General features: G+C 47.1%; 6 non-coding genes across 6 annotated transcripts; 3 read left to right on the top strand and 3 right to left on the bottom strand.

Moving 5' to 3' along the window:
- Positions 1–54,426: 54,426 nt before the first annotated feature.
- Positions 54,427–54,501, top strand: trnan-guu (transfer RNA asparagine (anticodon GUU)). The gene has a single exon. It is a non-coding gene; the product is annotated as a tRNA-Asn (tRNA).
- A 407-nt stretch (positions 54,502–54,908) lies between these two features.
- On the top strand, positions 54,909–54,981 carry trnae-cuc (transfer RNA glutamic acid (anticodon CUC)). The gene has a single exon. It is a non-coding gene; the product is annotated as a tRNA-Glu (tRNA).
- A 2,392-nt stretch (positions 54,982–57,373) lies between these two features.
- Positions 57,374–57,456, bottom strand: trnal-cag (transfer RNA leucine (anticodon CAG)). Its single transcript has one exon. It is a non-coding gene; the product is annotated as a tRNA-Leu (tRNA).
- Positions 57,457–57,534: 78 nt separating this feature from the next.
- trnak-cuu (transfer RNA lysine (anticodon CUU)) lies at positions 57,535–57,607 on the bottom strand. The gene has a single exon. It is a non-coding gene; the product is annotated as a tRNA-Lys (tRNA).
- Positions 57,608–60,131: 2,524 nt separating this feature from the next.
- On the top strand, positions 60,132–60,203 carry trnae-uuc (transfer RNA glutamic acid (anticodon UUC)). The gene has a single exon. It is a non-coding gene; the product is annotated as a tRNA-Glu (tRNA).
- Positions 60,204–62,366: 2,163 nt separating this feature from the next.
- Positions 62,367–62,439, bottom strand: trnaq-cug (transfer RNA glutamine (anticodon CUG)). The gene has a single exon. It is a non-coding gene; the product is annotated as a tRNA-Gln (tRNA).
- Between the last annotated feature and the right edge of the window lie 9,650 nt (positions 62,440–72,089).

The following is a 72,089-nucleotide window of genomic DNA, read 5'->3' as shown; positions in this document are numbered from 1 at the left end:
ACCCACAGTGAACCCAGAATGTTCCAGTGATACCACAGTGATCCCAGAATGTTCCAGCAAACCCACAGTGATCCCAGAATGTTCCAGTAAACCCACAGTGATCCCAGAATGTTCCAGTGATACCACAGTGATCCCAGAATGTTCCAGTGAACCCACAGTGATCCCAGAATGTTCCAGTGAACCCACAGTGATCCCAGAATGTTCCAGTGATACCACAGTGATCCCAGAATGTTCCAGTGATACCACAGTGATCCCAGAATGTTCCAGTGATACCACAGTGATCCCAGAATGTTCCAGTGATACCACAGTGATCCCAGAATGTTCCAGTGAACCCACAGTGATCCCAGAATGTTCCAGTGAACCCACAGTGATCCCAGAATGTTCCAGTGAACCCACAGTGATCCCAGAATGTTCCAGTGATACCACAGTGATCCCAGAATGTTCCAGCAAACCCACAGTGATCCCAGAATGTTCCAGTGAACCCACAGTGATCCCAGAATGTTCCAGTGAACCCACAGTGATCCCAGAATGTTACAGTGATACCACAGTGATCCCAGAATGTTCCAGTGATACCACAGTGATCCCAGAATGTTCCAGTGATCCCAGAATGTTCCAGTGATACCACAGTGATCCCAGAATGTTCAAGCAAACCCACAGTGATCCCAGAATGTTCTAGTGAACCCACAGTGATCCCAGAATGTTCCAGTGATACCACAGTGATCCCAGAATGTTCCAGTGAACCCACAGTGATCCCAGAATGTTCCAGTGAACCCACAGTGATCCCAGAATGTTCCAGTGATACCACAGTGATCCCAGAATGTTCCAGCAAACCCACAGTGATCCCAGAATGTTCCAGTGAACCCACAATGATCCCAGAATGTTCCATTGATACTACAGTGATCCCAGAATGTTCCAGTGAACCCACAGTGATCCCAGAATGTTCCTGCAAACCCACAGTGATCCCAGAATGTTCCAGTGAACCCACAGTGATCCCAGAATGTTCCGGTGATACCACAGTGATCCCAGAATGTTCCAGCAAACCCACAGTGATCCCAGAATGTTCCAGTGAACCCACAGTGATCCCAGAATGTTCCAGTGATACCACAGTGATCCCAGAATGTTCCAGTGAACCCACAGTGATCCCAGAATGTTCCAGCAAACCCACAGTGATCCCAGAATGTTCCAGTGAACCCACAGTGATCCCAGAATGTTCCAGTGAACCCACAGTGAACCCAGAATGTTCCAGTGATACCACAGTGATCCCAGAATGTTCCAGCGAACCCACAGTGATCCCAGAATGGTCCAGTGAACCCACAGTGATCCCAGAATGTTCCAGTGATACCACAGTGATCCCAGAATGTTCCAGTGAACCCACAGTGATCCCAGAATGTTCCAGTGAACCCACAGTGATCCCAGAATGTTCCAGTGAACCCACAGTGATCCCAGAATGTTCCAGTGAACCCACAGTGATCCCAGAATGTTCCAGTGATACCACAGTGATCCCAGAATGTTCCAGCAAACCCACAGTGATCCCAGAATGTTCCAGTGAACCCACAGTGATCCCAGAATGTTCCAGTGAACCCACAGTGATCCCAGAATGTTACAGTGATACCACAGTGATCCCAGAATGTTCCAGTGATACCACAGTGATCCCAGAATGTTCCAGTGATCCCAGAATGTTCCAGTGATACCACAGTGATCCCAGAATGTTCAAGCAAACCAACAGTGATCCCAGAATGTTCTAGTGAACCCACAGTGATCCCAGAATGTTCCAGTGATACCACAGTGATCCCAGAATGTTCCAGTGAACCCACAGTGATCCCAGAATGTTCCAGTGAACCCACAGTGATCCCAGAATGTTCCAGTGATACCACAGTGATCCCAGAATGTTCCAGCAAACCCACAGTGATCCCAGAATGTTCCAGTGAACCCACAATGATCCCAGAATGTTCCAGTGATACCACAGTGATCCCAGAATGTTCCAGTGAACTCACAGTGATCCCAGAATGTTCCAGTGAACCCACAGTGATCCCAGAATGTTCCAGTGATACCACAGTGATCCCAGAATGTTCCAGTGAACCCACAGTGATCCCAGAATGTTCCAGTGAACCCACAGTGATCCCAGAATGTTCCAGTGAAACCACAGTGATCCCAGAATGTTCCAGTGATACCACAGTGATCCCAGAATGTTCCAGTGATACCACAGTGATCCCAGAATGTTCCAGTGATACCACAGTGATCCCAGAATGTTCCAGCAAACCCACAGTGATCCCAGAATGTGCCAGTGAACCCACAGTGATCCCAGAATGTTCCAGTGAACCCACAGTTATCCCAGAATGTTCCAGTGAACCCACAGTGATCCCAGAATGTTCCAGTGATACCACAGTGATCCCAGAATTTTCCAGTGATACCACAGTGATCCCAGAATGTTCCAGCAAACCCACAGTGATCCCAGAATGTTCCAGTGAACCCACAGTGATCCCAGAATGTTCCAGTGAACCCACAGTGATCCCAGAATGTTACAGTGATACCACAGTGATCCCAGAATGTTCCAGTGATACCACAGTGATCCCAGAATGTTCCAGTGATCCCAGAATGTTCCAGTGATACCACAGTGATCCCAGAATGTTCCAGCAAACCCACAGTGATCCCAGAATGTTCCAGTGAACCCACAGTGATCCCAGAATGTTCCAGTGAACGCACAGTGATCCCAGAATGTTCCAGCAAACCCACAGTGATCCCAGAATGTTCCAGTGAACCCACAGTGATCCCAGAATGTTCCAGTGAACCCACAGTGATCCCAGAATGTTCCAGTGATACCACAGTGATCCCAGAATGTTCCAGCAAACCCACAGTGATCCCAGAATGTTCCAGTGAACCCACAGTGATCCCAGAATGTTCCAGTGATACCACAGTGATCCCAGAATGTTCCAGTGAACCCACAGTGATCCCAGAATGTTCCTGCAAACCCACAGTGATCCCAGAATGTTCCAGTGAACCCACAGTGATCACAGAATGTTCCGGTGATACCACAGTGATCCCAGAATGTTCCAGCAAACCCACAGTGATCCCAGAATGTTCCAGTGAACCCACAGTGATCCCAGAATGTTCCAGTGATACCACAGTGATCCCAGAATGTTCCAGTGAACCCACAGTGATCCCAGAATGTTCCAGCAAACCCACAGTGATCCCAGAATGTTCCAGTGAACCCACAGTGATCCCAGAATGTTCCAGTGAACCCACAGTGAACCCAGAATGTTCCAGTGATACCACAGTGATCCCAGAATGTTCCAGCAAACCCACAGTGATCCCAGAATGTTCCAGTAAACCCACAGTGATCCCAGAATGTTCCAGTGATACCACAGTGATCCCAGAATGTTCCAGTGAACCCACAGTGATCCCAGAATGTTCCAGTGAACCCACAGTGATCCCAGAATGTTCCAGTGATACCACAGTGATCCCAGAATGTTCCAGCGAACCCACAGTGATCCCAGAATGTTCCAGTGAACCCACAGTGATCCCAGAATGTTCCAGTGATACCACAGTGATCCCAGAATGTTCCAGTGAACCCACAGTGATCCCAGAATGTTCCAGTGAACCCACAGTGATCCCAGAATGTTCCAGTGAACCCACAGTGATCCCAGAATGTTCCAGTGAACCCACAGTGATCCCAGAATGTTCCAGTGATACCACAGTGATCCCAGAATGTTCCAGCAAACCCACAGTGATCCCAGAATGTTCCAGTGAACCCACAGTGATCCCAGAATGTTCCAGTGATACCACAGTGATCCCAGAATGTTCCAGTGAACCCACAGTGATCCCAGAATGTTCCTGCAAACCCACAGTGATCCCAGAATGTTCCAGTGAACCCACAGTGATCCCAGAATGTTCCGGTGATACCACAGTGATCCCAGAATGTTCCACAAACCCACAGTGATCCCAGAATGTTCCAGTGAACCCACAGTGATCCCAGAATGTTCCAGTGATACCACAGTGATCCCAGAATGTTCCAGTGAACCCACAGTGATCCCAGAATGTTCCAGCAAACCCACAGTGATCCCAGAATGTTCCAGTGAACCCACAGTGATCCCAGAATGTTCCAGTGAACCCACAGTGAACCCAGAATGTTCCAGTGATACCACAGTGATCCCAGAATGTTCCAGCAAACCCACAGTGATCCCAGAATGTTCCAGTAAACCTACAGTGATCCCAGAATGTTCCAGTGATACCACAGTGATCCCAGAATGTTCCAGTGAACCCACAGTGATCCCAGAATGTTCCAGTGAACCCACAGTGATCCCAGAATGTTCCAGTGAACCCACAGTGATCCCAGAATGTTCCAGTGATACCACAGTGATCCCAGAATGTTCCAGTGATACCACAGTGATCCCAGAATGTTCCAGTGAACCCACAGTGATCCCAGAATGTTCCAGTGATACCACAGTGATCCCAGAATGTTCCAGTGATACCACAGTGATCCCAGAATGTTCCAGTGATACCACAGTGATCCCAGAATGTTCCAGTGAACCCACAGTGATCCCAGAATGTTCCAGTGAACCCACAGTGATCCCAGAATGTTCCAGTGAACCCACAGTGATCCCAGAATGTTCCAGTGAACCCACAGTGATCCCAGAATGTTCCAGTGATACCACAGTGATCCCAGAATGTTCCAGCAAACCCACAGTGATCCCAGAATGTTCCAGTGAACCCACAGTGATCCCAGAATGTTCCAGTGATACCACAGTGATCCCAGAATGTTCCAGTGAACCCACAGTGATCCCAGAATGTTCCTGCAAACCCACAGTGATCCCAGAATGTTCCAGTGAACCCACAGTGATCCCAGAATGTTCCGGTGATACCACAGTGATCCCAGAATGTTCCACAAACCCACAGTGATCCCAGAATGTTCCAGTGAACCCACAGTGATCCCAGAATGTTCCAGTGATACCACAGTGATCCCAGAATGTTCCAGTGAACCCACAGTGATCCCAGAATGTTCCAGCAAACCCACAGTGATCCCAGAATGTTCCAGTGAACCCACAGTGATCCCAGAATGTTCCAGTGAACCCACAGTGAACCCAGAATGTTCCAGTGATACCACCGTGATCCCAGAATGTTCCAGCATACCCACAGTGATCCCAGAATGTTCCAGTAAACCCACAGTGATCCCAGAATGTTCCAGTGATACCACAGTGATCCCAGAATGTTCCAGTGAACCCACAGTGATCCCAGAATGTTTCAGTGAACCCACAGTGATCCCAGAATGTTCCAGTGAACCCACAGTGATCCCAGAATGTTCCAGTGATACCACAGTGATCCCAGAATGTTCCAGTGATACCACAGTGATCCCAGAATGTTCCAGTGAACCCACAGTGATCCCAGAATGTTCCAGTGATACCACAGTGATCCCAGAATGTTCCAGTGATACCACAGTGATCCCAGAATGTTCCAGTGATACCACAGTGATCCCAGAATGTTCCAGTGAACCCACAGTGATCCCAGAATGTTCCAGTGAACCCACAGTGATCCCAGAATGTTCCAGTGATACCACAGTGATCCCAGAATGTTCCAGCAAACCCACAGTGATCCCAGAATGTTCTAGTGAACCCACAGTGATCCCAGAATGTTCCAGTGATACCACAGTGATCCCAGAATGTTCCAGTGAACCCACAGTGATCCCAGAATGTTCCAGTGAACCCACAGTGATCCCCGAATGTTCCAGTGATACCACAGTGATCCCAGAATGTTCCAGCAAACCCACAGTGATCCCAGAATGTTCCAGTGAACCCACAGTGATCCCAGAATGTTCCAGTGATACCACAGTGATCCCAGAATGTACCAGTGAACCCACAGTGATCCCAGAATGTTCCAGTGAACCCACAGTGATCCCAGAATGTTCCATTGATACCACAGTGATCCCAGAATGTTCCAGTGAACCCACAGTGATCCCAGAATGTTCCAGTGAACCCACAGTGATCCCAGAATGTTCCAGTGATACCACAGTGATCCCAGAATGTTCCAGTGAACCCACAGTGATCCCAGAATGTTCCTGCAAACCCACAGTGATCCCAGAATGTTCCAGTGAACCCACAGTGATCCCAGAATGTTCCGGTGATACCACAGTGATCCCAGAATGTTCCACAAACCCACAGTGATCCCAGAATGTTCCAGTGAACCCACAGTGATCCCAGAATGTTCCAGTGATACCACAGTGATCCCAGAATGTTCCAGTGAACCCACAGTGATCCCAGAATGTTCCAGCAAACCCACAGTGATCCCAGAATGTTCCAGTGAACCCACAGTGATCCCAGAATGTTCCAGTGAACCCACAGTGAACCCAGAATGTTCCAGTGATACCACAGTGATCCCAGAATGTTCCAGCAAACCCACAGTGATCCCAGAATGTTCCAGTAATCCCACAGTGATCCCAGAATGTTCCAGTGATACCACAGTGATCCCAGAATGTTCCAGTGAACCCACAGTGATCCCAGAATGTTCCAGTGAACCCACAGTGATCCCAGAATGTTCCAGTGAACCCACAGTGATCCCAGAATGTTCCAGTGATACCACAGTGATCCCAGAATGTTCCAGTGATACCACAGTGATCCCAGAATGTTCCAGTGAACCCACAGTGATCCCAGAATGTTCCAGTGATACCACAGTGATCCCAGAATGTTCCAGTGATACCACAGTGATCCCAGAATGTTCCAGTGATACCACAGTGATCCCAGAATGTTCCAGTGAACCCACAGTGATCCCAGAATGTTCCAGTGAACCCACAGTGATCCCAGAATGTTCCAGTGATACCACAGTGATCCCAGAATGTTCCAGCAAACCCACAGTGATCCCAGAATGTTCTAGTGAACCCACAGTGATCCCAGAATGTTCCAGTGATACCACAGTGATCCCAGAATGTTCCAGTGAACCCACAGTGATCCCAGAATGTTACAGTGAACCCACAGTGATCCCCGAATGTTCCAGTGATACCACAGTGATCCCAGAATGTTCCAGCAAACCCACAGTGATCCCAGAATGTTCCAGTGAACCCACAGTGATCCCAGAATGTTCCAGTGATACCACAGTGATCCCAGAATGTACCAGTGAACCCACAGTGATCCCAGAATGTTCCAGTAAACCCACAGTGATCCCAGAATGTTCCATTGATACCACAGTGATCCCAGAATGTTCCAGTGAACCCACAGTGATCCCAGAATGTTCCAGTGAACCCACAGTGATCCCAGAATGTTCCAGTGATACCACAGTGATCCCAGAATGTTCCAGTGATACCACAGTGATCCCAGAATGTTCCAGTGATACCACAGTGATCCCAGAATGTTCCAGTGATACAACAGTGATCCCAGAATGTTCCAGCAAACCCACAGTGATCCCAGAATGTTCCAGTGAACCCACAGTGATCCCAGAATGTTCCAGTGAACCCACAGTGATCCCAGTATGTTCCAGTGATACCACAGTGATCCCAGAATGTTCCAGTGATACCACAGTGATCCCAGAATGTTCCAGTGAACCCACAGTGATCCCAGAATGTTCCAGTGAACCCACAGTGATCCCAGAATGTTCCAGTGAACCCACAGTGATCCCTGAATGTTCCAGTGATACCACAGTGATCCCAGAATGTTCCAGCAAACCCACAGTGATCCCAGAATGTTCCAGTGAACCCACAGTGATCCCAGAATGTTCCAGTGAACCCACAGTGATCCCAGAATGTTCCAGTGAACCCACAGTGATCCCAGAATGTTACAGTGATACCACAGTGATCCCAGAATGTTCCAGTGATACCACAGTGATCCCAGAATGTTCCAGTGATCCCAGAATGTTCCAGTGATACCACAGTGATCCCAGAATGTTCAAGCAAACCCACAGTGATCCCAGAATGTTCTAGTGAACCCACAGTGATCCCAGAATGTTCCAGTGATACCACAGTGGTCCCAGAATGTTCCAGTGAACCCACAGTGATCCCAGAATGTTCCAGTGAACCCACAGTGATCCCAGAATGTTCCAGTGATACCACAGTGATCCCAGAATGTTCCAGCAAACCCACAGTGATCCCAGAATGTTCCAGTGAACCCACAGTGATCCCAGAATGTTCCAGTGATACCACAGTGATCCCAGAATGTTCCAGTGAACCCACAGTGATCCCAGAATGTTCCAGTGAACCCACAGTGATCCCAGAATGTTCCAGTGATACCACAGTGATCCCAGAATGTTCCAGTGAACCCACAGTGATCCCAGAATGTTCCAGTGAACCCACAGTGATCCCAGAATGTTCCAGTGAACCCACAGTGATCCCAGAATGTTCCAGTGATACCACAGTGATCCCAGAATGTTCCAGTGATACCACAATGATCCCAGAATGTTCCAGTGATACCACAGTGATCCCAGAATGTTCCAGCAAACCCACAGTGATCCCAGAATGTTCCAGTGAACCCACAGTGATCCCAGAATGTTCCAGTGAACCCACAGTGATCCCAGAATGTTCCAGTGAACCCACAGTGATCCCAGAATGTTCCAGTGATACCACAGTGATCCCAGAATTTTCCAGTGATACCACAGTGATCCCAGAATGTTCCAGCAAACCCACAGTGATCCCAGAATGTTCCAGTGAACCCACAGTGATCCCAGAATGTTCCAGTGAACCCACAGTGATCCCAGAGTGCACCCAGTCACCACAGATTGAATCCAGAGTGCACCAGGGATCCCAGAGTGCATCCAATCACCCAAGTGATCCGAGAGTGGCAGTCTTTATATTCAGACCACCACCACAACAACTACTATTAAAACAACAACTTGCATTTATAAGATATGTATCATATATATATCAGCACATGGACGGCGTGGTGGCACGTACGGCAGACATATTTGACAAAATGGCAGTATGTACGGCGTCCATCTTGAAAGAATTGGCGGCACTTCAAGGCTGTTAGACAGGAAGAGCAGGAGGACAATGAGCCCTTCGAGCCTGTTGCACAGCAACAGGAGGCCATTCAACCCCTCAAGCCTGTTAGATAGGAACAGGATGAGGATTTTCAGACCATATAGCCTGTTATACAGGAACTGGAGGCCATTCAACCCCTCAAGCCGACGACACTAGAACAAGACGATGCCATTCAGCCCGCCGAGCCTGTTACACACGAAGAGCAGGCCAATCGACACATCAGGTCTGTGAGATAGCAACAAGAGGTGGACATTCAAACCGTCCAGCCTGATACTCAAGAAGAGGAGGCCAATCAGCCCCACAAGCCTGTTAGATAGTATCAGGAGGAGGCCATTCAGCCCATCGAGCCTGTTATACAGGAACTGGAGGACATTCCGCTCCTCGAGCCTGTTAAGTAAGAACAGGAGGAGGCTATTGAGCCCCTCAAACGAGTTGCACATGAATTGGAGGAGGTCATTCAGCCCCTCGAGCCTGTTACATAGCAACTCGAGCCTGCTCCACCATTCAATCAGATAACGGCTGATCTGCATCTTAACTCCATCTACCCTCCTTAATTCCGTAACCCTTAATACCCTGCCCTAACAAAAAATCTATCAATCGCATTTTTGAAACTTTCAATTGACCCCCAGCTTCAACAGACTTTTGTTGGAGAGAGTTCCAGATCTCCATTACACTTTTTGTGAAGAAGTGTTTCCTGACATCACCCCTGAACGGCTTAGCTCTGATGATAAGGTTCTGCCCCCTTGTTCTGGATTCCCCACCAGAGGAAGTAGTTTCTCTCTATCCACCCTATCAACTCCTTTAATCATCTTAAACACCTCAATTAGATCACCCTGTAATCTTCTATATTCAGGGGAATACAAGCCCAGTCTGTGCAACCTGTCCTCATAATTTAACCCTTTAAGCCCCGATATCATTCTGGTGCATCCGAGCTGCACGCCCTCCAAGGGCAATATATCCTTCCTGAGGTGCAGTGCCCAGAACTGAATGCAGTCGTCCAGATGGGCTCTAACCAGAGTTCTGTACAGCTGGAACATAACTTCCACCCCGATATATTCCAGCCCTCGAGAAATAAAGACCGACATTCTATTAGCCTTTTTAATTATTTTTATAGCTGTCCACTAGCTTTTAATGATTTCTATACTTGGACCCCTAAATCTCTCTGCTCCTCCACAGTTCCGAGCTCCTCACCATTTAGAAATCTCTCTGATCTATCTTTCTTAGATCCGAAGTGGATGACCTCACATTTCCCCACATTGAACGCCATTTGCCACAGTTTTGCCGAATCATATAATCTCTGAATGTCCTGGGAATGCTTCGTGCTTTTGTTTGTTTGGAGAATGCTTTATATCAGATCGTTATTTTAAAAAGATTACGTTGATTTTTATTTTGTCCAGTTTGAACAAGATCATTATTCCCCGATCAGTAAAATGTCCGTGTTTTTCAGAGAGTGGAGACAGTTCAGAGATAGTTGCCTTTTTGTCTACTTTAATGAAGTGAAATTTTGCTGATTTAAAATCAGCTGTATTTCTAAGCTTGAAAAAGCAGCTCCTCTGTGAGGTGAGGCTTCACTCCCAATGTCTCAGTGTTTCCGATTGTCCTGATATCAATGTAACATTTGAAGGGCTCCAGGTAATGAACAGTGAAATCCCTTCAGATTATCTCAGCCCACTCGTTCTATCCAGTGCCTAATAGTGCCTGCTCTTCAGAGCGTGACAGAGTCACACTACACTGGACCTTGTTTTAGACTTTAACTGACAAACAAATTGATGAAACAGTAAGAGAACAAACAAATAGGAGAAGTAAGACAACAGTTTTACAGTAAAGATCAACCAGATCCTTATTGGAAAAGAAAATAATAAATAATTCACAAATACTATACGAAACTGTGACCGAACTTTCGAACATCCTGGTTCTTTGTTGTCTTTTTCTCACAGACTATGGAAACTGTCGATTTGATGAACATTCTCAGAGATTCCAAACAGACTCACCAGTTTGAAAAAGACAGGCTGATAAATGGCTTCAAAACAGTGACTGGGAGCCAGTCATTTTAAGCAATGGTCTGTTGAATTCAAAAGCAGCTGCCAATAAAAACTGTACGAGAAGAAATGACCCCGGAGGTTTGTATCTGAATCAAATGTTTGACTTTGTGAGGTGCAGGCTGCCTTTAAGAGGTGCGAAGCACTCACACAATATCGCCCCCCCCCCCCCCCCTCCTGCTGGTGAGTGGCCGTTCAACAGCGCAGACAGGCCTGACTGCTCGCAGGAATCAGGTTAATCACCAGGCAGCACCAATCTCACGGACTGTCTGCATCTCAACGACCGGGTTCAGGTTAATCACTCGGGGGTTAATCGACCCCCGCGCCCGGATTCGGGGGTTATCGAATTTAACCCCGTACATATCTTTATATATATTTTACATAGAATACAGCACGGCACAGAAACAGGCCATTCAGCCCATCTGGATAATGAAGTTCCCCTGAATTTCTTATTTGACAACAACTTCTGGAGTAGAAAATATAATACAATACATAATCTAATATTCTACGTATATGTATTTAACATCGAATGTACAGTACAGCACAGTACAGTGTCCATTCGGCCCGACTACTATTTCTGCTTTACAACAGCTACTTTTTAAACATAAAATACAAGACAATATATCTTTATATAAATATTACATAGAATTCCGCACGTCACAGAAACAGGCCATTCGGCCCATTTGGATAATTAAATATCCCACAGTGACCAAGTGATTCCACAGTGCACCCAGTGATAGTGCCCCATTGATCCACAGTGTCCCAGTGATCTCAAGTGCACCCAGTGATCCCACAGTGATTGCAGAGTGACCCATTGATACCACAGTGCATTTGTGATATTGCCTCAGTCATGCACAGTGTCCCAATGATCCACAGTGCACCCAGTGATCCCACAGTGATCGCAGCGTGACCCAGTTATCCTACAGTGCACCCAGTGATATTGCCGCAGTGATCCAAAGTGTCTCAGTGATCCCAAAGTGCCCCAGTTCTCTCAAAGTGATCCCACTGATCCCACAGTGTCCCAGTGATCCAAAAATACCCCAATGAACCTGCAGTGTCCCAGTGATCCCACAGCAACCTGTGACCCCACAGTGCTCCCATTGATCCCACAGTGACCCAAACAAAACTCACGTGAGTCTCATTGGGTGCAGCCTGTGTTAAAGGCCTCGGTCAGTGCCCTGTGGAGAGAAAGCCTGTCGTTTGTGGTCAACTTACAGATTGTGGCTTTTTCCAATCAGCCAAAGAGTTCAAACAAATTCATTGCATTTAAAAGAGCCAAAGCAAAACGTTTTTTTAAAAAACCTAACACACAGCATGATCCCTCACTGAGTTACAGGGACAATCTCTCAGCAACATTCATTTACACAGAAACAAAGCCCAGTTTATAAAGGAGAAAAATCTAAGTCGTAAAAGATTGAGAGACAATCTTTATCGACAACAACTTGTATTTATATCTTACAGCAACGACTACAACATCAATTTGCATTATTACATATATATATATATGTACTTGCATAATACAACTACTATTACAAAGCCTCCATAAAGGATGTGGGGAAAAAGCAAAGGGGGAAATAGGACGAATTCGACAGCGCTTTCAAAGAGCTGACACAGGCACAGTGGGGCGAAAGGCCTCCTCTTGTGCCATAGTTACCATGAAACCTTAAATCTATGAACAACAACTTCAATGTCATGAACCTGAAACACAATGGACACCAGTAAGGCAGTCATCTGACTGAGGGGCAAGCTGGACATCATACTGAGGGGCAAGGATGCCATTTAACTGAGGGGCAAGGCGGCCAAATTACTGAGGGGACAAGATGGTTATATTGCACAAATTGGCCGCCATGAAGCAAAATGACCACCTTGCTCCTGAAATCTAATGGCTGCCAATAAGGCAGCCATCTTACTGAGGGGCAAGGTGAAGCTTGCTGTGGTGAGAGACACGGGGAGGGTTCATTTGCTGTTCCTGTTAAATCACTGTTGAACTACAGTTAAAAATACAAACTGAGTGAGACTGGCACCAGCTGGTGTTTAACACAAAGACAGAGGAGCAGCGAGGAAATCAAGGACCAAAATGTGAACTTCTGCAAAAAAATGGAATAACATTTGGTTATTTGGACGTAATGCTTCTGGAGAAGGAGAGACTAAACATTCGGAGGAAACGTCAAATGAGCCATTTTGTGGAGTGTTTGCAATTCTAGCTTCTATTAAATAAATCAGACTCAATCTGAATGCAGTTCTGATCTCGGATTTGGTTCATTTCTCTATTATTCATATTTTTCTTTAATCTGAAACAATAACAGTACTTGTAACAGTAACAGAACATGAGAGTGCTGCAGGACCCTGTCCAGTTTAGTAACACAGCAGAAGGGGTAAGAGTACATTGTGATTTATTACAGAATCCCAGCAGTTCACTGGGAAAGTTACACATGGTCCAGATGGAGGAGTAAAAAGGTGCAAAGTGATTTTACACTTTAATTTGGGGCAATGACTTTTTATCTCCAAAAGGTTAAAATTTATGTTTAAATAATGGGCTCTTTATCCTAAAGAAACTTCAGGCACAAACCATGGCTTTATGAACAAAACAATCATTTATTATTCTTAATAAACTAGAAAAATTTACATTAGAATTTAATCAACATCTGGGGATTATACCCGATTTAGAATTGCTTTAACACCAATAAAACAACACATTCTGAATTCCCAAAATGCATAACCGTTTGGAAATCCAATGTCCATCTTCGACTAAGCTGATAACGAAAGTTATATCCTCATGGTTGACTCAAGCTTGCCTGGAAGATTCCAGGCGTTTTGATGGATACCGTTGTAGTGTAGCCTGTCTCACCCTGGCATCCAGGTCATCTGCTTCACAGGCAATCTGTAAACCAGCATCGAGGCATCAAGCTGGGAGGTAGCGAGCAGTCATGAAGATTCCAGGTGAGGTGCTGCTGACAGGAAGTGAAAGGTGAGGTTGGAGCAGCATTGGTGGATCTGCGTCTCTCCCCACTCAACTTCTGCCCAGCTTCTTTGTAACATAGAACCACACCTCTGGGACGTTAGCTTATCAAAAATAGGTTCCTACAAATACAACCCATGATTGATTGACACTTCACTTGTTTTCTCTCAGTGTCCACAACGTAGCCAAATCAAGCCAGCAGGAGTTCAAACCACCTCTCGCCCTCCTGGAATCGTTATTATTGCTATGGTGATCTATCCTCTGCTGTGTGGTCTTTCACAACGTGTCATTAACAGTCCTTCCAACAGCCCTTCCTCCTTTTAATCGTTCTTTTCCTTCAGACATGCTGAAGCGGATTTAGTCTCAGGCTTTCGTTTATCAGATGAATGTTTACGACTAGGAGCAGCTGGGAAACTCCTGCAGTAAGTCATGGTCAGGGTCAGGTACACAAGGCTGAGTGACTTTATTGTGCAGCCTCCAGGCATCACCTCTCTCATTGTTTCTCTCTGTGGATCTACTTTTCCCTTTTCCTTCTTTCTATCTGTCTCTTCCTCCTTCCCTTTCCATCTGTCTTTATTTCATTCTGTTTGTTTCTCACTCTCTCCAGCTCTACTTCTGCCTACTTCTTTCTCTCTGTTTCTATTTGACTTCTCGAACTCTTCTTTGAATCTGTTTCTGTATTTCATTCCATCTTTCTCAGTCTCTGTTTAAATATTTGTATTTCTCCTCCTCTCTCCACTTTTCTATTTTCTCCCTGCTTTCTGTATCTCTTTTTCTCTTTCTCTTTGTCGTTTTATGTCTGACACTCTCCTGCTCTGACTCTCTCTCAGTCTCTAGTTATTTTGAATTGATTTCATCTGTCTGTTTACCTCTCCTCTCCTCTCACTTCGTAATCATTTGGCAGTGCCTCTCTCTCTCATTATGTGTGTGTGTATATATATATAGAAATATATATATCGATATGATTTCTTTCTCTCTTTATTGTTCACTCTTGTCTTAATAACTTACTCCTTATTTCTCTCCGTCTCTGAGTAAATCTGTCTCTGCCCCTCTTTATTTCTGCAGTTTTCTCAGTGGTACATTTATTTTGTCCTTGGGTTCTCTCTCTGTCTGTCCCTCTCTCTGTCTCTCGTCTCTCTCCCTCTGCCTCTCTTTCTGTCTCTTTCTCTCCCTCTCTCTGCCCTCTCTGTCTCTCCCTGCCCTCTCTGTCTCTCCCTCTCTCTGTGTCTTTCTCCTGGTCTCTCTCTCTCTCTCTCTCTCGGCCTCTCTCTGTGCCACTCTCTCTGTCTCTCTCTCTCTGTCTCTCTCTTTCCCTCGCTTCCCTCTCTCTATATCTCCCTCTCTGTCTCTCTGCCTCTCCTTCTTTCATTCCCTCTCTCTCTCCCTCTCTCTTCACCTTGTCTCTCTTTCTCTGTCTCTCTCTCCCTGTCTCTCTCCAACTCTCTCTTTGTCTCTGCCTCTCCCTCTCTCATTCTCTCTGTCTCCCTCTCTATGTCTCTGTCTCACTCTAATTGCCTCTCCCTTTCTCTCGCTCTTTCTCGCTCCCCCACTCCCTCTTTCTCACTCTCTCTCTCTCTCCCGTTCTCCCCCTCCCCTCTCTCTCTCTGTCCCTCTCTCTGTCTCCCCTCTCTCTCTCCCATCCTCTCTCCCTCTCTCTCACCAGTTATGTGAAGTACACACATCCTGATCAGGTCCACAGAAGTGACTTTGATTTCCAGCTTTGCCCATTTTGTCTTGCGGTCAGTTAATTAAAGTCCAGCTGAGCTCTTTAGCGCCGCTATTTTGAGCAACAATTCACGGATCATCTGCAAAGCAAATCCCGCCACAATAGGTCAGATTATCAATAAAATATAATCTCAGAATCAGATTTAAGATCATTTCAGGGCTCTGTGCTGCTAATATAAAATGTACTTTCCATCCCCCGGGAAGTGTAGGGGATGGAGTATGAAATGGGATTTAGTTCTAGTGCTTGAAACCCTTCTGTTCTTTTTATGATTTCACTAATTTAACAATTAAATTGAGTGGGTATTTCACCGCGTTCTTCAGCTCCTCTCTGAATTTAGTCTGGGTCAGGACATAAATACACGTGTTTGTGCAGGAACTGAGAAGCTGCAGCATCTTTGCTGTCTGTTGTGTGATATAAACAGGGTCAGCGGTGGAGTAATAAAACCGAATGTCTGCAATTCGCAGATAAATGGAAAAGACAACCCGTGTCAGCCACAACAGTATAAAACTGCCCGAGATACTGAAGAGTAAAATGATGGATTTCTTTCGGTTCTCCATCTCTGGATCACTCTGATTCTCTCCATTGCTGCGGCCCCGGAGTCCCCTGCGGACTCGACTGGACATTAAAATACGCCTGACCGTCAGAACATTGAACAGTAAAATCAGACAGAACGGGAGGCAAGGGGTTAAAATGAGGTGAAACATCTCAAATGCGGCCCATGCTGGGGAAGTACGGAAGATAGATTTAATTTCACAAAACCAGGGAACATCATTAATTATAATGTAAGGATCATATAAAATGTTCCAGTGGACATTCACCAAACAACCCAGCACACTCACTGTTCCCAGAACCACAGCCGCCGTTCTCTCGGTGCAATATTTAGTTTTCAGCTTCTCACAACAAATGGCCACAAATCGATCAAAGGTGAAAGCGACTGTGAACCAGACAGAAACATTCGCAGCTGCTTCACTCAAGGAGGTAATAAAACTACACACGGGAGTAATGAACAGGAATGACCCTGGGAAATAAATCGCATTAATCTGTCTCAATATCGGATCAGTGATAACGACCATGAGATCGGTCACTGCCATTCCCACCAGGTAGACACTGATACATTTGGAGAGACCGCACTTTCCTCGGGACAGGATCACAATCGCCACCAAGTTAACTGTAAGAGAGAGAAAAGGAAGCAGAGAAATTACTGATCAGACCTGGAGCCAAAGCAGCAGATTGAGAGGATCTGAGGTGAAATTTCCAGCTTTGTTGCTGCATCGAAGGGTGGAAAGTGATTGATTGACCTGGGAAGCGCTTTCGGGCAGAGAGATGTTTTTAAACACAATGATCAATAATGAATTGGGAGATGGATACAGAGAGTGAATAAAGTGAGCACCGGATCCACTGGAAGGGCTGAGTGAGGGCGCAGTGCCGGTGGGGAAGGGAGCTGGGGTTTTACACACCGGGAATCCAGCGGATTAAAGACGGATTTGGGCTCCAGATGGACGGGAGAGGGAAGGGTCAGGAAGGTGAGGAGACGGGGAGGTGCAGCTTGTGTGTTGCTCTGGGTTAAGAGAGTCGACAGTGAGTGAGATTGGGAGGGAGTCAATGAAAAGAGTAGTGTACATGAACGTGTCGGAGATGGAGAGGAGTCAGGAGTAGATGGTTTGGGAGAATTGACAAACTGAAGGAACCGACGAGACAGAGGATTCATTGCAGTGTGAGCAGAGGCTGGGATTCACAGGGAGAGACTGTACACAATCCAACTATTACATTTAACAGTTCAATTCTGTAGTTATTGGTGTCAGGGAACCTGTGTTTGGTACAAAATGTGTTTAATAAATGTAATTTGCAAATTCAATGAAACTTAAAATGAAAAGTATTAATAAAATTAATCATGTTGTTATTGAACTTATCCGAGCTTGAAAAATACTGTTTCCGAATAATTGATAACAATCAAGAAATTTCTGATTCTATTCTTGAAGTAAATTTTAATTATGTTTAGTGTTAAGTTGGAAAACAAGGAACATTCACAAAAACAGACTGAGGACCTGACAGGGATATAAACATGAGGAGCGAGTCCCACAATAAAAACTCACCCAATCTGACCACATCATAATAACACCTTCAAATCACATTTTCTATGTTTAATTGTACTGGAAGTTTCAGCAGTTCATTCTGATGAATTATTCACACCACAGCCTCTTGCTTCCCTCTCAGTCGCCCTCTCTATCACTCACTCTACTCTCTTTCTCAAGTCCATTTTCATATCCGATTAAATCCTATCATCCTGAGCCTGCATTCTGTTCACCAGCCCCGTGTTCCACCGATCCTATTCTCAGTGTTAGTTTGTTAAATAGTGAAGCCTCTGTGGAATAGTTTAATGTTTCTACAGATCATCCAATTCTCCACCTGTTCACCTACACTGTTCACTTCATCTACAAATCATGGAATAAACAGAATCGAATCCCTCTCCCAGGCAGATCTCACAATAATTGAGATTCCTTCTCCAGTAATTATAGGGTCTAGGGATAGATGGCGGGATTGTTCAATTTACAAAACACCAACATCATACTTATAAACTACAGGTACAGAGAAGGGCTGCTGATTCCAACAGGGACAGTGCAAATTGAGACCACAAAACATCAAAACATTTCATTTTACAGTGAAGTCCAGTGACAGTCAGTGAATTCATCCACAGTGAAGCAGAGAAGGAGATGTGAAAGAGTCAGCAGCAAACTCAGTTCAGTAACCAGACATCTGAAGCGGCGTCAGATACACACATAATGAAATAATATTTCATAACAGTGATCACCAATAAATACATTGAAATCCCAGTTAAACTGAAGCATGTTATTGGGGAGGGAGGACACTGCACTGCCTCCTTGTAACACTGAGACCGTGAGCTGTCTCATTATCAATCACTGAAAACACATTGATGAAAACATATTCCAGGACAGGTTAGTTCCACAACAAGAAACTGTTATCATCTCCTGATGGTCTGATACCAACTCTTAGCCCAATACATTCAGTACAGAGAATAATGCAGTAACAATGCCAGGGTTGGATAGACAAATTCATGACAGATATAATGCAGCGCCTCAATACCGAAAGAGCAGAGACTTAACACATTCCACCATTCAACCAATACAACAGAACAAGTGACTGTGTAAAATATGTAGGGACACAAAACAATTTGCCAAGTACAGCAGCAGAGTTAACACCGATTTACACCTTTAACAGATGAAATAACGGCTTACCTGGAACTCCAATGGCCACAAGAACAGGATAATAAATACGATCTATCTGATCGATTACTGAATATCCCATTTCTGTGAGAAGCACTGACTTCTGTTACCCTGGAAACCACAGCTCCAGCAGACACTCTGAGCTGATCCATTCCAACAAGCCCTGATTTATACAGGGGAGAAGTCTCCACTGACACGGTTATACTCCTGATCATTGCTATTAGTTACAGTCAGTTTAACAAACACATTATATCAGCAGCTTTGACTCCGCTGTAAATAATGTGGTGAATAAAACACAAACATCTCAAAGTCCAGGTTATTACTTAATCAGACCTCTCTCAGGAATAAAGTTTAAACCTGATCTCATACAGGACTGATCCAATAATAATAAACGGCTTCATTTACAGCTTTTATATAACTACATTGACCATGTTCACTCCTGGTGTTTCATTTATAATTTGGACAGATGTCTCCGCAGTGTGGACTGAACCCAGGGACACAAGCAGACCCGTTTCACTCTGTTCCTGCAGTTTCCAGTTAAAATATGAATTGTGAGTCTCTGATACGAGGACAGTTAAAGGGCAGGTTGAGGATTGCAGCCTAGAAATGACTGTGGGTGATATGAGGGGACGGACACCTTGGACAAAATGGAGCACAGCGCGGCCAACCTTTTGGAAAAAAGGCAGCTGCGCCGCCGCCATCTTGGTCAGATGGCAGCAAGGAGCCAACCGAGTGTCCCCAGTGATCCCGCAGTGAACCCAGAATGATGCCAGGGTGCAGCCAGTCAGCCCAGAGTGATGCCAGAGTGGCGGTCTTGATGTTCAGACCACCACCACAACAACAAGAACTACCACAACAATGTCCCAGTGACCCCCCCAGTGTCCCCTGAATGTCCCAGTGACCCCCCCTGTGTCCCCTGAATGTCCCAGTGACCCCCCCAGTGTCCCCTGAATGTCCCAGTGACCCCCCCAGTGTCCTCTGAATGTCCCAGTGACCCCCCCCAGTGTCCCCTGAATGTCCCAGTGACCCCCCCCAGTGTCCACTGAATGTCCCAGTGATTCCAGTGTGCACCCAGTGACCCCAGAGTAACCCAGACATTACTCACGTGCTCCCCATCGGGTCCAGGCTGTGGTGAAGGTCTCAGTCAGTCCGTCCCCAGCGGAGAGAACGATGCTTGGCCCAGGATTTCTCCCACTCCTCCTCCTCCTCACAAAATGTCTCTTTCTGGATCATCTCCTTGCAGCATTTCATCAAAAAGATTCCTGAGGGGAGAGAGAGGGAATTGATTAAAATACAAAAGCAAGGGATTAAAAAGGCACAGCAAGAGCCCAGAACTCCCTCCCTCTCTCCCTCTCCCTCTTTCACTCTCTCCATCTCTCTCTCCACCCTCTCCCTCTCTCTCTCTCCACCCTCTCCCTATCTTATCACTCTCTCCCTCTCACCCCCTCACCCTCTCCCCTTCTCTCTCTCCCTCCCTCTCTCTCTCCCTCTCCCTCCCCCTCTCTCTCCCTCTCCCTCCCTCCCACTCTGTCCCTCCCTCTCCCCTCTCTCTTCCTCTCCCTCTCCATCTCTCTCCCTCTCCCTCTCTCCCCCTCTCCCCTCTCTCTCTCTCTCACCCTCTATCGTTCTCACCCTCTCTCTCTCCCTCTCCTCCCTTCTCGCTCCCTCTCCCTCGCTCTCCCTCTCCCTTTCCCCCCCTCTCACTCTCCGCCCCTCTCTCTCTCCCTCTCCCCCTCTCTCTCTATATCTCTCTCCCTCCCTCTTTCTCCCTCTCCACCTCTCTCTCCCTCTCCCCCTCTCTCTCTCACCCTCTCTCTTTCTCTCCCTTTCCCTTTCTACCCCTCTCCCCCTCTCACTCTCTCTCACCATCTATCTCTCTCACACTCTCGCTCTCCCTCTCCTCCCGTCTATTTCTCCCTCTCCCCCTCTCTCGCTCCCTCTCCCCCATCTCTCTCTCACCCGCTCTCTTCCTCTCCCTCTCCCTCTCTCTCCCTCTCCCTCTCTCCCCCCTCTTTCTCTCACCCTCTATGTTTCTCACCCTCTCTCTCTCCCTCTCCCCTCTCTCTCTCTCTCCCTCTCCCCCCTCCCTCCCTCTCCCACCTCTCTCCCTCCCTCTCCCCCTCTCTCTCACCCTCTCTATCTCTCACCCACTCTCTATCTCTCCCTCTCCCTCTCGCTCCCTCTCTCTCTCTCACCCTCTATCTTTCTCACCCTCTCTCTCTCCCTCTCCCCCCTCTCTCTCTCTCACCCTCTCCCCCCTCTCTCTCTCTCCACCCTCTCCCTATCTCTCTCACTCTCTGCCTCTCACCCGTATTCCTGTCTCTCCCTCTCCCTCTCACCCCCTCTCCCTCTCCACTTCTCTCTCTCCCACCCTCCCACTCTCTCCCTCCCTCTCCCCTCTCTCTTCCTCTCCCTCTCCATCTCTCTCCCTCTCCCTCTCTCCCCCTCTCCCGCTCTCTGTCTCTCACCCTCTATCTTTCTCACCCTCTCTCTCTCCCTCTCCCCCTCTCTCTCTCTCTCCCTCTCCCCCCTCCCTCCCTCTCCCACCTCTCTCCCTCCCTCTCCCCCTCTCTCTCACCCTCTCTATCTCTCACCCACTCTCTTTCTCTCCCTCACCCTCTCGCTCCCTCTCTCTCTCTCACCCTCTCCCCCTCTCTCTCTCTCCACCCTCTCCCTATCTCTCTCACTCCCTGCCTCTCACCCGGATCCCTGTCTCTCCCTCTACCTCTCACCCCCTCTCCACTTCTCTCTCTCCTTCCCTCTCTCTCTCCCTCTCCCTCCCTCTCTCTCTCCCTCTCCCTCCCTCCCTCTCCCAACCTCCCCCTCTCCCGCTCTCTGTCTCTCACCCTCTATCTTTCTCACCCTCTCTCTCTCCCTCTCCCCCCTTCTCGCTCCCTCTCCCTCGCTCTCCCTCTCCCTTTCCCCCCCTCTCCCTCTCCGCCCCTCCCTCTTTCTCCCTCACCCCCCTTTCTCTCCCTCTCCCCCTCTCTCTCTCACCCTCTCTCTTTCTCTCCCTTTCCCTTTCTACCCCTCTCCACCTCTCACTCTCTCTCACCCTCTATCTCTCTCACACTCTCTCTCTCCCTCTCCTCCCGTCTCTCTCTCCCTCCCCCCCTCTCTCGCTCCCTCTCCCTCACTCTCGCTCCCTCTCCCCTCTCTCTTTCTCCCTCTGCCTCTCCCTCGGTCTCCATCTCTCCCTCCTCTCCCTCTCTCTTTCCCTCTCCCCTGCCTCTCTCTCCCTCTCTCCCCCTCTCCCCTCTCTCTCTCACTCCCTCTCCCCCCTCTCTCTCTCTCTCCCTCTCCCCCCTCTCTCGCTCCCTCTCCCTCACTCTCGCTCCCTCTCCCCTCTCTCTTTCTCCCTCTGCCTCTCCCTCGGTCTCCATCTCTCCCTCCTCTCCCTCTCTCTTTCCCTCTCCCCTGCCTCTCTCTCCCTCTCTCCCCCTCTCCCCTCTCTCTCTCACTCCCTCTCCCCCGCTCTCTCTCTCTCTCTCTCTCTCCCTCTGCCCCCTCTCTCGTTCCCACTCCTCACTCCCTCTCCCTCCCTCTCCCCTCTCTCTTTCTATTCCTCTCCCTCTCCCTCTCTCCCCCGCTCTCTCTCTCTCTCTCCCACTCCCCCTCTCTCTCTCTCTCTGCCTCACTCCCTCTCTCTCTCTCCCTCTCTCTCCCTCTCCCCCTATCTCTCCCCCCTCTCTCCCTCTCCCCCTCTCTCTCCCCCTCTCCCCCCCCCTCTTTCTCCCTCTCCCCCCCTCTCTCTCCCTCTCTCCCCCCTCTCTCTCGCTCTCTCACCCTCTCTCTCGCTCTCCCAATCTCTCTCTCTCTCCCTCTCTATTTCTCTCTCACCCTCTATCTTTCTCACCCTCTCTCTCTCCATCTCCCCCCACTCTCTCTCCCTCTCCCCCTCTCGATCTCCCTCTCCCGCTCTCTCTCCCTCTCCCCCTCTCTTTCCCTAATACAGGTCAGCAGCTTGGTTCTCCCCTGACCGGTGCCGCACTGTCTGGCTGCCTGTCTGTGCTGCTCAGTGTTTGCTGCAGGGTCCAAACCTCCCCTGGGTTTGTTTGTAAACATTGTTGGAGACGGAGTGAAATACAGTGAAGTGTTTAGAAACACTGAAAGCTGATAGATCAGGCGAGGCCTCACAGTGTTGGAGACGGAGTGAAAAACAGTGAAGTGTTTATAAACACTGAAAGCTGATAGACCAGGGGAGGCCTCACAGTGTTAGAGACGGAGTGAAATACAGTGAAGTGTTTATAAACACTTAAAGCTTATAGACCAGGGGAGGCCTCACAGTGTTGGAGATGGAGTGAAATACAGTGAAGTGTTTATAAACACTGAAAGTTGATCACTGGCCTGTGCTGATTCACTCATACTTTTCTGGGTAAAGGCCCTGATCCCTGGTCTATGCAGATTCTCTGATAGTTTACTGGGTAAAGGACCTGATCCCTGTTCTGTGCTGTTACTCTGATAGTTTACTTGGTAAAGACCCTGATCCCTGGTCTGTGCTGATCCACTGATAGTTTACTGGGTAAAGACCCTGATCCCTGGTCTGTGATGATTCTCTGATAGTTTACTGGGTAAAGACCCTGATCCCTGGTCTGTGATGATTCACTGATAGTTTACTGGGTAAAGGCCCTGATCCCAGTTCTGTGATGATTGACTGACAGTTTTCTGGGTAAAGGCCCTGATCGCTGGTCTGTGCTGATTCTCTGATAGTTTACTGGGTCAGGGCCTTGATCCTTGGTCTGTGCTGATTCACTGATGGTTTACTGGGTAAAGGCTGTGATTCCCGTCTGTGCTGATTCATTGATAGTTTACTGGGTAAAGGCCCTGATCCCCGGTCTGTGCTGATTCTCTGATAGTTTACTGGGTAAAGGTCCTGATCCCTGGTCTGTGCTGATTATCTGATAGTTTACTGGGTAAAGGCCCTGATCCCTGGTCTGTGCTGATTCTCTGATAGTTTACTGGGTAAAGGCCCTGATCCCTGGTCTGTGATGATTCACTGACAGTTTACTGGGTAAAGGCCCTGATCCCCGGTCTGTGCTGATTCACTGATAGTTTACTGGGTAAAGGTCCTGATCCCTGGTCTGTGCTGAATCTCTGATAGTTTACTGGGTAAAGGCCCTGATCCCTGGTCTGTGCTGATTCTCTGATAGTTTACTGGGTAAAGGCCCTGATCCACGGTCTGTGCTGATTCTCTGATAGTTTACTGGGTAAAGGCCCTGATCCCTGGTCTGTGCTGATTCACTGATAGTTTACTGGGTAAAGGCCCTAATCCCCGGTCTGTGCTGATTCTCTGATAGTTTCCTGGGTAAATGCCCTGATCCCTGGTCTGTGCTGATTCACTGCTAGTTTAGTGGGTAAAGGCCCTGATCCCTGGTCTGTGCTGATTCACTGAGAGTTTAATGGGTAATGGCGCTGATCCCTGTTTTGTGCTTATTAACTGATAGTTTACTGGGTAAAGGCCCTGATCCCTGGCCTGCGCTGATTCACTGATAGTTTTCTGGGAAAAGGCCCTGATCCCTGGTCTGTGCTGATTCTCTGATAGTTTACTGGGTAAAGGCCCTGATTCCTGGTCTGTGCTTATTCACTGATAGTTTACTGGGTAAAGGCCCTGATCCCCGGTCTGTGCTGATTCACTGATAGTTTACCATGTAAAGGCACTGATACCTAGTCTGTGCTGATTCACTGATATTTTACTGGGTCAACGCCCTGATCCCTGGTCTGTGCTGATTCACTGATAGTTTACTGGGTAAAGGCCCTGATCCATGGTCTGTGCTGATTTTCTGATAGTTCACTGTGTTAGGGCCCTGAACCTTGGTCTGTGCTGATTCACTGATCGTTTACCGTGTAAAGGCTCTGATTCCCGGTCTGTGCTGATTCATTGATAGTTTACTGGGTAAAGGCCCTGATCCCTGGTCTGTACTGATTCTCTGATAGTTTACTGGGTAAAGGCCCTGATCCCTGGTCTGTACTGATTCACTGATAGTTTACTGGGTAAAGGCCCTGATCCCTGGTCTGTACTGATTCTCTGATAGTTTACTGGGTAAAGGCTCTGATCCCTGGCCTGTGCCGATTCACTGATAGTTTACTGGGTAAAGGCCCTGATCCCTGGTCTGTGCTGATTCACTGATAGTTTACTTGGTAAAGGCCCTTATCCCCGGTCTGTGCTCATTCTCTGATAGTTTACTGTGTAAAGGCCCTGATCCCTGGTCTGTGCTGATTCACTGAAAGTTCACTGGGTAAAGGCCCTGATCCCTGGTCTGTGCTGATTCACTGATAGTTTACTGGGTAAAGGCCCTGATCCCTGGTCTGTGCTGATTCACTGACAGTTTACTGGGTAAAGGCCCTGATCCCTGGTCTGTGCTGATTCTCTGATAGTTTACTTGGTAAAGGCCCTGATCCCCGGTCTGTGCTGATTCTCTGATAGTTTACTGGGTAAAGGCCCTGATCCCTGCTCTGTGCTGATTCTCTGATATTTTACTGGGTAAAGGCGCTGATCCCTGGTCTGTGCTGATTCTCTGATAGTTTACTGGGTAAAGGCCCTGATCCCTGGTCTGTGCTGATTCTCTTATAGTTTACTGGGTAAAGGCCCTGATCCCTGGTCTGTGCTGATTCACTGATATTTTACTGGGTAAAGGCCCTGAACCCTGGTCTGTGCTGATTCTCTGATAGTTTACTGGGTAAAGGCCCTGATCCCTGGTCTGTGCTGATTCACTGATAGTTTACTGGTTAAAGGCCCTGATCCCCGGTCTGTGCTGATTCACTGATCGTTTACTGGGTAAAGGCCCTGATCCCCGGTCTGTGCTGATTCACTGATCGTTTACTGGGTAAAGGCCCTGATCCCCGGTCTGTGCAGATTCACTGATAGTTTACTGGGTAAAGGCGCTGATCCCCGGTCTGTGCTGATTCTCTGACAGTTTACTGGGTAAATGCCATGATCCCTGGTCTGTGCTGATTCACTGATAGTTCACTGGGGAAAGGACCTGATCCCAGGTCTGTGCTGATTCTCTGATAGTTTACTGGGTAAATGCCCTGATCCCTGGTCTGTGCTGATTATCTGATAGTTTACTGGGTAAAGGCACTGATCCCTGTTCTGTGCTGATTCTCTGATAGTTTACTGGGTAAAGGCCCTGATCCCTGGTCTGTGATGATTCACTGACAGTTTACTGGATAAAGGCCCTGATCCCCGGTCTGTGCTGATTCACTGATAGTTTACTGGGTAAAGGTCCTGATCCCTGGTCTGTGCTGAATCTCTGATAGTTTACTGGGTAAAGGCCCTGATCCCTGGTCTGTGCTGATTCTCTGATAGTTTACTGGGTAAAGGCCCTGATCCACGGTCTGTGCTGATTCTCTGATAGTTTACTGGGTAAAGGCCCTGATCCCTGGTCTGTGCTGATTCACTGATAGTTTACTGGGTAAAGGCCCTAATCCCCGGTCTGTGCTGATTCTCTGATAGTTTCCTGGGTAAATGCCCTGATCCCTGGTCTGTGCTGATTCACTGCTAGTTTACTGGGTAAAGGCCCTGATCCCTGGTCTGTGCTGATTCACTGAGAGTTTAATGGGTAATGGCGCTGATCCCTGTTTTGTGCTTATTAACTGATAGTTTACTGGGTAAAGGCCCTGATCCCTGGCCTGCGCTGATTCACTGATAGTTTTCTGGGAAAAGGCCCTGATCCCTGGTCTGTGCTGATTCTCTGATAGTTTACTGGGTAAAGGCCCTGATTCCTGGTCTGTGCTTATTCACTGATAGTTTACTGGGTAAAGGCCCTGATCCCCGGTCTGTGCTGATTCACTGATAGTTTACCATGTAAAGGCACTGATACCTAGTCTGTGCTGATTCACTGATATTTTACTGGGTCAACGCCCTGATCCCTGGTCTGTGCTGATTCACTGATAGTTTACTGGGTAAAGGCCCTGATCCATGGTCTGTGCTGATTTTCTGATAGTTCACTGTGTTAGGGCCCTGAACCTTGGTCTGTGCTGATTCACTGATCGTTTACCGTGTAAAGGCTCTGATTCCCGGTCTGTGCTGATTCATTGATAGTTTACTGGGTAAAAGCCCTGATCCGTGTTCTGTGCTGATTCACTGATAGTTTACTGGGTTAAGGCTCTAATCCCCGGTCTGTGCTGATTCATGGATAGTTTACTGGGTATAGCCCCTGATCCGTGTTCTGTGCTGATTCACTGATAGTTTACTGGGTAAAGGCCCTGATCCCTGGTCTGTACTGATTCTCTGATAGTTTACTGGGTAAAGGCCCTGATCCCTGGTCTGTACTGATTCACTGATAGTTTACTGGGTAAAGGCCCTGATCCCTGGTCTGTACTGATTCTCTGATAGTTTACTGGGTAAAGGCTCTGATCCCTGGCCTGTGCCGATTCACTGATAGTTTACTGGGTAAAGGCCCTGATCCCTGGTCTGTGCTGATTCACTGATAGTTTACTTGGTAAAGGCCCTTATCCCCGGTCTGTGCTGATTCACTGATAGTTTACTGGGTAAAGGCCCTGATCCCTGGTCTGTGCTGATTCACTGACAGTTTACTGGGTAAAGGCCCTGATCCCTGGTCTGTGCTGATTCTCTGATAGTTTACTTGGTAAAGGCCCTGATCCCCGGTCTGTGCTGATTCTCTGATAGTTTACTGGGTAAAGGCCCTGATCCCTGCTCTGTGCTGATTCTCTGATATTTTACTGGGTAAAGGCGCTGATCCCTGGTCTGTGCTGATTCTCTGATAGTTTACTGGGTAAAGGCCCTGATCCCTGGTCTGTGCTGATTCACTGACAGTTTACTGGGTAAAGGCCCTGATCCCTGGTCTGTGCTGATTCTCTGATAGTTTACTTGGTAAAGGCCCTGATCCCCGGTCTGTGCTGATTCTCTGATAGTTTACTGGGTAAAGGCCCTGATCCCTGCTCTGTGCTGATTCTCTGATATTTTACTGGGTAAAGGCGCTGATCCCTGGTCTGTGCTGATTCTCTGATAGTTTACTGGATAAAGGCCCTGATCCCTGGTCTGTGCTGATTCTCTTATAGTTTACTGGGTAAAGGCCCTGATCCCTGGTCTGTGCTGATTCACTGATATTTTACTGGGTAAAGGCCCTGAACCCTGGTCTGTGCTGATTCACTGATCGTTTACTGGGTAAAAGCCCTGATCCCTGGTCTGTGCTGATTCACTGATAGTTTACTGGGTAAAGGCCCTGATCCCTGGTCTGTGCTGATTCTCTGATAGTTTACTGGGTAAAAGCCCTGATCCCTGGTCTGTGCTGATTCACTGATAGTTTACTGGGTAAAGGCCCTGATCCCTGGTCTGTGCTGATTCTCTGATAGTTTACTGGGTAAAGGCCCTGATCCCTGGTCTGTGCTGATTCACTGATAGTTTACTGGTTGAAGGCCCTGATCCCCGGTCTGTGCTGATTCACTGATCGTTTACTGGGTAAAGGCCCTGATCCCCGGTCTGTGCTGATTCACTGATCGTTTACTGGGTAAATGCCCTGATCCCCGGTCTGTGCAGATTCACTGATAGTTTACTGGGTAAAGGCGCTGATCCCCGGTCTGTGCTGATTCTCTGACAGTTTACTGGGTAAATGCCATGATCCCTGGTCTGTGCTGATTCACTGATAGTTCACTGGGGAAAGGACCTGATCCCAGGTCTGTGCTGATTCTCTGATAGTTTACTGGGTAAATGCCCTGATCCCTGGTCTGTGCTGATTATCTGATAGTTTACTGGGTAAAGGCACTGATCCCTGTTCTGTGCTGATTCTCTGATAGTTTACTGGGTAAAGGCCCTGATCCCTGGTCTGTGCTGACTCACTGATAGTTTACTTGGTCAAGGCCCTGATCCCTGGTCTGTGCTGATTCTCTGGTAGTTTACTGGATAAATGCCATGATCCCCGGTCTGTGCTGATTCTCTGATAGTTTACTGGGTAAAGGCCCTGATCCCTGGTCTGTGCTGATTCCCTGATAGTTCACTGGGTAAAGGCCCTGATCCCTGGTCTGTGCTGATTCACTGTTAGTTTACTTGGTAAAGGCCCTGATCCCTGGTCTGTGCTGATTCACTGTTAGTTTACTGGGTAAAGGCCCTGATCCCTGGTCTGTGCTGATTCACTGATAGTTTTCTGGGTAAAGGCCCTGATCCCCGGTCTATGCTGATTCACTGACAGTTTACTGGGTTAAAGCCCTGATCCGCGGTCTGTGCTGATTCACTGATAGTTTACTGGTAAAAGGCCCTGATCCCCGGTCTGTGCTGAATCACTGATCGTTTACTGGGTAAAGGCCCTGATCCTCGGTCTGTGCAGATTCACTGATAGTTTACTGGGTAAAGGCCCTGATCCCTGGTCTGTGCTGATTCTCTGATAGTTTACTGGGTAAAGGCCCTGATCCCTGGTCTGTGCTGATTCTCTGATAGTTTACTGGGTAAAGGTCCTGATCCCTGTTCTGTGCTGAATCACTGATAGTTTACTTGGTAAACGCCCAGATCCATGGTCTGAGCTGATTTTCTGATAGTTAGCTGAGTAAAGGCACTGATCCCTGTTCTGTGCTGATTCACTGATAGTTTAGTGGGTCAAAGCCCTGATCCGTGTTCTGTGCTGATTCACTGATAGTTTACTGGGGAAACGCCCTGATCCTTGGTCTGAGCTGATTTTCTGATAGTTTTCTGTGTGAAGGCCCTGATCCCCGGTCTATGCTGATTCACTGACAGTTTACTGGGTTAAAGCCCTGATCCGCGGTCTGTGCTGATTCACTGATAGTTTACTGGTAAAAGGCCCTGATCCCCGGTCTATGCTGATTCACTGACAGTTTACTGGGTTAAAGCCCTGATCCGCGGTCTGTGCTGATTCACTGATAGTTTACTGGTAAAAGGCCCTGATCCCCGGTCTGTGCTGAATCACTGATCGTTTACTGGGTAAAGGCCCTGATCCCCGGTCTGTGCAGATTCACTGATAGTTTACTGGGTAAACGCCCTGATCCCTGGTCTGTGCTGATTCTCTGATAGTTTACTGGGTAAAGGCCCTGATCCCTGGTCTGTGCTGATTCTCTGATAGTTTACTGGGTAAAGGTCCTGATCCCTGTTCTGTGCTGAATCACTGATAGTTTACTGGGTAAACGCCCAGATCCATGGTCTGAGCTGATTTTCTGATAGTTTGCTGAGTAAAGGCACTGATCCCTGTTCTGTGCTGATTCACTGATAGTTCAGTGGGTCAAAGCCCTGATCCGTGTTCTGTGCTGATTCACTGATAGTTTAGTGGGGAAACGCCCTGATCCTTGGTCTGAGCTGATTTTCTGATAGTTTACTGGGTCAAGGCCCTGATCCCCGGTCTATGCTGATTGACTGACAGTTTACTGGGTTAAAGCCCTGATCCGCGGTCTGTGCTGATTCACTGATAGTTTACTGGGTAAAGGCCCTGATCCCCGGTCTGTGCTGATTCACTGATAGTTTACTGGGGAAACGCCCTGATCCTTGGTCTGAGCTGATTTTCTGATAGTTTGCTGAGTAATGGCCCTGATCCCTGGTCTGTGCTGATTCACTGATAGTTTACTGGGTAAAGGCCCTGATCCCCGGTCTGTGCTGATTCTCTGATAGTTTTACCGGGTAAAGGCCCTGATCCCTGGTCTGTGCTGATTCTCTGATATTTTACTGGGTAAAGGCGCTGATCCCTGGTCTGTGCTGATTCTCTGATAGTTTACTGGGGAAAGGCCCTGATCCCCGGTCTGTGCTGATTCTCTGATAGTTTTACCGGGTAAAGGCCCTGATCCCTGGTCTGTGCTGATTCTCTGATATTTTACTGGGTAAAGGCGCTGATCCCTGGTCTGTGCTGATTCTCTGATAGTTTACTGGGGAAAGGCCCTGATCCCTGGTCTGTGCTGATTCACTGATAGTTTACTGGGTAAAGGCCCTGATCCCTGGTCTGTGCTGATTCTCTGATAGTTTACTGGGTAAAGGCCCTGATCCCTGGTCTGTGCTGATTCACTGATATTTTACTGGGTAAAGGCCCTGAACCCTGGTCTGTGCTGATTCTCTGATAGTTTACTGGGTAAAGGCCCTGATCCCTGGTCTGTGCTGATTCACTGATAGTTTACTGGTTAAAGGCCCTGATCCCCGGTCTGTGCTGATTCACTGATCGTTTACTGGGTAAAGGCCCTGATCCCCGGTCTGTGCTGATTCATTGATTGTTTACTGGGTAAAGGCCCTGATCCCCGGTCTGTGCAGATTCACTGATAGTTGACTGGGTAAAGTCGCTGATACCCGGTCTGTGCTGATTCTCTGACAGTTTACTGGGTAAATGCCATGATCCCTGGTCTGTGCTGATTCACTGATAGTTCACTGGGGAAAGGACCTGATCCCTGGTCTGTGCTGATTCTCTGATAGTTTATTGGGTAAATGCCCTGCCCCTGCTCTGTGCTGATTCTATGATAGTTTACTGGGTAAAGGCGCTGATCACTGGTCTGTGCTGATTCTCTGACAGTTTACTGGATAAATGCCATGATCCCTGGTCTGTGCTGATTTACTGATATTTTACTGGGTAAAGGCCCTGAACCCTGGTCTGTGCTGATTCTCTGATAGTTTACTGGGTAAAGGCCCTGATCCCTGGTCTGTGCTGATTCTCTGACAGTTTACTGGGTAAATGCCATGATCCCTGGTCTGTGCTGATTCATTGATAGTTCACTGGGGAAAGGACCTGATCCCTGGTCTGTGCTGATTCTCTGATAGTTTATTGGGTAAATGCCCTGCCCCTGCTCTGTGCTGATTCTCTGACAGTTTACTGGGTAAATGCCATGATCCCTGGTCTGTGCTGATTCACTGATAGTTCACTGGGGAAAGGACCTGATCCCTGGTCTGTGCTGATTCTCTGATAGTTTATTGGGTAAATGCCCTGCCCCTGCTCTGTGCTGATTCTATGATAGTTTACTGGGTAAAGGCGCTGATCACTGGTCTGTGCTGATTCTCTGACAGTTTACTGGGTAAAAGCCCTGATCCGTGTTCTGTGCTGATACACTGATAGTTTACTGGGGAACGGCACTGATCCCTGGTCGGTGCTGTTCTCTGACAGTTTACCGGGTAAAGACCCTGATCCCTGGTCTGTGCTGATTCTCTGATAGTTTACTGGGTAAATGCCCTGTTCCCTGGTCTGTGCTGATTCTCTGATAGTTTATTGGGTGAAGAGCCTGATCCCTGGTCTGTGCTGATTCTCTGATAGTTTATTGGGTAAATGCCCTGCCCCTGCTCTGTGCTGATTATCTGATAGTTTACTGGGTAAATGCCCTGATCCCTGGTCTGTGCTGATTATCTGATAGTTTACTGGGTAAAGGCACTGATCCCTGTTCTGTGCTGATTCTCTGATAGTTTATTGGGTGAAGAGCCTGATCCCTGATCAGTGCTGATTCACTGATAGTTTGCTGGGCAAAAGCCCTGATCCGTGTTCTGTGCTGATTCACTGATAGTTTACTGGGGAACGGCACTGATCCCTGGTCTGTGCTGATTCACTGATAGTTTCCTGGGTGAAGGCCCTGATCCCTGGTCTGTGCTGATTCACTGATAGTTTACTGGGTAAAAACCCTGATCCCTGGTCTGTGCTGATTCACTGATAGTTTAATGGGTAAAGGCCCTGATCCCCGGTCTGTGCTGATTCTCTGACAGTTTACTGGATAAATGCCATTATCCCCGGTCTGTGCTGATTCCCTGATAGTTCACTGGGTAAAGGCCCTGATCCCTGGTCTGTGCTGATTCACTGTTAGTTTACTTGGTAAAGGCCCTGATCCCTGGTCTGTGCTGATTCACTTTTAGTTTACTTGGTAAAGGCCCTGATCCCTGGTCTGTGCTGATTCACTGATAGTTCACTGGGTAAAGGCCCTGATCCCTGGTCTGTGCTGATTCACTGATAGTTTACTGGGTAAAGGCCCTGATCCCTGGTCTGTGCTGATTCACTGATAGTTTTCTGGGGAAAGGCCCTGACCCCCGGTCTATGCTGATTCACTGACAGTTTACTGGGTAAAGGCCCTGATCCCTGGTCTGTGCTGATTCTCTGATAGTTTACTGGGTAAAGGCCCTGATCCCTGGTCTGTGCTGATTCTCTGATAGTTTACTGGGTAAAGGTCCTGATCCCTGTTCTGTGCTGATTCACTGATAGTTTACTGGGTAAACGCCCTGATCCATGGTCTGAGCTGATTTTCTGATAGTTTGCTGAGTAAAGGCACTGATCCCTGCTCTGTGCTGATTCACTGATAGTTTGCTGGGTAAAGGCCCTGATCCTTGGTTTGAGCTGATTTTCTGATAGTTTACTGGGTAAAGGCCCTGATCCCTGGTCTGTGCTGATTCACTGATAGTTTATTGGGTAAAGGCCCTGATCCCCGGTCTGTGCTGTTTCACTGATAGTTTATTGGGTGAAGGCCCTGATCCCCGGTCTGTGCTGATTCACTGATAGTTTACTGGGTCATGGCCCTGATCCCCGGTCTGTGCTGATTCTCTGATAGTTTACTGGGTAAAGGCCCTGATCCCCGGTCTGTGCTGATTCACTGATAGTTTACTGGGTAAAGGCCCTGATCCCCGGTCTGTGCTGATTCTCTGATAGTTTGCTGGGTCATGGCCCTGATCCCTGGTCTGTGCTGATTCACTGATAGTTTACTTGGGAATGGCCCTGATCGCTGGTCTGTGCTGATTCACTGATAGTTTACTGGGTAAAGGCGCTGATCCCTCGTCTGTGCTGATTCTCTGACAGTTTACTGGGTAAATGCCATGATCCCTGGTCTGTGCTGATTCACTGATAGTTTATTGCGTGAAGGCCCTGATCCCTGTTCTGTGCTGATTCTCTGATAGTTTACTGGGTAAACGCCCTGATCCCTGGTCTGTGCTGATTCACTGATAGTTTATTTGGAATGGCCCTGATCCCTGGTCTGTGCTGATTAACTGATAGTTTACTGGGTAAAGGCTCTGATCCCTGGTCTGTGCTGATTCACTGATAGTTTACTGGGTAAAGGCCCTGATCCCCGGTCTGTGCTGATTCTCTGATAGTTTACTGGGTAAACGCCCTGATCCCTGGTCTGTGCTGATTCACTGATAGTTTACTTGGGAATGGCCCTGATCCCTGGTCTGTGCTGATTCTCTGATAGTTTACTGGGTAAAGGCGCTGATCCCTGGTCTGTGCTGATTCTCTGACAGTTTACTGGGTAAATGCCATGATCTCTGGTCTGTGCTGATTCACTGATAGTTTACTTGGTCAAGGCCCTGATCCCTGGACTGTACTGATTCTCTGATAGTTTACTGGGTAAAGGCCCTGATCCCTGGTCTGTGCTGATTCTCTGATAGTTTGCTGAGTAAAGGCACTGATCCCTGTTCTGTGCTGATTCACTGATAGTTTAGTGGGTCAAAGCCCTGATCCGTGTTCTGTGCTGATTCACTGATAGTTTACTGGGGAAACGCCCTGATCCTTGGTCTGAGCTGATTTTCTGATAGTTTTCTGGGTGAAGGCCCTGATCCCCGGTCTATGCTGATTCACTGACAGTTTACTGGGTTAAAGCCCTGATCCGCGGTCTGTGCTGATTCACTGATAGTTTACTGGGTAAAGGCCCTGATCCCCGGTCTGTGCTGATTCACTGATAGTTTACTGGGTAAACGCCCTGATCCTTGGTCTGAGCTGATTTTCTGATAGTTTGCTGAGCAATGGCCCTGATCCCTGGTCTGTGCTGATTCACTGATAGTTTACTGGGTAAAGGCCCTGATCCCCGGTCTGTGCTGATTCTCTGATAGTTTTACTGGGTAAAGGCCCTGATCCCTGGTCTGTGCTGATTCTCTGATATTTTACTGGGTAAAGGCGCTGATCCCTGGTCTGTGCTGATTCTCTGATAGTTTACTGGGTAAAGGCCCTGATCCCTGGTCTGTGCTGATTCTCTGATAGTTTACTGGGTAAAGGCCCTGATCCCTGGTCTGTGCTGATTCACTGATATTTTACTGGGTAAAGGCCCTGAACCCTGGTCTGTGCTGATTCTCTGATAGTTTACTGGGTAAAGGCCCTGATCCCTGGTCTGTGCTGATTCACTGATAGTTTACTGGTTAAAGGCCCTGATCCCCAGTCTGTGCTGATTCACTGATCGTTTACTGGGTAAAGGCCCTGATCCCCGGTCTGTGCTGATTCATTGATTGTTTACTGGGTAAAGGCCCTGATCCCCGGTCTGTGCAGATTCACTGACAGTTGACTGGGTAAAGGCGCTGATACCCGGTCTGTGCTGATTCTCTGACAGTTTACTGGGTAAATGCCATGATCCCTGGTCTGTGCTGATTCACTGATAGTTCACTGGGGAAAGGACCTGATCCCTGGTCTGTGCTGATTCTCTGATAGTTTATTGGGTAAAGGCCCTGATCCCCGGTCTGTGCTGATTCTCTGATAGTTTGCTGGGTCATGGCCCTGATCCCTGGTCTGTGCTGATTCACTGATAGTTTACTTGGGAATGGCCCTGATCGCTGGTCTGTGCTGATTCACTGATAGTTTACTGGGTAAAGGCGCTGATCCCTCGTCTGTGCTGATTCTCTGACAGTTTACTGGGTAAATGCCATGATCCCTGGTCTGTGCTGATTCACTGATAGTTTATTGCGTGAAGGCCCTGATCCCTGTTCTGTGCTGATTCTCTGATAGTTTACTGGGTAAACGCCCTGATCCCTGGTCTGTGCTGATTCACTGATAGTTTATTTGGAATGGCCCTGATCCCTGGTCTGTGCTGATTAACTGATAGTTTACTGGGTAAAGGCTCTGATCCCTGGTCTGTGCTGATTCACTGATAGTTTACTGGGTAAAGGCCCTGATCCCCGGTCTGTGCTGATTCTCTGATAGTTTACTGGGTAAACGCCCTGATCCCTGGTCTGTGCTGATTCACTGATAGTTTACTTGGGAATGGCCCTGATCCCTGGTCTGTGCTGATTCTCTGATAGTTTACTGGGTAAAGGCGCTGATCCCTGGTCTGTGCTGATTCTCTGACAGTTTACTGGGTAAATGCCATGATCTCTGGTCTGTGCTGATTCACTGATAGTTTACTTGGTCAAGGCCCTGATCCCTGGACTGTACTGATTCTCTGATAGTTTACTGGGTAAAGGCCCTGATCCCTGGTCTGTGCTGATTCTCTGATAGTTTGCTGAGTAAAGGCACTGATCCCTGTTCTGTGCTGATTCACTGATAGTTTAGTGGGTCAAAGCCCTGATCCGTGTTCTGTGCTGATTCACTGATAGTTTACTGGGGAAACGCCCTGATCCTTGGTCTGAGCTGATTTTCTGATAGTTTTCTGGGTGAAGGCCCTGATCCCCGGTCTATGCTGATTCACTGACAGTTTACTGGGTTAAAGCCCTGATCCGCGGTCTGTGCTGATTCACTGATAGTTTACTGGGTAAAGGCCCTGATCCCCGGTCTGTGCTGATTCACTGATAGTTTACTGGGTAAACGCCCTGATCCTTGGTCTGAGCTGATTTTCTGATAGTTTGCTGAGCAATGGCACTGATCCCTGGTCTGTGCTGATTCACTGATAGTTTACTGGGTAAAGGCCCTGATCCCCGGTCTGTGCTGATTCTCTGATAGTTTTACTGGGTAAAGGCCCTGATCCCTGGTCTGTGCTGATTCTCTGATATTTTACTGGGTAAAGGCGCTGATCCCTGGTCTGTGCTGATTCTCTGATAGTTTACTGGGTAAAGGCCCTGATCCCTGGTCTGTGCTGATTCTCTGATAGTTTACTGGGTAAAGGCCCTGATCCCTGGTCTGTGCTGATTCACTGATATTTTACTGGGTAAAGGCCCTGAACCCTGGTCTGTGCTGATTCTCTGATAGTTTACTGGGTAAAGGCCCTGATCCCTGGTCTGTGCTGATTCACTGATAGTTTACTGGTTAAAGGCCCTGATCCCCAGTCTGTGCTGATTCACTGATCGTTTACTGGGTAAAGGCCCTGATCCCCGGTCTGTGCTGATTCATTGATTGTTTACTGGGTAAAGGCCCTGATCCCCGGTCTGTGCAGATTCACTGACAGTTGACTGGGTAAAGGCGCTGATACCCGGTCTGTGCTGATTCTCTGACAGTTTACTGGGTAAATGCCATGATCCCTGGTCTGTGCTGATTCACTGATAGTTCACTGGGGAAAGGACCTGATCCCTGGTCTGTGCTGATTCTCTGATAGTTTATTGGGTAAATGCCCTGCCCCTGCTCTGTGCTGATTCTCTGATAGTTTACTGGGTAAAGGCGCTGATCCCTGGTCTGTGCTGATTCTCTGACAGTTTACTGGATAAATGCCATGATCCCTGGTCTGTGCTGATTCACTGATATTTTACTGGGTAAAGGCCCTGATCCCTGGTCTGTGCTGATTCTCTGATAGTTTACTGGGTAAAGGCCCTGATCCCTGGTCTGTGCTGATTCTCTGACATTTCACTGGGTAAATGCCATGATCCCTGGTCTGTGCTGATTCATTGATAGTTCACTGGGGAAAGGACCTGATCCCTGGTCTGTGCTGATTCTCTGATAGTTTATTGGGTAAATGCCCTGCCCCTGCTCTGTGCTGATTCTCTGATAGTTTACTGGGTAAAAGCCCTGATCCGTGTTCTGTGCTGATACACTGATAGTTTACTGGGGAACGGCACTGATCCCTGGTCGGTGCTGTTCTCTGACAGTTTACTGGGTAAAGACGCTGATCCCTGGTCTGTGCTGATTCTCTGATAGTTCACTGGGTAAAGGCCCTGTTCCCTGGTCTGTGCTGATTCTCTGATAGTTTATTGGGTGAAGACCCTGATCCCTGGTCTGTGCTGATTCTCTGATAGTTTATTGGGTAAATGCCCTGCCCCAGCTCTGTGCTGATTCTCTGATAGTTTACTGGGGAACGGCACTGATCCCTGGTCTATGCTGATTCACTGATAGTTCACTGGGTAAAGGCCCTGATCCCTGGTCTATGCTGATTCACTGATAGTTCACTGGGTAAAGGCCCTGATCCCCGGTCTATGCTGATTCACTGACAGTTTACTGGGTTAAAGCCCTGATCCGCGGTCTGTGCTGATTCACTGATAGTTTACTGGTAAAAGGCCCTGATCCCCGGTCTGTGCTGAATCACTGATAGTTCACTGGGTAAAGGCCCTGATCCCTGGTCTATGCTGATTCACTGATAGTTCACTGGGTAAAGGCCCTGATCCCTGGTCTGTGATGATTCACTGATAGTTTACTTGGTAAAGGCCCTGATCCGTGTTCTGTGCTGATTCACTGATAGTTTACTGGTTAAACGCCCTGATCCTTGGTCTGAGCTGATTTTCTGATAGTTTGATGAGTAAAGGCCATGATCCCTGGTCTGTGCTGATTCCCTGATAGTTCACTGGGTAAAGGCCCTGATCCCCGGTCTGTGCTGATTCTCTGATAGTTTACTGGGCAAAGGCCCTGATGCCTGGTCTGTGCTGATTCTCTGATAGTTTACTGGGTAAAGGCCCTGATCCCTGGTCTGTGCTGATTCCCTGAGAGTTCACTGGGTAAAGGCCCTGATCCCCGGTCTGTGCTGATTCACTGATAGTTTTCTGGGTAAAGGCCCTGATCCCCGGTCTATGCTGATTCACTGACAGTTTACTGGGTTAAAGCCCTGATCCGCGGTCTGTGCTGATTCACTGATAGTTTACTTGGGAATGGCCCTGATCCCTGGTCTGTGCTGATTCACTGATAGTTTACTGGGTAAAGGCCCTGATCCCTGGTCTGTGCTGATTCACTGATAGTTTACTGGGTAAAGGCCCTGATCCCTGGTCTGTGCTGATTCACTGATAGTTTACTGGGTGAAGGCCCTGATCCCCGGTCTGTGCTGATTCTCTGATAGTTTTCTGGGTAAAGGCCCTGATCCCTGGTCTGTGCTGATTCTCTGATAGTTTACTGGGTAAAGGCCCTGATCCCTGGTCTTTGCTGATTCACTGATAGTTTACTGGGTAAAGGCCCTGATTCCCGGTCTGTGCTGATTCTCTGATAGTTTACTGGGTAAAGGCCCTGATCCCTGGTCTGTGCTGATTCTCTGATAGTTTATTGCGTGAAGGCCCTGATCCCTAGTCTGTGCTGATTCTCTGACAGTTTACTGGATAAATGCCCTGATCCCTGGTCTGTGCTGATTCTCTGATAGTTTACTGGGTAAAGGCCCTGATCCCTGGTCTTTGCTGATTCACTGATAGTTTACTGGGTAAAGGCCCTGATTCCCGGTCTGTGCTGATTCTCTGATAGTTTACTGGGTAAAGGCCCTGATCCCCGGTCTGTGCTGATTCACTGAGAGTTTACTGGGTAAAGGCCCTGATCCCCGGTCTGTACTGATTCACTGATAGTTTACTGGGTAAAGGCACTGATCCCTGTTCTGTGCTGATTCTCTGATAGTTTACTTGGTCAAGGCCCTGATCCCTGGACTGTACTGATTCTCTGATAGTTTACTGGGTAAAGGCCCTGATCCCTGGGCTGTGCTGATCATCTGATAGTTTACTGGGTAAAGGCCCTGATCCCTGGTCTGTGCTGATTCTCTGATAGTTTACTGGGTAAAGACCCTGATCCCTGGTCTGTGCTGATTCACTGATAGTTTAATGGGTAAAGGCCCTGATCCCTAGTCTGTGCTGATTCACTGATAGTTCACTGGGTAAATGCCCTGATCCCTGGTCTATGCTGATTCACTGATAGTTCACTGGGTAAAGGTCCTGATCCCTGTTCTGTGCTGATTCACTGATAGTTTAATGGGGAAACGCCCTGATCGATGGTCTGAGCTGATTCTCTGATAGTTTACTGGGTTAAAGCCCTGATCCGCGGTCTGTGCTGATTCACTGATAGTTTACTGGTAAAAGGCCCTGATCCCCGGTCTGTGCTGAATCACTGATCGTTTACTGGGTAAAGGCCCTGATGCCCGGTCTGTGCAGATTCACTGATAGTTTACTGGGTAAAGGCCCTGATCCCTGGTCTGTGCAGATTCACTGATAGTTTACTGGGTAAAGGTCCTGATCCCGGTTCTGTGCTGATTCACTGATAGTTTACTGGGTGAACGCCCTGATCCCTGGTCTGTGCTGATTCTCTGATAGTTTGCTGAGTAAAGGCCCTGATCCCTGGTCTGTGCTAATTCACTGATAGTTTACTGGGTAAAGGCGCTGATCCCTGGTCTGTGCTGATTCTCTGATAGTTTACTGGGTAAAGGCGCTGATCCCTGGTCTGTGCTGATTCTCTGACAGTTTCCTGGGTAAATGCCATGATCTCTGGTCTGTGCTGATTCAATGATAGTTTACTTGGTCAAGGCCCTGATCCCTGGACTGTACTGATTCTCTGATAGTTTACTGGGTAAAGGCCCTGATCCCTGGTCAGTGCTGATTATCTGATAGTTGACTGGGTAAAGGCCCTGATCCCTGGTCTGTGCTGATTCTCTGATAGTTTACTGGGGAACGGCACTGATCCCTGTTCTGTGCTGATTCACTGATAGTTTCCTGGGTCAAGGCCCTGATCCCTGGTCGGTGCTGTTCTCTGTCAGTTTACTGGGTTAAGACCCTGATCCCTGGTCTGTGCTGATTCACTGATAGTTTAATGGGTAAAGGCCCTGATCCCTGGTCTGTGCTGATTCACTGATAGTTCACTGGGTAAAGGCCCTGATCCCTGGTCTATGCTGATTCACTGATAGTTCACTGGGTAAAGGCCCTGATCCCTGGTCTGTGATGATTCACTGATAGTTTACTTGGTAAAGGCCCTGATCCCTGTTCTGTGCTGATTCAGTGATAGTTTAGTGGGTCAAAGCCCTGATCCGTGTTCTGTGCTGATTCACTGATAGTTTACTGGTTAAACGCCCTGATCCTTGGTCTGAGCTTATTTTCTGATAGTTTGCTGAGTAAAGGCCATGATCCCTGGTCTGTGCTGTATCACTGTTAGTTTACTGGGTAAAGGCCCTGATCCCTGGTCTGTGCTGATTCACTGATAGTTTTCTGGGTAAAGGCCCTGATCCCTGGTCTGTGCTGATTCACTGATAGTTTACTGGGTAAAGGCCCTGATCCCTGGTCTGTGCTGATTCACTGATAGTTTACTGGGTGAAGGCCCTGATCCCCGGTCTGTGCTGATTCTCTGATAGTTTTCTGGGTAAAGGCCCTGATCCCTGGTCTGTGCTGATTCTCTGATAGTTTACTGGGTAAAGGCCCTGATCCCTGGTCTTTGCTGATTCACTGATAGTTTACTGGGTAAACGCCCTGATTCCCGGTCTGTGCTGATTCACTGATAGTTTACTGGGTAAAGGCACTGATCACTGTTCTGTGCTGATTCTCTGATAGTTTACTTGGTCAAGGCCCTGATCCCTGGACTGTACTGATTCTCTGATAGTTTACTGGGTAAAGGCCCTGATCACTGGGCTGTGCTGATTCTCTGATAGTTTACTGGGTAAAGGCCCTGATCCCTGGTCTGTGCTGATTCTCTGATAGTTTACTGGGTAAAGACCCTGATCCCTGGTCTGTGCTGATTCACTGATAGCATACTTGGTAAAGGCCATGATCCCTGGTCTTTGCTGATTCACTGATAGTTTCATGGGTAAAGGCCCTGATCCCTGGTCTGTGCTGATTCACTGATAGTTCACTGGGTAAATGCCCTGATCCCTGGTCTATGCTGATTCACTGATAGTTCACTGGGTGAAGGCGCTGATCCCTGGTCTGTGCTGATTCCCTGATCGTTCACTGGGTAAAGGCACTGATCCCTGGTCTGTGCTGATTCACTGTTAGTTTACTGGGTAAAGGCCCTGATCCCTGGTCTGTGCTGATTCACTGATAGTTTTCTGGGTAAAGACCCTGATCCCCGGTCTATGCTGATTCACTGACAGTTCACTGGGTAAAAGCCCTGATCCGCGGTCTGTGCTGATTCACTGATAGTTTACTGGTAAAAGGCCCTGATCCCCGGTCTGTGCTGAATCACTGATCGTTTACTGGGTAAAGGCCCTGATCCCCGGTCTGTGCAGATTCACTGATAGTTTACTGGGTAAAGGCCCTGATCGCTGGTCTGTGCTGATTCTCTGATAGTTTACTGGGTAAAGGCCCTGATCCCCGGTCTGTGCTGATTCTCTGATAGTTTACTGGGTAAAGGTCCTGATCCCTGTTCTGTGCTGATTCACTGATAGTTTAATGGGGAAACGCCCTGATCCATGGTCTGAGCTGATTTTCTGATAGTTTGCTGAGTAAAGGCCCTGATCCCTGGTCTGTGCTAATTCACTGATAGTTTTTTGGGTCAAGGCCCTGATCCCCGGTCTGTGCTGATTCTCTGATAGTTTACTGGGTAAAGTCCCTGATCCCTGGTCTGTGCTGATTCTCTGATAGTTTACTGGGTAAAGGCCCTGATCCCTGGTCTGTGCTGATTCACTGATAGTTTACTTGGGAATGGCCCTGATCCCTGGTCTGTGCTGATTCACTGATAGTTTAATGGGTAAAGGCCCTGATCCCTGGTCTGTGCTGATTCACTGATAGTTTACTGGTTAAAGGCCCTGATCCCTGGTCTGTGCTGATTCACTGATAGTTTACTGGGTGAAGGCCCTGATCCCCGGTCTGTGCTGATTCTCTGATAGTTTTCTGGGTAAAGGCCCTGATCCCTGGTCTGTGCTGATTCTCTGATAGTTTACTGGGTAAAGGCCCTGATCCCTGGTCTTTGCTGATTCACTGATAGTTTACTGGGTAAAGGCCCTGATCCCCGGTCTGTGCTGATTCTCTGATAGTTTCCTGGGTAAAGGCCCTGATCCCTGGTCTGTGCTGATTCTCTGATAGTTTATTGCGTGAAGGCCCTGATCCCTAGTCTGTGCTGATTCTCTGATAGTTTTCTGGGTAAACGCCCTGATCCCTGGTCTGTGCTGATTCACTGATAGTTTACTGGGTAAAGGCACTGATCCCTGTTCTGTGCTGATTCTCTGACAGTTTACTGGGTAAAGGCCCTGATCCCTGGTCTGTGCTGATTCTCTGATAATTTACTGGGTAAAGACCCTGATCCCTGGTCTTTGCTGATTCACTGATAGTTTACTGGGTAAAGGCCCTGATCCCTGGTCTGTGCTGATTCTCTGATAGTTTACTGGGTAAAGGCCCTGAACCCTGGTCTGTGCTGATTCACTGATAGTTTACTTGGTCAAGGCCCTGATCCCTGGACTGTACTGATTCTCTGATAGTTTACTGGGTAAAGGCCCTGATCCCTGGTCTGTGCTGATTCTCTGATAGTTTACTGGGTAAAGGCCCTGATCCCTGGTCTGTGATGATTCTCTGATAGTTGACTGGGTGAAGGCCCTGATCCCTGGTCTGTGATGATTCTCTGACAGTTTACTGGGTAAAGGCCCTGATCCCTGGTCTGTGCTGATTCACTGATAGTTTACTGGGTAAAGGCCCTGATCCCCGGTCTGTGCTGATTCACTGATAGTTTACTGGGTAAAGGCCCTGATCCCCGGTCTGTGCTGATTCACTGATAGTTTACTGGGTAAAGGCCCTGATCCCCGGTCTGTGCTGATTCACTGATAGTTTACTGGGTAAAGGCCCTGATCCCCGGTCTGTGCTGATTCACTGATAGTTTACTGGGTAAAGGCCCTGATCCCCGGTCTGTGCTGATTCACTGATAGTTTACTGGGTAAAGGCCCTGATCCCCGGTCTGTGCTGATTCACTGACAGTTTACTGGGTGAAGGCCCTGATCCCTGTTCTGTGCTGATTCTCTGATAGTTTACAGTGTAAAGGCCCTGATCCCTGGTCTGTGCTGATTCTCTGATAGTTTCCTGGGTAAAGGCCCTGACCCCTGGTCTGTGCTGATTCACTGATAGTTTACTGGGTAAAGGCCCTGATCCCCGGTCTGTGCTGATTCTCTGATAGTTTACTGGGTAAAGGCCCTGATCCCTGGTCTGTGCTGATTCTCTGATAGTTTACTGGGTAAAGGCCCTGATCCCCGGTCTGTGCTGATTCTCTGATAGTTTACTGGGTAAAGGCCCTGATCCCTGGTCTGTGCTGATTCACTGATAGTTTACTGGGTAAAGGCCCTGATCCCTGTTCTGTGCTGATTCTCTGATAGTTTACTGGGTAAAGGCCCTGATCCCTGGTCTGTGCTGATTCACTGATAGTTTACTGGGTAAAGGCCCTGATCCCTGGTCTGTGCTGATTCACTGATAGTTTACTGGGTAAAGGCCCTGATCCCTGGTCTGAGCTGATTCTCTGATAGTTTACTGGGTAAAGGCCCTGATCCCTGTTCTGTGCTGATTCTCTGATAGTTTACTGGGTAAAGGCCCTGATCCCTGGTCTGTGCTGATTCACTGATAGTTTACTGGGTAAAGGCCCTGATTCCTGGTCAGTGCTGATTCTCTGATAGTTTACTGGGTAAAGGCCCTGATCCCTGGTCTGTGCTGATTCTCTGATAGTTTACTGGGTAAAGGCCCTGATCTATGGTCTGTGCTGATTCACTGATAGTTTACTGGGTAAAGGCCCTGATCCCTGGTCTGTGCTGATTCTCTGATAGTTTACTGGGTAAAGGCCCTGATCCGCGGTCCGTGCTGATTCTCTGATAGTTTACTGGGTAAAGGCCCTGATCCCTGGTCTGTGCTGATTCTCTGATAGTTTACTGGGTAAAGGCCCTGATCTATGGTCTGTGCTGATTCACTGATAGTTTACTGGGTAAAGGCCCTGATCCCTGGTCTGTGCTGATTCTCTGATAGTTTACTGGGTAAAGGCCCTGATCCGCGGTCCGTGCTGATTCTCTGATAGTTTACTGGGTAAAGGCCCTGATCCGCGGTCCGTGCTGATTCACTGATAGTTTCCTGGGTAAAGGCCCTGATCCCTGGTCTGTGCTGATTCACTGATAGTTTACTGGGTAAAGGCCCTGATCCCTGTTCTGTGCTGATTCTCTGATAGTTTACTGGGTAAAGGCCCTGATCCGCGGTCCGTGCTGATTCTCTGATAGTTTACTGGGTAAAGGCCCTGATCCGCGGTCCGTGCTGATTCACTGATAGTTTACTGGGAAAAGGCCCTGATCCCTGGTCTTTGCTGATTCTCTGATAGTTTCCTGGGTCAAGGCGCTGATCCCTGGTCTGTGATGATTCTCTCATCGTTTACTGGGTAAACGCCCTGATCCATGGTCTGTGCTGATTCTCTGATAGTTTACTGGGTAAAGGCCCTGATCCCTGGTCTGTGCTGATTCACTGATAGTTCACTGGGTAAAGGCCCTGATCCCTGGTCTTTGCTGATTCTCTGATAGTTTCCTGGGTCAAGGCGCTGATCCCTGGTCTGTGATGATTCTCTGATAGTTTACTGGGTAAAGGCCCTGATCCCTGGTCTGTGATGATTCTCTGATAGTTTACTGGGTAAAGGCCCTGATCCCTGGTCTGTGCTGATTCACTGATAGTTTACTGGGTAAACGCCCTGATCCCTGGTCTTTGCTGATTCTCTGATAGTTTACTGGGTAAACGCCCTGATCCATGGTCTGTGCTGATTCTCTGATAGTTTACTGGGTAAAGACCCTGATCCCCGGTCTGTGCTGATTCTCTGATAGTTTACTGGGTAAAGACCCTGATCCCCGGTCTGTGCTGATTCACTGATAGTTCACTGGGTGAAGGCACTGATCCCAAGTCTGTGCTGATTCACTGATAGTTTACTGGGTAAAGGCCCTGTTCCCTGGTCTGTGCTGATTCACTGATAGTTTACTGGGTAAAGGCCCTGATCCCTGGTCTGTGCTGATTCACTGATAGTTTACTTGGTCAAGGCCCTGATCCCTGGTCTGTGCTGATTCTCTGATAGTTTACTGGGTAAATGCCCTGATCCCTGGTCTGTGCTGATTCTCTGATAGTTTACTGGGGAACGGCACTGATCCCTGGTCTGTGCTGATTCACTGATCGTTTCCTGGGTGAAGGCCCTGATCCCTGGTCTGTGCTGATTCTCTGATAGTTTACTGGGGAACGGCACTGATCCCTGGTCTGTGCTGATTCACTGATAGTTTACTGGGTAAAGGCCCTGATCCCTGGTCTGTGCTGATTCTCTGATAGTTTACTGGGTAAAGGCCCTGATCCCTGGTCTGTGCTGATTCACTGATAGTTTACTGGGTAAAAACCCTGATCCCCGGTCTGTGCAGATTCACTGATAGTTTACTGGGTCAAGGCCCTGATCCCTGGTCTGTGCTGATTCTCTGATAGTTTACTGGGTGAAGGTCCTGATCCCTGTTCTGTGCTGATTCACTGATAGTTTATTGGGTAAAGGCCCTGATCCCTGGTCTGTACTGATTCTCTGATAGTTTAATGGGTAAATTGTAAACAATTTTACAACACCAAGTTATAGTCCAGCAATTTTATTTTAAATTCACAAGCTTTCGGAGATTTCCTCCTTCCGCAGGCAAATGTTTCAAGAGCTCCTTGAAGCCTACGCATTTATACATATAGAACAATACATGGTGTTTACAGACTGCCCCTGCAACTGCCCGTTGCCAAGGCAATCACCGTGTTCAGACAGAGAGGTGTCACCTGCAGAACCCCCGAATACACATTCAACAAAAAAACAAACAGGGAAAAAAAACAGAGAAAAAAAACAGAGAGAGGCAGAAACATCCGGATGGCAGAGAGAGCCAGCAAATGACCCATTATATTAAAAACAGATAACATTTGTTCGCTGGTGGGGTAACGTGTAGCGTGACATGAACCCAAGATCCCGGTTGAGGCCGTCCTCATGGGTGCGGAACTTGGCTATCAATTTCTGCTCGACGATTTTGCGTTGTCGTGTGTCTCGAAGGCCGCCTTGGAGTACGCTTACCCGAAGGTCGGTGGATGAATGTCCATGACTGCTGAAGTGTTCCCCGACTGGGAGGGAACCCTCCTGTTTGGCGATTGTTGCGCGGTGTCCGTTCATCCGTTGTCGCAGCGTCTGCATGGTCTCGCCAATGTACCATGCTCTGGGGCATCCTTTCCTGCAACGTATGAGGTAGACAACGTTGGCCGAGTCACAGGAGTATGAACCATGCACCTGGTGGGTGGTGTCCTCTCGTGTGATGGTGGTATCTGTGTCGATGATCTGGCATGTCTTGCAGAGGTTACCGTGGCAGGGTTGTGTGGCGTCGTGGACGCTGTTCTCTTGAAAGCTAGGTAGTTTGCTGCGAACGATGGTCTGTTTGAGGTTGGGTGGCTGTTTAAAGGCGAGTAGTGGAGGTGTGGGGATGGCCATAGCGAGGTGTTTGTCCTCATTGATGACATGTTGAAGGCTGCGGAGAACATGGCGTAGTTTCTCCGCTCCGGGGAAGTACTGGACGACAAAGGGTACTCTGTTGGTTGCGTCCCGTGTTAGTCTCCTGAGGAGGACTATGCGATTTTTTGCTGTGGCCCGTCGGAACTGTCGATCGATGAGTCGAGCGTCATATCCCGTTCTTACTAGGGCGTCTTTCAGCGTCTGTAGGTGTCCATCGCGTTCCTCCTCGTCTGAGCAGACCCTGTGTATTCGCAGGGCCTGTCCATAGGGGATGGCCTCTTTGACGTGGTTAGGGTGGAAGCTGGAAAAGTGGAGCATCATGAGGTTGTCCGTGGGCTTGCGGTAGAGTGAGGTGCTGAGGTGCCCGTCTTTGATGGAGATTCGTGTGTCCAAGAAAGAAACTGATTCTGAGGAGTAGTCCATGGTGAGCTTGATGGTGGGATGGAACTTGTTGATGTTATCGTGTAGTCTCTTTAGTGATTCCTTGCCGTGGGTCCATAGAAAGAAAATGTCGTCGATGTATCTGGTGTATAGTGTTGGTTGGAGGTCTTGTGCAGTGAAGAAGTCCTGCTCGAACTTGTGCATGAAAATGTTGGCGTATTGGGGTGCGAATTTGGTCCCCATGGCTGTTCCGTGTGTTTGGGTAAAGAACTGGTTATCGAAGGTGAAGACATTGTGATCCAGGATGAAGCGGATGAGTTGTAGGATGGCTTCCGGAGATTGGCTGTTGTTGGTGTTGAGTATTGATGCTGTCGCAGCGATGCCGTCATCGTGGGGGATACTGGTGTATAGTGCCGAGACGTCCATCGTGGTGAGAAGTGTTCCTGGTTCAACTGGTCCGTGGGTACTGAGTTTTTGTAGGAAGTCTGTAGTGTCACGACAGAAGCTGGGGGTTCCCTGTACGATGGGTTTCAGGATGCCCTCGATGTATCCAGAGAGGTTCTCACACAGGGTTCCGTTGCCTGATACGATGGGACGTCCGGGTGTGTTGGCTTTGTGTATCTTTGGGAGGCAGTAGAAGTCTCCCACGCGGGGATTACGTGGGATGAGAATGCGTAGGATGCTTTGAAGGTCTGGATCGAAGGTCTTGATCAGTTTGTTGAGCTGGTGGGTGTGTTCTTTGGTCGGATCTGCGGGTAACCGTCTGTAGTGTTCCTGGTTGTCCAGTTGTCGGTATGCTTCTTTGCAATAGTCTGTTCTGTTCTGTATGACTATGGCTCCTCCTTTGTCCGCTGGTTTGATGACGATGTTGCGGTTGGTCTTGAGAGCGTTGATGGCGTTGCGTTGTGCTCGGGTGACATTCTGGACTGTCTTCTGAGTGCGGCTGATGAATCTGGCATTGACGCATTTCCTGACAGCTTGAGCATACATGTCCAGCTGAGGGCAGCGACCCTCCGGAGGAGTCCAGTTTGACTCTTTCCTCTTCGGTTGCTGTACCGCGGATCCCTCTGTCTGCTGTTCCGGATCGTCGATTGTCTCATTGGGTTCGCTGCTGAAATCTTGGGGTTTGTGGTAGAATTCCCGGAGCCTCTGCAAGACATGCCAGATCATCGACACAGATACCACCATCACACGAGATGACACCACCCACCAGGTGCATGGTTCATACTCCTGTGACTCGGCCAACGTTGTCTACCTCATACGTTGCAGGAAAGGATGCCCCAGAGCATGGTACATTGGCGAGACCATGCAGACGCTGCGACAACGGATGAACGGACACCGCGCAACAATCGCCAAACAGGAGGGTTCCCTCCCAGTCGGGGAACACTTCAGCAGTCATGGACATTCATCCACCGACCTTCGGGTAAGCGTACTCCAAGGCGGCCTTCGAGACACACGACAACGCAAAATCGTCGAGCAGAAATTGATAGCCAAGTTCCGCACCCATGAGGACGGCCTCAACCGGGATCTTGGGTTCATGTCACGCTACACGTTACCCCACCAGCGAACAAATGTTATCTGTTTTTAATATAATGGGTCATTTGCTGGCTCTCTCTGCCTTCCGGATGTTTCTGCCTCTCTCTGTGTTTTTTTTTCTCTGTTTTTTTTCCCTGTTTGTTTTTTTGTTGAATGTGTATTCGGGGGTTCTGCAGGTGACACCTCTCTGTCTGAACACGGTGATTGCCTTGGCAACGGGCAGTTGCAGGGGCAGTCTGTAAACACCATGTATTGTTCAATATGTATAAATGCGTAGGCTTCAAGGAGCTCTTGAAACATTTGCCTGAGGAAGGAGAAAATCTCCGAAAGCTTGTGAATTTAAAATAAAATTGCTGGACTATAACTTGGTGTTGTAAAATTGTTTACAATTGTATTAGTTTGAGGTACTGTATTAGTTTGAGGTACTTTATTGGTTTGATATGATGTATTACCTTGAGGAATTATATTAGTTTCAGATTCTCTATCCGTTTGTGGTACTGTATTAGTTTGAGATACTGTTTTAATTTGAGAAGCTCTATCAGTTTGAGGTGTTATATTAGATTGGGGAATCGGTATTGTAAGGAAAGAGTTAGTCTTTACATTGAAGTAATATTAACGTTTAGCTTTTGCCTCTTAAGTAAGGAACTATAAATCTCTGTTGGGAGAATGAAACTACAATCAAAAGACAGATTTGCTTCATTTTATATGCATGCATATGTTTAATATGGAGACGAGTAGATTCTGAAGTCCAGAAGCTCTTGGATTGTAACTGATATCATAATACTCGGAAGTTTAATTATCCTTTTTATATAAACAATTCTCTGACAATCATAACAAGGCCTTTAAATCATTCAGAGCTGGTGTGTATGCGTGTCAGACAGCATTGTGTGCTATTCGTCTTACCAGCTTCACAGGGAAGCAGGAGAGGTGTGACATCTATATGATTGCTACGTATCATTCCAAGCTGATGCAGCGGGAAAGGGCTGTACTGGTGAGAGATAAACACCATTCTGCTTTCTGGACAATGGGCAAGGCCATATGTTTTAACTAACAAGTTCAAAAGTTATCGTTATAATTAATGCCTAAAGCACAACACCTGGCTGTGCAGAAGGAGCCTGTTTTCACCACAAGGCGACATCTAGTGGAGGAGTGTAGTTAGGTGATGAGGGAAGTGATACTCTGATAACATCGAAAATGCTGGAAACCCTCAGCAAGTCAGGCAACATCTGTGGAGAGAGAAACAGAGTTAATGTTTCAGGTCAATGTCCTTTTATCAGAACCAAGTTGGGCAGTTGTGTTAGGTAATAGTATGAAACATAGGAATTGTTTCACTCATGTGGGCTGATTTGGGTACTTTTCTGTCTTTGGAATTTGAAGATCTAAAGTAAATTCGATCGAATCCGGGACCTCTCACATATTTGGACTAACAACCGCCAAAGCGAAAATCATACCCATTGACCAACGAGCCCACTGATAAAGACCAGTCCACTCAAGAGCCAGCCATCGGAAAACCCTTTTTGGTGGCTCTCGTTGATCAGCAATTATGAGGACAGGTTGCACAGACGATACTTGCATTCCCTTGAGTAAAGAATATTAAGGGGTGATCTAATTGAGGTGTTTGGATGATTAAAGGGATTTGACAGAGCAGATAGAGAATATTTCCTCTGGTGGGGAGAGTCCAGAACAAGGGGGCGTAACCTTAAAATTAGAGCTCGTCCATTCAGGGGTGATGTCAGCAAGCATTTCTTCACACAAAGGGGAGTGGAAATCTGGAACTCTCTCCCTCAAAAAGCTGTTGAGGCTGGGGGTCAATTGAAAATGTCAAAACTGCGATTGATAGATGTTGGGGCGAATTCAGGAGTTTAATGACTGACCTTTTTTTCCCTGTGACATGAAAAGTTTCGATCGATGAAATGTTCGTGAAAAGAGTCAGTGTGAGGAGAGTCAGCAGGACATGTTTTTCCGAGATACTTCCTTCAGACCTGAGACCGAAAATTAGTCGTTTCCGTAATGTAGCGGTTATCATGTTCACCAGTTACACGCAGAAAGTCCCCGATTTGACCTCGGAGGGAAGCATTTTGTTGGGACTTGCTCCCCATAAACCTTCAGGGTCGAGTTTCTTCAAGCGTGAAAGGGGCTACAAACCTTTTAAAATTTAACAGCGGCTGCACTAAAGATTTTTATGCAGACTCCTAAAATACAGTATGCAAAATGGGAAGGGATACAAGTTGATGACATGCAAAGCACAAAGATTTATTAACGTTTTAATTGTCACTTGACAAACAAGTTTGCATTTCCTTCAGTGTGCAACAAAACGTATTAATGGTGATTAAAAAAAAATTAAGTGTCTCAGAGAATTGAATTATTTTTGTGCAATGAACTATCCCCAACCACTGGGTAACACTGCATCAAACATATATATTTAAGTATATAATAAGTGTATATACATATATAATATATGCTATTAGTAGCCCTCGTGGCCCAACGGTAGTGCGGTTGAATTCAAAGCAAAATGCTGCGTGTCGAAATCATTATTTATTTTACATTTCATATGCGCCTGGATACTTTCGGAATTAATGCTTTCTTAACAATAAACGGAACTTTGGTCACGAGTTCTGCGGTGTCAGGGAGGGAGGCGTCATTTAAAAATAAACTACTGGTAGCGGTGAGCAAGTTAAGGCACAGCAGGTGTTGGGACAAGTGAGTGAACCGCCTTTGTTCAGTTGGTTGGTGCTTAAACACCCGGGTGCTTGATTCTGACACATTGATGGGCCCGAGGGAATTTTACAAGTGATCTTCATTGCTCCCTGTCATTGATAATTGAAATGAAATGTTAATCTGGCAAAGCCGGCGAACAAAATATTAAACAAGCGAAACAAATACTGAGCAAAATTAATTGCAATGTTTGGGGGGAAGTGCAGCTGAAAAGCAGAAGATCTGAATGGAATGATCAATGATTGATCGGAATACATTGCTCGACTTGTTACTCGATTGCCTTCTACACCATGGAATTCAGGAGAACCTGTTTCATGGTTTGCACTGAACCCTTGGAGCGGAGCCAACAGCCGGCTCGCTGCAACAACAGACAAGGAAGTAGCAGTTTCCTCAGGTTTGGCGAGGTCAGTCGGTAGAATCATTCACCTCACGACCGTGGGTGCTTGTTTCAACTTTTACACTGCACTCATGAGCGGACCCCAGCGCTCCATTTTCGCTGAAATGGAGAATTTCTCCGCCACCTTTTTCTTGATATCATAATTGCTGGCGTGCGAGTGAAAACGGCCCTCCGCTTCACTGCGAGTGCAAAAGACAAATCTGTAGGTGAAAGAAGAGTTAGCGATTCAGGGACACAGACCTCGCTGGTGGATAAGAGATTTTTTTGTCAGAGGTTCCAGCCTTGCCTTCATCTCTTGCCCTTTGGAAGGCACTTGTTCCGGTTTAAATGTACAAACTGGGTGAGTTGGTGATCGGGGGGACTGCAGGAGACTCAGCGGCCCCGGGTGAGACACAGAAAAATCCGCCCAAGCCCTCTCCCAATGTACGTTTGTGGAAGTAAACAAGGGAGGGGCGGTGTGACGTTCCAGCCAAACCCCCTGTCCAGGAACGCCTCGATTTCAAAATTCTCATCCTTGCTTTCAAATCCCACCATGGCCCTCGCCCCCTTCCTATCTCTGCAACCTCCTCCAGCCCTACAACCCTTCGAGATCATGTGGCTACAAGAGCAGGTCCGATGGTGGGTATTCTGTGGCGAGTGACTCACCTCCTGACTCCCCAAAGTCTTTCCACCATCTACAAGGCACAAGTCAGGAGTGTGATGGAAAACTCTCCACTTGCCTGGATGAGTGCAGCTCCAGCAACACTCAAGAAGCTCGACACCATCCAAGACAAAGCAGCCCGCTTGGTCACCACCATATCCACCAGCCGAAGCATTCACTCCCTTCACCACTGGCGCACTGTGGCTGCAGTGTGTACCATCCACAGGACGCACTGCAGCTGCAGCAACTCGCTAAGGCTTCTTCGACAGCACCTCCCAAACACGCGACCTCTACCACCTAGAAGGACAAGAGCAGCAGGCACATAGGAACAACACCAACTGCACTTTCCCCTCCAAGTCACACACCATCCATACTTGGAAATATATCGGCCGTTCCTTCATCATCACTGTGTCAAAATCCTGGAACTCCCTTCCTAACAGCCCACGGACTGCATCGGTTCAAGAAGGCGGCACACCACCACCTTCTCAAGGGCAATTAGGGATGGGCATTAAATGCTGGCATCGCCCGCGACGTCCACATCCCATAAACGAAAAAGGAATTTCTGTGCTCCTCCAATTCTGGCCTCTTGCGCAACCCTGATTTTAATCGCTCCACGATTGGCGGCTGTGTCTTCAGCTGCCTCGTCCCTCAGATCTTGAATTCCCTCCCGAAGCCTCTCCGCCTCTCTCTCCTTTAACACATGCCTTAAAACCTACCTCTTCGACTAAGCTTTTGGTCACCTATCCCAATATCTCCTTATGTGGTTTAGTGTCAAGTTTTGTTTAATAACGCTCCTGTGAAGCACCTTGTGACGTTTTACTACATTAAATGCACTTTATAAATGCAGGTTGTGTCCTCTGGTTATCGATCCTCCTGCCAATGGAAACAGCTTCTCCCCATCCATTCTATCAATAGCCCCATATAATTTGAACACCTCTATTAAATCTCCCCTTAATCTTTTTTTCCTCCAAGGAGAACAATCCCAGCTTCTCCAGTCTCTCCAAATAACCCATCCCTGGACACGATGCAAGGTGGAGGGTTGCAACCAGGTTTGCAAATTATTGCCAGTCGGGAGCTGGACAAATCGAAAGGAACCGAAATGACAAACAGCTTTGTGAATCTGTAGATACGCTTTGGGAAACGGAATTGGAGACGAATAAAGGACTGACCAGACAGGCGGCCAAGACGCAGCTGAGTCGGCATGTCCCCCTGGAACAGTTACTCTGATGTTGTGGGTGAAATTGAACGGTCGGAGCCATTTAAAGTGCTCCCAGTTACTGCAGATCAGGGATCAAAACCTGACATCAGCGTCAGGACGCTCAGAATACTTGTTTATTCATTCATGGGATGTGGGCTTCGCTGGCTAGGCCAGCATTTATTGCCCATCCCTAATTGCCCTTGAGAAGGTGATGGTGAGCCGCCTTCTTGAAGCGCTGCAGTCCATGTGGTGAAGGTTCTCCCACAGTGCGACTGAGTAACAGACAAAGCACCGGTGGGCGCGCCGGTTGCAGGCGAGCTGGTTGGCGGTGATATCGATGCTGTGAGCGAGACCAGACCGTTTCTATGTTTCCACAAACAATGTCCCATCCTTTATTTCTGGAAAAGTAACACTGATAGTGGTCAATTGCATTTCTGTGGCTGCAACATGTAACTTTGGCTAGGTGACACGCTGCTTTGGTGTATCTTGCAAAAAAAGGACCAAACGGTCTCTGTGGCGCAATCGGTTAGCGCGTTCGGCTGTTAACCGAAAAGGTTGGTGGTTCGAGCCCACCGAGGGACGAAAGTTGCACCTTTTTCTTCCCACTTTTGGATTCATTGCCTCATTCTGATCGCCCTGAAGCCGGTGCCATGTTTTCATTCCTGATCTGCAGCAACTGGGAGCACTTGGAATGGCTCCGATCTCTTCATCTCATTTCAAGTTTTCTAATGTGTGATTTGGCTGCAAGAAAACACACTGTGAACAATGTCATCTGAACATGCCTGATTCGCCATAATTTACACTGCCGTCGGGTATCAGGAACATGTAAAAAAACAGTGAAATGTTTGTGTGGGCGCGATGCTCTGGGATTCCCTGCCTGACCATCGCCACCGATCCTTCTCTGCAGCCTTCCGAAATACAGCGCAGTGAATGTATCCCTGTGAAATCAGCTCGTGGTCAGTAATACGGAAATTAGTTTGGCTGAGGGGTTCCTCGTGATCGAGTGGTTATGATTCGGCGCTCTCACCGCCGCGGCCCGGGTTCGATTCCCGGTCGGGGAAGCAACTTTTGTCTGGAACGAGCTGCCAGAGGCAGCAGCAGAGGCGGGTACAATTTTGTCTTTTAAAAAGCATTTGGACAGTTACATGGGTAAGATGGGTATAGAGGGATATGGGCCAAGTGCAGGCAATTGGGACCAGCTTAGTGGTATAAACTGGGCGACATGGACATGTTGGGCCGAAGGGCCTGTTTCCATGTTGTAACTTCTATGATTCTATGATTCTATATCCCTAACACGGAGTTAGAGGCAGCAGGTTTCCGTAGTGTAGTGGTTATCACGTTTGCCTAACACGCGATGAGTCCCCGGTTCGAAACTGCGTGGAAATATTTTGAAACCTTGTCCCCATTAAAAATGATTAAATATTAAACGATTCACATTGCTGATTCAATGTGAACAAAGTCCAGATCTCCCAGCCCTGTTAATGCAGTACGCTGGGAGCAGGCAATGAAAGCCAGCGTGATATTGGGGGTGAAGGCTGCTTCCAATGCTGTCTCATTACCGGTGGGATCTGGCGGAGATTTGATGAGCCGCATCCATTCAACAAATATATGAAGCGGTGTTTGAGAAACATTCAAAAAATATAATAACATCCAGGATCCTGTCTTCAGAGTGCGTGGCGCAAAGGTCTGACTCCGGATTAAAAGGCTGGTGAACTTGCTTCAGCTTTCTGAAATGTACTTGTCCATCCTTCAGAGGTCATGGGAAATACGTTTTTTGCCTTTCGAAAAAAGACGCGAAAGTTAGAGACATGTTTTGTTTTCAACACGGCTGGTGAAATGGCCGGACGATCATAAATTCGGAGTCGCCTTTGAAACATTTAAAGGCGACGACCTAAAAATCACTTGGTGCAAATTTAAAATCACAGTTCCTATTTATTTCGGTCTGAAAGAAATAACGATAAACGTGTCAGTCAGTGCCCGCGGTGAGACGGTGATGAACTTGTTTGTTGTGAAGTTCACCGCTGGGCTAAAGTTGACGCTGTTTAAAAGACGCGAACCCACTCAATGCAAAGGATGAGCTCAGAACCAACAGGTCCCGTCAACGTCAAACACCTCCTTTCTTGTTCAATAGAGGGAGCAGAGGCGTGTCCATCATCAGACGCCAGCAACTTTAAGAAATGGAACAAATAAAGGCACAGATGCAAGTTCCAAATCTTTTCAATGCAAAATTATTTCACTTTTATTAAAGTGCCGTGAGGCTGAAAACGGCTCCCAGATGATTTGCGTTCACTCGTGACTTGTTTTCCAGTGTTGGTCCGTCAGGTTTGCAATTCAATTTGTATTGGATATTGAAGATATTTCAGGATGATTGCACAACATACCATGTGTAAAGCAACCATCTTGATAACTTCAATCATCACACACTCTACATCGACGCTGCAGAGACCCCAGCACCCCTTTCAATATTGTTTTTCTTAACTCACAGTTTTCAAAAGGGAATTGGATAAACGCTTGGATGGAAACATTTTCAGGGTTATGGGGAAACAGCAGGCGAGTGGGACTAACTGGACAGCTTTTTCAGAGAGCTGGCACTGGCACGATGGGCGAAATGGCGCTATCTTATTCTATGATTCTATTAATAGATCAATTTCCGCCTTTCACTGAGCCTCCCTAAATGGAGCGCAGTAATCGCGTCCCCGTAAAATGAGCTCCTGAACAGTAATACAGAAATTAGCGTGGCTGAGCGGTTTGAAACTCTGGTTAGGCTCCCAACAGGAAATTTCCTCTCTAAGTTTGATGAGTTTATCAATTATCTCCCCCCTTTCGATCTTAAATGTCTTTACATATTTTTTTCATCTCTTCTTCCACTGTCATGCCCAAAATACTTGTCTCCCTGGTAAATACTGAAACAAAGTGATTATTTAATATTTCTGCCATTTCGCTGTCATTGCCTGTGAGTTTGTCGTGTGTATCCCTTAGTGGCCCTATTCCTATCCTAAACTTTCTTTGGCTGTTGATGTGTCTAGAATACTTTGCTTTTTTTGATATTCCTTTTTGCCTTTCTAATAGTTCTTTAGACTTTTTTTCCCAGTGTTATCACATTCCCCTCTCTCCTTTATTGTCTAGTGTGTGCCTTTTTCTTCAGTTTCAATTTTGCCCTTGTTTCTTTATTCATCCCTGGTGTGTCATTTCTGGCGAGTTTGTTCTTGCTTTTTAGTGGGATATATTTCTCCTGAACTCTATTGATCACCGTTTTAAATGTTTCCCAGTGCTGTTCTATTTCTTTGTTCAGGTCATTAATATGTCAAACATTTCACCGTTTGAAACTTCTCAAGTCACATTTCCATCACAAAGCCAGTTGCTTTTGTGGGAGGAGCAAATCAACTTGGTCGAAAAATCAGCTGCAGCCCAATCCACAAATAAAATATTTTCACGTCTTCGTAAAAATAAGCATTGTCGGAAGTGGGATTCGAACCCACGCCTCCAGAAGAGACTGCGACCTGAACGCAGCGCCTTTGACCGCTCGGCCATCCTGACTACAAATTGAACGCTTCATTCTGCATCAATTCTGCACCGTTGGCCAGTGAACGCAACATAAAAGTTTAAAATGATACTCGCCCAACGTGGGACTCGAGCCCACGACCCTGAGATTAAGAGTGTCATGCTCTACCGACTGAGCTAGGCGGGCTTGCTTCCTTGAATCACCTTATCTGTTATTGCAGCAAGCAGGAGAAAGACTCCATTTCAAATTATTGGAATCAATTCTGAGGGACAGGATGAACTGTCGCTTCGAAAGGCACGGACTAATCAAGAACAGTCAGCATGGATTTGTTAAATGGAGGTCGTGTCTGACTAACCTGATTGAATTTTTCGAGGAGGTGATAAGAAGGATGGATGAGGGAGGGTAGCGCAATTGATGTCATCTGCATGGATTTTAGCAAGGCTTTTGAAAAGTTCCCACATGGCAGATTGGTCCAAAAAGTAAAGCACCATGGGATCCAAGGGAATGTGGCTTGTTGGATCCAAAATTAGCTCAGTGGCAGGAAGGAAAGTGTAATGGTCGACGGGTGTTTTTGTGGCTGGAAGGCTGTTTCCAGTGGGGTGCCGCAGGGCTCGGTACTTGGTCCTTTGCTTTTTGTGCTCCACATTAACGATTTGGACCAAAACTTAGGGGACATGATTAAGAAATTTGCGGGTGACACAAAAATAGGCCATGTGGTTGGCAGCGAGGAGGAAAGCTGCAGACTGTGGGGGTACAGGCAATTTTCTGATAACAAGGCACTCAATCCATCTCTGAACGAATTTTGAACGAATACGTGTGTTTGACCCAGCACAGGCACGATGGGCCGAATGATCTCCTCTTGTGGACTAACATAATACGATGATACTAAGTGTTATCAGTCGGAAAAGCAACACATTGCAAATAAGAGCAGAGAGAGGAAACTCGTCTAACAGCATAACAGCACGGTGAGATATTGTATTTGAGAAGGATGAGGAGGGATAGTTTGTCATGGTGGTAGTCACATGGAGTATCATTTGTGACTTTGATAAGGACCATTTCATGCTGCGACTGGGGCGGAAACCTAATTGGAGATATTCAACCCGGGCGCGGCCCCATCGTGCGTGGTGAGACGGAGGGGGGCGTGGGAAGTGTCAGAGCTGGGGCTCACCGGTGGAAGCAGCACAAAAGTTTAAAACGGTACTCGCCCAACGTGAGGCTCAAACCCACAACCCTGAGAGTTTTTAAAGAAAAGGTGGAGCAGCCACTGTCTGAATCTCTTGCTGTACTTGAAAGAACACATTCCAAGTACGAGCAGAGAGAGGACACCATTCAGTTGCCCATTTTGTTGAGCAAAATGCCATCGGTTTTTGAAGTGCAGCGGTTATCAGATTTGCTTTGCACGCGAAAGTTCCCCGGTTCGATCCCGGGCGGAAACATTATGTTGGAACTTGGTCTCCATAAACATCCAGGTTGATTTTCTTCTCCTGCCAAAAAGGGAGACAGTGGCTGCTCCCTTATTCTTTGTAAGCTGCATCTTTTACTTCATTAAGCAGATAACTTTGAGTGATAGAAAACTGATCCTCAGTGACGCTCATTTAAAATTTTATTCCCTTTTACTCCAAAAGGGTATATTGGCCTTGGAAGGAGCGCAGCCCTGAATTACCAGAATGTTAGCAGGGCTCGAAGGGTTAAATTATGAGGAGCGGTTACATGCTTGTATTCCCTGGAATATAGAAGGCTTTTTAGGATTTTGAAAGGGAGATAGGCAAACCCTTTCCGCTGGTGAGGGAGTCAAAGACAATATCACAATATCACAAAAGCTGTTTTACGAGTGAAAACAGCCCAACGCATCACTGTGAGTGTCAGAGACGAGTCTCAAGTTGCCGCGTCCTGTGCAGTGAATGTCAAAACTTATAAAAGTTGCAGAAAGTGTTTGGGATTCAATTTCACAAACCTTTAATGGGAATGAGATTTTGTCAGAGGTTGCAGCCTTCCCTACTTCTCTTGCCCTTTGCGAGACACCTGTTCCGGTTTAAATTCACAAACTGGGTGAGTTGGTGATCACGGTACATCAGACTCAGCGGTCCCGGGTGAGAGAGAGAAATCAGCCCGGGCGCGGCAACAATGTGCGCGGTGACACTGCACGGGAGGTCGGGTGGAGTCAGAGCTTGGGTTCACCCCTGAAAGCAACATAAAAAGTTTAAATCAGAATACGCCAACATGAGGCTTGAGCCCACGCCCCTGAAATTTGCCGTTTCACACTCTAACGACTGAGCTAACCGGGCCGGAAAAGCTCAGCCGCTATTGTCTATCATTGCAGTAAACTCGCCCCTGGGTATGCATGTGCAGCAATCCCAACATAACGACCATATCATTGGCTGTGTTTATCTCTGTGTGTGTGTCCACCTTCAGGTTGATTTTGAACGAATACGATTGTTTGTCTTCTGTTTGTAACATCAAATAAAAGAGGGCATCAGACACTTCCCTCCCTGACACTGGGGAACCAGTGAGACAGACCTGTTATTGTCAAAACGCAAATGAAACATTAATTGCGGAATTACATGGACTCTTATCAGCGCCAGAAGTAGATTTACAGTATATACACCCCAATAAATAAATAAATAATACAGATTCATGTAAATACATTTGCAACTAACAGAGTCACTAAACCATAAATATTATTTGTACCTAATAGTAACTTTCCACGTTTTCCCTGGTGGTCAAGTGGTTAGGATTCGGCGCTTTCACCGCCACGGCCCGGGTTCGATTCCCGGTCAGGGAATTTGCTCTTGCAAAAAACACGAGCCACTTTTGCAGAATCATCGCAAATTGACGGCACAGAAGGAGGCCATTCGGCCCATCGCGTCCGGGCCGGCCGAAAATGAGCCACCCAGCCTCATCCCACTTTCCAGCAATCGGTCCGTCGTCTTGCAGGTTACACCACTTCAGGTGCAAATCCAAGTATTTTTTTAAAAAATGTAACGAGGGATTCTGCCTATACCACCCTTTCAGGCAGTGAGTTCCAGACCACAAACACCCTCTGGGTGAAAAAATTCTCCTCAGCTCCCCTCTAATCCTTCTACCAATCACTTTAAATCTATGCCCCCTGGTTATTGACCTCCCTGCTATGGTAAATAGGTCCTTCCCATCCACTCTATCTAGGCCCTTCATAATTTTGTACACCTCAATTAAATCACTCCTCAGATTCCTCTGTTCCAAAGAAAACAACCCCATCCTCTCCAATCTTTCCTCACAGCCAAAAATCTCCAGCCCTGGCAACCTCCTCGTAAATCTCCTCTGTACCCTCTCTAGTGCAATCACATCTTTTTTGACCAGTCTGCCAATTGGGACCTTGTCAAAAGCCTTGCTAAAATCCAAGTAGACTACATCAAAGTACTCCAGGTGTGTTCTCACCAAAGCTCTATTTAATTGCAGCAAGACTTCCTTACTCTTATACTCCAACCTCCTTGCAAAAAGGCCAACATACCATTTTTCTTCCTAATAGCTTACTGTACCTGCAAGTTAACTTTCTGTGATTTGTTTACAAGTACACCCAACTCCCTTTGAATATCAACATTTATTGGACTCTCACCTGATAAAAACTATTCTGCTGTTCTATTCTTCCTACCAAAGTGGACAATTTCACATTTTCCCACCTTATACTCTAACTGCCACCTTCTTACCCAATCAATTAACCTGTCCACCTCCCTTTGCGTCCTCCTCACGGCTTACTTTCCCACCTACCTTTGTATCATCAGCAAACTTGGATACATTACACTCGGTCCCCTCATCCATGTCATTAATATAGAATGTAAACAGCAATTGCAACATAAATTGTCCGCCCAGGATCGAAAGCAGGGCCGTTCGCGTGTCAAACGAACTGGTAACCGCTACAACACAAAAAACCGCTGGTGACTTATACTGGGCAGAGGGGAACCGACCAGTCACCTCTGTCTGCTCTGATTGGGACAGTTTTACCTCTCTTTAAACAACATCTCTCCTGTCCCACACTTAAATCATGGAATTGAATCATAGAATATTACAGCACAGAAGGAGGCCATTCGGCCGTGTTGCCCTGCCTACTCTTTGAAAGAGCTGTCCAATTTAGTCCAAAAAACCCAGCCTTTTCCCCATAATCAGTTCTCTTCAAGTACCTGTCCAATTGCCTTTTGAAAGTTCCTATGAAAGCTGCTTCCACCACCCTTTCAGGGAGTGGCCACCAGATCGGAACAACCCTCTGTATGAAAAAAATCTCCTCATTTCCCCTCTCGTCCTAAAAGCTCTCAATCCTCCTCCACGGATGCCTTTTTACAAACATTTCATTCATCAAAAACCACACAAGTTACACCGGAGAAAGTCTTCATTTTCAAGTAATGAACGTTCCGAAGGAGCTCCCTAATTTCCCTCCCCTAACATTATGAATCAGATCATTCTCGTCCGGATCCTGTTCCACATGAACCGGCCACGCCCACCCCCGTCAGGAAATAGCCATTCTGATTCTGTGACTGTGGCCAGCTTTGTTCGGGCAGTTGGTTTGACAGGGACCTCACACCATACCCTCCTCCCGTGTTTTCTTCCACATCCGCAGATTGGGGCCGGGCCTGGACTGATTTTTTTTCTCTGTCTCACCCGGGGCCGCTGAGTTTCCTGCTCAGATCACAAACCAGCTCTCCTGCACCCGATCAACAATTCACCCAGTTTGTAAATTGAAACCGGAGCAAGTCCCTCGTCAGAGGGCAAGAGATGTAGGGGAGGCAGCAACCTCTGACTAAATCTCAGGCTCATCAGAGAGGTTTGTGTCTCTGAACCCCGAATAACCTTCTGCTCCTTTTATAGTTTTGATCATTGCGCACGAGGCGGCACTGACAGAATCGTCTCTTGCACTGACAGTCAAGCAAGCAGAGGGTTCACTTGCAAAAGCAGCGTCAAAGTTTAAAACAGAATTTGCCCAACGTGGAACTCGAACCGACGACCACAAGATTCAGAGTCTTATGCTCCACCGACTGAGCTAGCCGGGCCCACTAAAATCTCTCCATTTGGTCTGTTATTGCAGTGAGGCAGCTGCTGGCTCCCCCCGAGGGGCTGAGTTTCGAATCGGAGAAGGATACAGCTCAGAAGCAGGCCATTCGGGCCATCGCGCCCGTGCCTTGTCCTACAAACCATGTACCAGATTCTCCTGAATTCCAAGGTGTGGAACGAAAGCGAACAACAAAAGCCCTTACATTCGACCGTGGAGGTACAGGCAATTCTCTGAGAAACCGGTTTGTCTATTTCCCGGTGTTTGCCTTTCTCTCTGGCTGTGTTTATCTCTGTGCGTGTGGAGCTGCAGGCTGATTTTGAATTAATAAGTGCGTTTGTGTATGTTTCTTGCAATAAATAAATGAGGGAATCAGACGCTTCTCTCCCTGACACTGGGGAACTAGTGAGGCAGAATTCAGAGCAGGGTTCTGTTTATTGTGAAAAGGGGATCTCAATATGTATTATTCAGTCTCTTACCAGCGCGAAGAACAAGTGCGACCCAGACGTGATTTAAACACTGAGCTATCTCATCTGGAGTCAGTACGCGCTACCATTGCGCCACGAAGTGAGATAGTAGAGAGTTGGGTTTTACCTTTATGAACGTTTCTCATTTACTGTTTCATTTATTTCAGATACCCAATTCCCCGCCCACTCCCACCGGGTGTCAGGCAGCCTCAGAAGCAGCCTTCACCTGTCCGCGGCAGCTTGTCTGCAGCAAACCCAATTACACACACCCGGCACCCAGAATCATCACATCACAGGAAAGGAACTGCTCAAAATGCAGAAGAGGACGGGCAGCATCTGAAAAAACGCGGAGACTTTCGGTGTGTGGAATTTGTTCAAGACTGCTCAGAAGACGGTGTTAAAATGTAAACTATGGATTTGTATAAATGGATGTCATGCTTCTTTATAAAGTGAGTGTTTATGTTCTGTGTGCCATTGAAAAATTTATTTTGATTATTTTTAAAATATGATATATCTTGTCATAAATATGTATGATTGCATCTGTGACATTTATAAATACATTTGGGTGTAACTGTGTGGTGGTTATCATTATATCTCTGTGTATCTGTGTTATGTATTTGTGTGCAATGAAAAATAAGACATAGAGGACTGAAGCCGATGGTTTCATTCTTCCCGTCGTTTAGCAACAGGAAATTACTCGGCCATGCAGGCGACTTTTTTGTCTTCATTCATGGGATGTGGGTGTCAATGGCAAGGTCAGCATTTATTGCCCATCCCAAATAGCTCTTGAGAAGTTGCTGGGGAGCCTCCTTCGTGAACTGCAGCTTTCATTGACTGTGTTATTGACATTTTCTGGATTTGCAGAAACTATTTCCGCTGGTTGCGAATTCTAGGACGAGTGGGTACAGTCCAAAAATTAAATCTGAGATAGATAGCTTTTTGCCAACCGAAGGTATTAATGGATATGGGCCAAAGGCAGGTATATGCAGTTGGATCACAGATCAGCCATGATCTTATCAAATGGCGGAGTGTGCTCGAGGGGCTGAATGACATACTCCTGTTCCTATGTTACATTTCCCCATGTTACATTTTCCCAAGTGTCTGTTTTCTCCATAGTTTTCACAGAGGAAAAAAAAACCTGCCCCAACATAATGATACCGCCCATGATCGAAACGGGGACTTTCTGCATATCAGGACAAGGTGATAACCGCTACACTACGGAAACCTCTGTTCTGATTAGTAGCCAGAAGTTAGAATGACTGCATTGATTCTCTTTCATAACTATTCAATTGATCGAAGTTGCACAAGTCACAAAAGAAAAATGTTCATTTCAAAGTTATTAAACTCCCAAATGTGACCTGCCTTGTTTGGACAGGGGTTGACCCAGACGTCACAGCCTCAACAAAGCATATTCTCAACATTTCCATTGGGAACAGGAGGAGGCCATTGAGCCCCTTGAACCTGTTCCGCCCTTCAATTAGATCATTGATGATCTGCACCTCAAATCTATTTACCCTCCTTTGTTCCCGATCCCTCGATACCCTCACCCAACAAAACTCTATCGATCTCAGTCTTGAAAGCTTCAATTGCCCCCCAGCATCCACAGCCTTTTGGGGGACAGAGCTCCAGATTTCTATTGCCCTTTGTGTAAAAAAGTGCTTCCTGATTTCGAACCTGAGTTGCATGGTTCTAATTTTAAGCTTATGTCCCCCTCGTTCTTGATTCCCCAGAGGAAATTGATTCTCTCTCTCTCTCTATTCTATCGAATCATTTAAACATGTTAAACATCTCGCTCAGACCGCCCCTCAATCTTCTATACTCGAGGGAATACGCAGCCTGTCGTCATAATTTAACCTTTTTAGCCCCGATAACATTCTGGTCAATCTGCTCTGCACCCCCTCAAAGGTCAATCTATCCTTCCTGAGGTGCAGTGTCCAAAACTGAACGCAGTTACTCCAGACGCAGGCTAACCAGAGCTTTATATAACTGCAACATACATTCCACTTCTTTATATTCCAGCCCCCTGAGATAAAGGTTAACACTCCGTTAGTCTTTTAAATTATTTTTGGACCCGTCCGTTAGCTTTTACTGATTTATGTAAATGAACCGTTAATTCTCTCTGCTTCTCCACAGTTCCGAGCTTCTTACCATTTGGAAAATACCCAGACCATAGGTCCAAAGTGGATTACCCCACATTGAACTCCATCTGCCATAGTTTTGCCCACTCACTTAATCTATCAATGTCCCTTTGTAACTTTCAACTCGCATTCCACACTACTTACTGTACCACCTAACTTAGTGTCATCAGCAAACTTGGATATACGACTCTCTGTTCCTTCATCAAAGTCATTGATAAATATGGTGACAAGCTGAGACCCCAGTTACAGATCCCTGGGGGACACCACTAGTCGCATCCTGCCAATTGGAGTATGTACCCATTATCCCTACTCTCTGTCTCCTATCTGCGAACCAATTCTCTCCCCATGTCAATAATTTGACTCAAGTTTCATGCGCTTTCATTTTTGCGAACAGTCTCTTGTGTGGAATCTTATCAAATGCCTGTCGGAATTCTATATTAGTAATATCATAGGAAGATAGGAACATACCCTTTGTGTATAGAAGTGTTTTCTAATCTCACTCCTGAAAGGTCTGGCCCCTCGTCCGAGAATCCCCAACCAGCGGAAATAGTTTCTCTCTATCCAGAAAATGTCAATGACACAGTCAATGAAAGGCGCAGTTCACGAAGACGGCTCACCAGCACCTTCTCAAGAGCAATTAGGGATGGGCAATAAATGCTGACCTTGCCATTGACACCCACATCCCATGAATGAAGACAAAAAAAGTCGCCTGCATGGCCGAGTAATTTCCTGCTGCTAAACGACGGGAAGAATGAAACCATCGGCTTCAGTCCTTTGAACGAACTGTATACACTTGCCGTCGAGCTCAATCCCCACTTGGTCCTCTGCCCCGAATATCCACTGCATCAGAAAATCCTCCATAACATAGAATCTCAGCATGGAAACATCATAGAAGGAGGCCATTCGGCACATCGTGCATGTGCCAACTCTTTGAAAGAGCTATCCAATTAGACCCACTCCCCTTCCCTTTCTCCATAGCCCTGCAAAATTTTCGCCATCAAGTTTTTACCCAGTTCCTCTTTGAATGTTATTATTGAATCTGTTTCCACCACCCTTTCAGGCAGTGCATTCCAGATCATGACAACTCGCTGCGTGAAAACATTCTCCTCATCTCACCTCTGTTGCCAATGACCTTAAATCTATGTCCTCTGGTTACCATCCTTTCTGGCACTGGAAATAGTTTCTCCTGATTTATTCTATCAAAACCTTTCATGATTTTGAACACCTCTGTTAAATCTCCCCTTAACCTTCTCTGCTCAAAGGAGAACAACCCCAGCTTCTGCAGTCTCTCCACCTCACTGAAGTCCCTCATCCCTGGCACCATTCTAGTAAATCACCTCTGCACCCTCTCCAAGGCCTTGACATCCTTCCTAAAGTGTGGTGGGCAGAATTGTGTGGTAGCCAGCTGGGGCCTAAACAGTGATTTATAAAGGTTTAGCATAAGTTCCTTGCTTTTGTACTCTAGGCCTCTATTAATAAAGTCACCGATTCTGAATACTTTGTTTTTACAATCTATTCAACTTGTCCTGCCACCTTCAAAGATTTGTGTACGTATACCCCCAGGTCTCTCTGTTCCTGCACCCCCTTTAAAATTGCACCATTTAGTTTAAAGAGCTGGCACAGACACGATGGGCCGAATGGCCTCCTGTGATTCTATGATTCTATGTTTTTGATTACACCTCTTTGAAGCGCTTTGGGATATCCCCCAGAAGTGGGAGTCAGCAGTTCACTTTCTCTCTTAACACTTCCATCTGACCTGGGCTGAACTAAATAGATGTTTTCGTGGTGTAATGGTTATCATGTTGGCCTCACACGAAAAACTCCAGGTTTAATCCCGGGTCAGAAACAATTTGCTGGAACTTGCTCCTCACAAACTTCCAGGCGCGAGCTTTGTCTCGTGTAAATTGGGCTGCAATCCTTTCAAATTCAACAACGGCTGCATCAGATTCCTGGTCTCATAACCACTGAAAACTTCGAAGCAGTCTCCTAAAATAAAGTGAGTAAAATGAGAAGGGAAGAAAGTCAGAAAAGTTAGCATAGTTTCGACAGTCATTCATCAAACTTGTTAGCATTTCGTTCAGTGCGAAACAGAAAGTTGTGTGTTTATTAATGGTAATTGAGAGAATCATCTCAGAGACTTGAAACAGTTTCTCCTTATTTGCTCTATCAAAACCTTTCATAATTTTGAACACCTCTATCAAATCTCCCCTTAACCTTCTCTGCTCCAAGGGGATAATCCCAGCTTCTCCAATCTCGCCACATAACTGAAGTCCCTCCTCCCTGTTACCATTCTAGTAAATCTCCTCTGCACCCTCTCCAAGGCCTTGACATCTTTCGTACAGTGTGGTGCCCAGAATTGAACACAATACTCCAGCTGTAGCCTAACCAGTGTTTTATAAACGTTTTGCATAACTTTGTTGCTTTTGTACTCTATGCCTCTATTAATAAAGCCCATTTCACAAGGCTGTCTATGTCCTCCTGAAGTCTCATACTATCCACCACATTGTTTACGACATTCTCGAGTTTCGTGTCATCTGCAAACTTTGAAATTATACCCTGTATACCCAAGCCCAGGTCATTACAGTATGTATCAAAAATGAAAAGTTCTTGCAGTTTGACTTGTGTGAATTTAAGCCTAGTTTATATAACATCTTGTCATAATTTAACGCATTGCAGCCTGGTAACAATCTGGTGAATCTGTGCTGCACTCCTTCCAAGGCCAATATATCCTTTCAGATTAAAAGGTATAAACTTGAAATCAGCGTCACTGTGGATCAGTTTTCGCTCACTCAAAGTTATCTGTTGAGTGAAATAAAAGAAAGCGCTTTTAAAAAATAAGGAAGCAGCCACTATCGCCCCTTTTGACAAGTCTATTTTGTGGCACTTTATCAAACGCCTTTTGAAAGGCCACAAACACAAAATCAACCACATTGCCCTCATCAGCCCTCTTGGTTAACTCATCACAAAACTCAATCACGATTTGCCTTTAACAAATCCACAGTGGCGTTCTATTATCAATCCACACTTGTCCAAGTGACTATTAATTTTGTCCCAGATTATCGTTTCTAAAAGCTTCCCACCACCGTGGTTAAACTGACTGGCCTGTAATTGCTGGGTTTATCCTTACACCCTTTTTTGATCAAGGGTGTAACATCTGCAATTCTCCAGTTCTCTGGCACCAAACCCTGTATCTAAGGAGGATTGAAAGATTATGGTCGGGACCTCTGCAATTTACACCCTTACTTCCCTCAGCAACCTAGGATGCATCCCATTCGGACCAGGTAACTTGAAGTACAGCCAGCCTTTCTAGTATCTCCTCTTTAGCAATTTTCACCCCATTCAGTATCTCAGCTACCTCCCCATTTACTGTGATTTCGGCAGCATTTTCTTCCTCGGTAAAGACAGATGCAAAATACTCATTTCGTACCTCGGCCATGCTCTATGCCTTCATGCGTCGATCTCCTTTTTGGTCCCTATTCGGTCTTACCCCTCCTCTTACTACCCGTTTACTATTTATATGCCTATAGACGACTTTTAATGACTTGATGAAGGGATCGAGTGTAATGTATCCAAGTTTGCTGATGATACAAAGTTAGGTGGGAAAGTAAGCTGTGAGGAGGACACAAAGATTCTGCAAAGGGATATGGACAGTTTAAGTGTGTGGGCAAGAAGGTGGCAGATGGAGTATAATGTGGGGAAATGTGAGGTTATTCACTTTGGTCGGAAGAAAAGAAAAACAGAATATTTCTTAAATGGTGAGAAATTATGAAATGTTGATGTCCAGAGAAGCTTGAGTGCCCTGGAAACCTGAACTCCAGGTTGTGCTAACCTGGTATAAGCATCCAAAACCTGATGATGGAGAAAGGCTAAATAAACACGAAGACACGAAACAATCCTTGGTGGTTTCTGAGAGTCAGTAAAGTGGGATGGTTTACGACCATGAGTTAAGATCAGTGGTGCTTACGTACAGAACAATGCAGCCGAATCGTCTAAAGATAGGGCATGCTCCCTTCTCAAATGTTAGAGCTCTCAATAGGGGACAGTCAGAAGTCCATTGCCACAGGCAGTCCGCAAACGTCAGGTACGATATACCTGGATTCGAAGACAGGTCAGGTTGTGTTGATTGCTTGTCATTCATGTAACCTGTAGACAGTTATATTAAAATAATAATACTGTTGAATGTAATGTTGAAGACTGCTGTCGTGCAACTCTGTTGTAAGTCAACCTATTAAACTTGCTATTTTGTAACCACTCGGGCTAAAATCAAGCGGAAGTTATTGTTGATGGATTAACAACCCATAGCTGCGAGAGTAACGGGAAAAATCCGCCAAGAAACATTCAATTTACATATAAACATCACACCCATAGTTTATATTTTCACACGTTCTTTTTTGTAGTTCTAACCAAAGTACAAACATTCGGAAGTCCACTTGTTTTTCAGAAGTTTCCCCTCCTGTTATGTATTTTGACCAGTTTCCTACATGTATAAACATCAGATCCATAGTTTATATTTTCACACGTTCTTTTTTGCAGTTCGAATCGAAGTCTAAACACCGAAAGTCTCAGTGTTTTTCAGAAGTTTCCCCTCCTGTTATGTATCTTGAGCAGTTTCCCACATCCTTTTCCTGTGATGTGATAATTCTGGGTGCAGGATGAATGTAATTGGATTTGCTGCAGTCCGCTGACAGCAGGCGATGGAAGCGAGCGCCATGCTGCCCCTGACAGGTGAAGGAGACTTCTGATGCTGCCTGACATCCGGTGGGAGTGGGCGGGGATTTGAAAGCCAACCCATTCCACCAATCTCGGATCTCTAAAGCGGTGCTTGACAAACATTGATAGAAACAAACACGCAGTGTTACATCCAGGCCTCGTGGCGCAACGGGAGCGCGTCTGACTCCAGATCAGAAGGTTGCGTATTCAAATCACGTCGCGGTCACAGTTTTTTCCCTCAAGGCTGGTTTGTATAATTCTGCAATTCATGTTTTCTTTGCGTCTTCACAATTAACAGAACCCAACTCTGAAGTCTGCCACTGGCTCCCCAATGTCAGGGAGGGAAGCACCTGATGCCCTCATTTATTTCATGCAACGAACAGAAGACAAACACACGTCTTCGTTCAAAAACCACCCTGCAGGTCGACACATCGTGAGATAAACACAGGGCAGAGATGCAGACAGTATCGGGAAACAGACAAGAGAAATAGATTGAGCGCTTCGTCATCAGAAATTTGTCTGAACCTCCACGGTCAATGAAAGGGCTTTTGTTGGTCGGTTTCCCATTGCACTGGAGAATTCAGGAGAACTTGGTCGATGATTGGATCGGTTCCCTTGTCCACCACTGGCGGAAAAGGTTTGTCGATCCTACCCGACTAACTCCTTTCCAAAGCCAATATATCCTTCCAGATTAAAAGGGAATAAAACTTGAAGTGAGCGTCACTGTCGATCAGTTTTCTATCACTCAAAGTTATCTGTTTAATGAAGTAAAAGATACAGCTTGCAAAGAATAAGGGAGCAGCCACTGTCTCCCTTTTTGGCAAGAGAAGAAAATCGATCGGGATGTATTTGGAGACCAAATTCCAACATAACGTTTCTGCCCAGGATCGAGCCGGGAACTTCCCCGTTTTAAAACAAACCTGATAACCGCTACACTACGGAAACCGACAGCATTTTATTCAACACAACGGACAACTGAATGGTGTCCGTTCTCTGCTCGGACTTGGAATGTGTTTTTCAAGTGCAGCGAGAGACACAGACAGTGGCTGCTCCCCCTTTTCTTTAAAAACTCTCAGAGTAGTGGGTTTGAGCCCCACGTTGGGCGAGTACCGTTTTAAACTTTTATACGGCTTCCACCGGTGAGCCCCAGCTCTGACATTTACACGCACCCCCCCGCTCCCCCCCGCCTCTTCCGTCTTTCCGCGCACGATGGGGCCGCACCCGGGCTGAATCTCTCCAATTAGATTTCCGCCCCTGTCGCAGCATGAAATGGTCCTTATCAAAGTCACAAATGATACCCTAAGTGACTACCACCATGATAAACAATCCCTCCTCTTCTTCACAAATACAATATTTCACCGTGTTGTTATGCTGTTAGACTGCTTTCCTCTCTCTGCTCTTATTTGGAATGTGTTGCTTTTCCGTCAGACAACACTTAGTATAATCGTATTATGTTAGTCCACAAAAGGAGATCATTCGGCCCATCGTGCCTGTGCCAGATCAAACCCACGTATTCGTTCGAAATTTTATCAGAGATAGATTGAGTGCTTTTTATCAGAAAATTACGTGAACCCCCACAGTCTACAGCTTTCCTCCTCGCTATCAACCACACGGCCTATTTTTGGGTCACCCGCAAATTTCTTAATCATACACCCTATGTTTAAGTCCAAATCGTTAATGTATACCAGAAAAAGCAAAGGACCAAGTACCGTGGCCTGCGGCACCCCACTGGAAACAGCCTTCCAGCCACAAATACACCCGTCGACCATTACCCTTTGCTGCCTGCCACTGAGCCAATTTTGGATCCAACAAGCCACATTCCCTTGGATCCCACGGGCCTTTACTTTTTTGACCAATCTGCCATGTGGGAACTTTTCAAAAGCCTTGCTAAAATCCATGTAGACGACATCAATTGCGCTACCCTCATCGATCCTCCTTGTCACCTCCTCGAAAAATTCAATCAGGTTAGTCAGACACGACCTCCCCATAACAAATCCATGCTGACTGTCCTTGATTAGTCCGTGCCTTTCTAAGTGACAGTTTATCCTTTCCCTCAGAATTAATTCCAATAATTTGAAATGGAGTCTTTCTCCGGCTTGCTGCAATAACAGATAAGGCGGTTAGGAAAGCTTAGGCCCGGCTAGCTCAGTCGGTCGAGCATGAGACTCTTAATCTCAGGGTCTCTCCAAGGCGCTGATTTCTGCGACCGGCGGCCCTTGACGCGCATTCCCGCTGGGCCCCTTCGAATGGAGATAGACCGTATTCTACCTCGCGCGGCATTCTGGGTAATGTCATCCGCCATTGTAAGCCCCTCTTGCTGATTATTCTGTGATGGG

Source organism: Heptranchias perlo, unplaced genomic scaffold, assembly GCF_035084215.1.
Source record: "Heptranchias perlo isolate sHepPer1 unplaced genomic scaffold, sHepPer1.hap1 HAP1_SCAFFOLD_50, whole genome shotgun sequence".
In the NCBI taxonomy this organism is placed as follows: domain Eukaryota; kingdom Metazoa; phylum Chordata; class Chondrichthyes; order Hexanchiformes; family Hexanchidae; genus Heptranchias; species Heptranchias perlo.
This window is presented reverse-complemented; position numbering and strand designations above follow the sequence as displayed.